This window comes from Macrotis lagotis, chromosome 5 (assembly GCF_037893015.1).
Source record: "Macrotis lagotis isolate mMagLag1 chromosome 5, bilby.v1.9.chrom.fasta, whole genome shotgun sequence".
Classification (NCBI taxonomy): domain Eukaryota; kingdom Metazoa; phylum Chordata; class Mammalia; order Peramelemorphia; family Peramelidae; genus Macrotis; species Macrotis lagotis.
This window is the reverse complement of record NC_133662.1, coordinates 77739391-77811479: the sequence shown is the minus strand read 5'-3', so window position 1 is coordinate 77811479 and position 72089 is coordinate 77739391. Positions and strand designations below refer to the sequence as shown.

The 72089-nt window shown below is 36.7% G+C and overlaps 2 pseudogenes; one reads left to right on the top strand and one right to left on the bottom strand.

Moving 5' to 3' along the window:
- The first annotated feature begins 30309 nt into the window (after nucleotides 1–30309).
- LOC141489321 (lon protease homolog, mitochondrial pseudogene) lies at nucleotides 30310–32164 on the top strand (annotated as a pseudogene).
- A 12062-nt stretch (nucleotides 32165–44226) lies between these two features.
- On the bottom strand, nucleotides 44227–47942 carry LOC141489774 (tetratricopeptide repeat protein 19, mitochondrial pseudogene; annotated as a pseudogene).
- Nucleotides 47943–72089: the final 24147 nt, after the last annotated feature.

Below are 72089 nucleotides of genomic sequence, written 5' to 3'. Positions count from 1 at the left end.
CACACCTCCCATAGACCTTAAGGGAGAATTTAAGGAGATTTGGGAAGAGGGCTCCAGCTCTCTTTACTTTTCTGGGTCTGCCAAGTTCAATTAGCAATCCACTTGGCCTTTTCTTTAATCTCTATTTAACTTTCCTATCACTTTCTTTTGTGTTGTAACTTCTTTTAATAAATCTCTATTTTCTTTCCACACCTTCATTCCCTGGTCTCAAGTGTGATTTTTCACAGGTGATAATCAGGAACTAAGACTAAACAATGCAAAACAGTTGCCCATCTGCACTGGGAGAAAAAATTTCTTGAAAATAAGTTCCCTACTCTGCTGATACCACAAATCTAGAACAAAGATGAAAACTACAATACCAAAGAGAAGTATAATATGGGAGAAGGTGGAATTTAGAACTTAATATAAGGAAAATTCAATTTCAATCGCTAATAAGTTTATGTTAGTTGAGACTATTTCCAAACATTGAATTACACGATTTTTTCAAAAATATACAATGAAAGAATAGAATAAAACCTATTTCTTCTGTATTAATGGTATGACAGATATCAAATTCTTTTTCTTCTGTCCATATCATCCAGGATGATAGAGAAGAAGCATCCTTTTGTACCTAAAGTAAAAGTAAACTCCGTCAATATAAGGACGAACAAAAGAAGCATTTCCAAATCAAATTGTCTCAACAAAATACTAAACATTTCTTTTTATTAAATTGCCAAGATAAGATATATAGGACTGACTAAAAGTCAGATAAATGAACTGTTGCCAGTTTAAAAAATTTAGAGATTGAAGACAGAAGATTTAAGGCCACTGAAAAGGCAAAGGAATTTGAATGCTTAATTGCCTCTTCACTGAATTGCAAAGTCCTTTAAATTGTCCTGTATCCAGGGCCATCTCCAGTCATCCTGATTCATATCTGGCCACTGGACCCAGATGGCTCTGGAGGAGAAAGTACCTTTTCTAAAAGGTAAAAATGCAAAATGCTCAGGATTTTATTATAGAACATAATAAAGTAAACAGGTAAAGATTTATTAATTTGCCCAAGTAAACAGGTTTATGAACAGAATGAATAATAAAGACCTAGTAGGCAGAGAGTAAGGCAGAGGCAGAGAAAGAGAGACAGAGGTAAAAGAACAATCAAGCAGAGTTGACTGGGTCAGTGAGAGAGGAACTGTGGCCTCCTGCTTAAGTCCAATTCAGGTTTTATAGCCTTGTCCCTTATCTGGGCACTGAGGACAAAAGGGGAATTCCCCCCCCCCCCCCCACACACACACTGCCTTACTTGACTGACTGGAATTAGGTATAGGGTTGAAGGCTGAGCAGATCAGGATATAAATTTTACATTAAACAATGAAACAATGGGAGTCAATTTTTATCTCAAGAGCAGGGAACCTCCACCCATTTAACCAGACATAATAACATTTAAGATTACAGTTTTTGTTTCCTGCTACATTCATAATTCTCTACATCATTTCTCTGCATCAAAACTACATGCAAATAGCAATTCACAACCCTAATACTGACAAGACATTGTCCTAACTTTGATCTTCACCTTTCCCCCAGATGCACCCTCTCGACTTTTTTACCAAGCTCCAGGAGTCCTCTTTCTTTCTCTCTCTCTGGATGACTCCCTCAATCCCTGCTGCTTCTTCCTCAAATTGATTTCCTCCTAGAATCTCCAGTTTAATAGAGGGAAAGAGAGAAAAAGGAAAGAAAGGAGGAAAAGAGGAGAGGAATGGAAAGGGAAGGGAAGAAAAGAGGGAGGGAATGAAGAAGGCAGAGGAGAAGGGAGGGAGGGCAGAAGGAAGGAAGGAAGGAATAGATGAATTAAGTACCTATTATTAACTGTGTTGTTTTTCATTCTAGAAGACTATGACATCAGAGATATGATGCCATGACATGCAAGTGAATTGGATTTCAGTGAGGGGATACTGTGCTAAATAACTCACCTCACTTTCTCCTCCAGAGCCATCTGGGTTTAGTTCCTAGATATGGATTAGGACTACTGGAGATGGCTCTGAATTCAGGGAGACCTTGGTCTTTTCAAGCTAGGGTCTTTAATAGTTCTCAATTTGACTGAGGCAGTACCTATTCAATCATTGACTAGGTCCTACACTCTATGCCAAGTCCTTACAAATAGTGTCTTTACAACAACTCTGAGAAATAAATATAATTAAGAATAACCATTTTGTAGAAGAAAAAACTGAGGCAGAGGTTAGGTGATTTGCCCAAGATCATACATCTTAGTGCCTAAGGCAGAATTTTAACTCTTATCTTCCTGACTCCAGGTACAGTACTCAATGCACTATTTCACTTAGTGACCTCAACAACTCCCATAGATTTAATTATCATCTCTGTTAACTATTCTTGAATCTACATCTCCAGTCCTAACTCAGCTCCTAATTTCCATTCCCTTTCCTGTGTCAATTGGACATCTCAAACTGGATATCCCATAGACATATTAAGCTAAACATGTACTCTTTTAAAAATCCATAGTTTTTATTAGTATATCTGACATACATAGAATTTCTTGGTTTGGAGTGACAGTGACAGGACTGCAATATCCAAGACAATGTTTCAGAGAAAGAGTCTATCTTTAATATATGGTACCTATTTGTTGAATACTGGCTGCTGGAGGCTATCAGACAGAAGTCCAATACTTTCCTCCTTAGCTCTATCACCAATACATTTACCTATAAGATCTAAAGAATGCAGAAAATTTAAGTATTTTTTTTTTTAAAGAATGACTACAACTAATATAGGATAAATCTAAAGAACCAAGCTTTTGGAACAAAAAATCATTATTTGAAAAAAACTGTTGAGAAAACTGGAAAACAAATGGTACAGGCCAAGATTACTTACTATAAATCAAGATAAGGTTAAAATAAGTACATGGTTTACACATAAAAGGTGATACCATAAGCAACTTAAGAAAACATGGAATAGTTTATCTGTCAGGTTTATGGATAAGGGAAGAATTTAGAACTAAAGAAAATAAAGCATTATAAAATATAAAATAAATACTTTTGATTACATAAGAGTAAAGGTTTTTGTACAAACAAAACCAATGCAAACCAATATTATAAGGAAAGCAGAAAAATCAAGGAGAAATTCTGCAAATATCTCTGACCAAGACCTCATTTCTCAAGTATATAGAGAACCGAGTCAAATTTTAAAAATACAAATCATTCTTCAATTGATAAATGATTGAAGAATATGAACAAGTAGTAGTAAGGCAAATAAATCAAATATCTATAGTCATATAAAAATGCCCTAAATCACCATTGATTAGAGAAATACAAATCAAAATAACTCTGATGTACTGTTGTACCCAAAGAGCGAAATGGAGACCAGAATTTGATAAGTTTGGAGATCTTTAATACTCCCGGGGACTGTCTGGGGATGACGAGTACCCAAATCAGACAGTACCTGAGTATTCAGGGGATAGGGTTTTTATAGTATTTTGAGGGGGGAGGTACTGAGAGCAAGCGAGATACAGAAGCAAAGACAGCAGTTAGATATATTGTCTTGTTATACTAATACAAACATATGTAAACGTATAGCTCAATATAGCTAGGGGGCTGGACAGAGTGGGAAAAGGTCAGGGTCTCTGTGCTATGTCTGAACATGTTTCCTGAAATGGAGGGAGTCAAAGATTCACAGGCTTCCCACAGGTTTGAGGGAGTGCACTTTACTATCTTATGGTTCCAGCTGCATCTGTGGATGGGGAGGAAGTCCTGGAAGGAAGCAGGAATCTTATAGATAAAGCAAGATATTAGGCTAACAAGGGTGCTTTGTAAATCTTTAGACAATTTTGTGGTATATCCATGACCCCTTGGGTCCTATTAGACTATTTTCAGACCCAAAAGTGCCTAGCCAAAGTTATATTTCTAAGGAATTTCTCAGGGCCCAGAAGGATGTCAGGAGCCCCTTTCCATACAGGAATTTCACAAACATTGGTATTGTACTTCAATACCATCTCATACCTATCAAATTGGCTAATGTGACAAAAAAAAAAAGGAAAACGTTGAATGGTAAAGGAGATATAGGAAAATTGAGACACTAATGCATCATTGTTGGAGTTGTGAACTGATCTATTTTAGAGAAAAATTTGGAACTATGGTTAATGGGCAATAAAACTGTGTATACCTTTGATCCAGCAATACCACTATTAGGTATATATAGCAAAGTCATCCAAAGGAAAAAAAAAAGAGAACATGATCTATTTGTAGAAAAGTATTTGTAGCAGCTCTTTTTGTTGTGGCTGAGTTGGAGAGTGAGAGGATGTCGGTCAATTGACGAAAGGCTAAACAATCTGTGATATATGATTGGGATGGAATATTATTGTGTCATAAATAACAGGCAGGATGGTTTCAGAATGGTAGGTATAACATCAACTGATGCATAGTGAACTGAAAAGAAGCAGAAGAACATTGTACATGGTGAGTGGGATATTCCTTCTTAAGAATTAACATTCCATGGGGCCGCTAGGTGGCATAGTGGATAAAGCACCGGCCTTGGAGTCAGGAGTACCTGGGTTCAAATCCGGTCTCAGACACTTAATAATTACCTAGCTGTGTCCTTAGGCAAGTCACTTAACCCCATTTGCCTTGCAAAAAAAAACACCTAAAGAATTAACATTCCTAGTGAAGTGAAGTCCTCTCAGGGTTAAAAATCATTAAAACAAAGACAGACTATTACTCTTAGACTATTCTTAGAAGAAAGAGGGAGAGAGACCTTGCATTCCAAGCTGGGCAATCTCCCAATTCTGTTGGGGTGGGGTGGGGATAGTGGACTATTTCCAGAGAGACCTTGCACTTTTAGTGCAAGTGATTACACTTATTTGATGATAAAACTATCTTAACTGGGAGAACAGTAGACGTCCCATGAGAAAAATCTTGCATTCCAAAGAAGCTCATAAGACTCCTCTTGTTTGATGATAAGTAGACTGTTACTTCAATAAGATAGTTATTTTTTAAAAAGATTTTATTTATTTTGAGTTTTACAATTTTCCCCCAATCTTGCTTCCCCCCCCCCCACCCCAGAAGTCAACCTGTTAGTCTTTACATTCTTTCCATGGTGTATATTGATCTAAGCTGAATGTTTTTTCCTTTATCTTTTTTTTTTAACCTTCTCATGTGTCTCTTGAGCCTCCTGTTTGATGTCCAAATTTTCTATTTAGCTCTGTTCTTTTTGTTAGGAAATGTTGGAAGTTTCCCAGTTCATTAAATGTTCATCTTTTTTCCTGGAAGAGAAAGCTCAGCTTTGCTGGATAGTGGATTCTTGGCTGCATTACAAGCTCGATTGCTCTTCAGAATATCTCATTCCAGGCCCTTCAATCCCTTAATGTTGATCTAGCCAGGTCTTGGGTAATCCTTACTGTGACTCTTTGGTATTTAAATTGTTTCTTTTTGGCTGCTTGCAGGATTTTCTCTTTTATCTGATAATTCTAGAATTTAGTCACAACATTTCTTTTTGGGATCTCTTTCTGAGGGGAGCAATGTATTCTTTCAATAACTATTTTGCCCTCTGGTTCCATGATATCAGGGCAGTTTTTCATCACTAAATCCTGTAATATTAAGTCCAGACTTTTTTTCTCTTCAGTGTTTTCAGGAAGTCCTATAATTCTTAGGTTGTCCTTTCTCAATTGGTTCTTGAGGTCAGTGGTTTTGCTGTTGAGATATTTTACATTTTCTTATTTTTTCGATCTTTTGGTTTTGTTTAACAGAATTTTGTTGTCTCATGCAGTCATTAGTTTCCACAGATTCCATTCTTTTTTTAGAGAAGAATTTTCTTCATTTACCTTTTGCAACTCAATTCTATTTTTGAGGGAGTTTTCCATTTGCCCAATTGATGATTTGAGAGAATTATTTTCTTTTTTGCACTTGTCCAATTGAGGATTTGAGACAATTATTTTCTTCTTGTATTTGTCCAGTTGTATTTTCCAATGTTTTGTTTTCTTGTTAATTTTTTCTCATGTTTCTTTTCCCAACTTTTCCAATTGATTTTTAATCTCCTTCCTGATTTCTTCAAGGAAGTTTCTGGGCTGGAGACCAATTCATATTCTCCTCAGAAGTACTAGATCTTTCTGGGTTAGAATTTGGTCTTTCTAAGTATTTCTCCATGGGTCCCGTTTTTCCCTAGTTTTTCTTCATTTTTCTAGGATCTTGTTTTGTGGGGGGGGGGGGGCTGGTTCTCATAGAAATTTGCTTTTGAAGATCCTAGAGGCTTTGTTCACTTGGCTTTGTAATTCCAAGGGACGGCCAGTAGGGGAGTGTTGTTTCTTTCGATGGAGTGATTGAACCTGGGAGGGAGGAGGGCCAGCAGGGTCTGAGTTGACTTTGAACAATGGGCTGGAAGCCAATCTCCCTTTTAGCTGAGTGGGCTCCTTAGTCCATACCTGTGCTTGAGGGGATGGGGGTAGGTGGGGGGGGGGGGCTACTGTTTGTTCCTGGAAGAAAGCTCCAAAAGTATGGAGTTCAGGTCCTGCACTGACCTGAATGATTTCCAGGCTGCAGACCATCTCTCCCCCTGGCCAAAAACTCCCTGGCTAAAGTTGGTTTTTGACCAGCCTCTCACCAAAGTCTCTGAGGTTAATGCTGAGACAGCCCTTGTTAGTAGGTGTTCTTCTCCTAGCTTCTTTTTCTGGGTTTTGTTGATCTAGTTTCTGTTAAGAGTTTTCTTTCATGTTATTTTTGAGGTGACACAGGGAGTGATTAAAGCAGTGCCTGTCTTCTCTCAGCCATCTTGACCCTCCAATAAAATAGTTATAATCCTGAAGATTATTCTCACTATCTGTATGTAAGGTAATATTTTATGAAAACCTTTCATTCTTTTCTTTGTTGCTGGGGTAGAGATTTTCACAAGTAGAATGTAGCTCTGAAGACTTATCAATAAGTTGACAGAGAGGGATGATAGGGAGGAGGAGGGGATCACGTTAGGCCATATAATCTTGCTTGACTGTCAATTTTTGGCAGGTCCTTGATTTTCACTACCTTGTGAGACTTGGAGTGTGCCCTTTTCTTAAGAAAAGCCAAAATAAAACTTTCTTTTTTGTTCAGAGGAGTCTTTATATTTTTTAAATGGGTTTTTATCCCACACAATTTGGTTCTCTGACTGGGAATTAACCCCCTCCTTAAGACTCTCTTGGACACACACACAAGCAGGTGCCAGGCTGGAAATTGTCAGTAGCTTGTGATTTAGTGCCCAGGCAGATCCCTTGAGGAAGAATCCCCAAGAGGGACTTAGCTTGAGCAAAACTGAAAGCCAGAGGACTTCCAGAGGCAGCACTACAAGGAGATGGGCCTCACCACAGAAGAAGACCCAGGGATGGTGCCAGGATCTGTAAGTTTGTGTACACAAGCCCAGGTGTAACCCTGGGTGACTGACCCTTGTTGCTCCCACATCAGATCAAATCTGCAGGTTGATCTGAAAAAGAGTAAAAAAAAAAAGGGCAGGGATGGAAATACTCCCAGGCAATTAATACAATTTGTAGGGAGAGATTCCAAAGAACTCCAAGTGGTTAAAGACTGTAGGGACAAGACAGAAGGGTTCACAAGTGCTGGTTGAGAGCTCTAGGGTCTAGACCTAATAATGGGGAAGAAATCCAGAGTAAAAAGGGAAAAGTGCAGAAAAATGATAAAATGCTGTTGATTTTTTCTCTTCCCTGCTTCTTCACTGTGATTCTGTCTAGCCAGAATGCTTTCTTCTCCTCTCCCTCCTCCCCCTCCCTGCTTCTTTTCTCTGGGCTGCTTGCCTGTTTTTTTTTTTTTTGTTTGTTTGTTACCTCTAGATCTTGGGAGGAAAATGGGAGGAAAATGGGAATTTATTTATTTATTGCAAGGCAAATGGTGTTAAATGGCTTGCCCAAGGCCACACAGCTAAGTAATTATTGTCTTAGACTAGATTTGAAATCAGGTACTCCTGACTCCAGGTCTGGTGCTCTATCCACTTTGCCATCTAGCTGCCCCTAAAAAGGGAATTTATTAAGAAAAAGGACTAATTAATAATAGAGAATTGATTCATGAAGACCTAGTAAAATAAGTGTTAAAAGGAACCTTATTTTGAAATTAAAGAGACAGGAAAGAGACAATGAAAATTACCAAATATGTTAGATAAAGAAATTACAGAAAGAAATGTTATTTAAATTTGAAAAAGTTTTGGGAAGTGAATTCCAAGAAATCAAAAGAGTCAGGTTAATTCTAAAGTATATAATTTGGTTACACAAAAATGACAGAAAGTGGAGGGTAATCTGAAAATTGCATTAAACCTCCACTTTTGCAATATCTGGCAGTGAATTGATTGGAAAAACCATAAACACAATGTGATGAAAAGTTTAATATGAAAACAATTGCTAGGTAAATGTTAATTTTTTATTATGTTATTATTGATTCTATAATGTGCTAATCTTTTGTACAAATTAATCTGAAGATATATGTAAACTGAATTAAGGGGTTTGTGTAAAAAAAGTGTTTTTTTTAATTTAGGAGAAAAAAGAATTAATGGAAATACTGTAATAGATAGGGGCAGAATGGCCTTGGTAGAGGCAGGGAATCTGCAAAAACTGTGAGTTATTGCTCTTAATCAAGCTTTAGAATTACTAAACAAAGGGAATTGGGGAAACACCAATTCAAAATGTTTGGAGTATAGTTCATGTGTCTGGGGAAAAAAATCTGTGGTAAGTGAGTAATGATTAACAGTAAAAGGCAAAGAATTAGTACATATTCCTTTAATATCTCAAATTGAGGGGAATCTCCAATTCCCAGGAGATTAAAATGTTCTAATATTAAGAAATGTTGGTCAGTAAGGATAGAAAACTGTTATAAGTTAGAGCATTGAGAAGTTAGAATTGCACTGATAAAGATGAAAAGAATTTGCAAACTTTTTTTTAGCTTTTGAAAAAGAAAATGATTTAAAGTTATTTTTAATATGACTTGGAATTTAAGAGACATGTAAAGAAAATCTTGTAATTATAAAAATGGGATTTTTAGCAACAACTGGTTTCTTAAGAATTTTTCTGTGTTGTGAAATTCTAGGGAGTAAAGGAAATATACATGAAACTGAAATATGTAGTGAAAAAATTAGTAAACTTTGTATAAGAACGGATTCAAACAACTTTTTTTTGAGAATTTAAAATTGTGTTTCAATAATGAACAATGAATGTATTGAGGTTTAACCTATCACATTTGTAAAGATTTATTATGAGAAAACTAGAGAATACCTTGCCAACAGATCATATCTCTTGAGGTCTTTTTGGCCCAGAGAATTTGTGAAAGGCTTTTTTTTTTTTGCCTCATGTTTATAAAAGGGAATATCTATATGTAAGATCAATGTAACTTATTTATTATCGGTTATTTAAGAAGAAGAAATTATATATGTAAATGTAACACTAGCATGGGTAAAAAGTATACATTGGGCTTTTGAAATTATCATATGTGTAAGACTAAATTCATGGGGAATCTTATTTGGTTTGAAAATTGAAGTGTATTTGGAAGAAGGGATAAATAAGCTTATAAAGCACAAATGTAGAAGAGGTTTGTGTGTAAAAGATGCTTAATTATAAGGTTAACTTTAAGAGAACCTGTTGTTTTGTTTTGCTTTAAGAGAATGAGATGTTAGCATGAAAACTTTATGTAGGTTAAGGTTTAAATTTTAAAGTAAAATTGCAGATTTCTGCCCCCATGTTAAATGCAGATTCAGAAGGCTAATGTAATTGCAAGATACCCATTCCAATAATGTTGTATAAATGTGAGGGACTTTGGAAAATGATTAGGAAATTAAAAATTATGTAACCCTAATTAGATGACTTATCAATAAATAAAATGTTGAAGAGTGTTATCAAACATGTGATCTACTTTTGGAAATATAAACTATTTTATTTAATGTGTCAAACCTGGAATTAATGATTGATTGCTTTGTAGGAATAATGAGGGATATTTTCAAAGGTCATGACCCTTTGAATTTCCTGAAATTTTTAAATGATGTGTTAGACCTTGCTCTAGAACTGTAGGTCCAGGTATAAATGTAATAATGGAAAGATTGTTTTGTGAAATCTAGTTCCTAATGTGTTATATTTATTACTGTTTTGTTAAATTTAGGGACCTTAAGATATTCTAATGGGTTGAATGAATTCTGAAAAGTAATAATTTGTATTTCAAACATATTTGTGAGGTTTTTTTTTTTTTGATATATCAAGGAATTCTCTAGATGCTGGGGGAACTTGACTACTTTTTGAATGTTTAGAAAGTCACTTTATTTAATGTAATCTGATGACAGGGACACTCAGTGTAGATATATGTGTAGGTGATATATAGGTGATATATGTGTAGGGAAGAGGCCTGATTGATTGTGACTCCCCCGCCATCTAGATTAGAATTAACATTTGGTCCTTGTGAAGTGGATTCACTTGGAGATCTAATTAGATAGAATTACTATTTTAGATCATGGGACTTTTTAATTGGCTTTTGTTTTGTGTCTGACATCAGGTATGATCAGCAAAGGAAGTATGTTGAGTCAATGCTCTCTTGAAGTCTGGAAGCCTAAAGGAGGTTTGGACACTACACAGGTGACAGATGTATTGGGAGAAAAAGCCAAAAGGGCGACTTTTCAGTGCAACCTGAGGTTGGACCCTTTTGACTTCTCTTCCCCAAATGTGACATTTGAATAATGTCTCACTGGATAAACCTAAAATTTGACTTAAGTCATTTGACTATCCACATGACCTCTTCTTGGAAACTGACACTCAAAATTATATCTATAAAGGGATTTTCCTTTGATATCCTGGATCTTTATGGTAAATTGCTAAAAGTCAATCTGATATAGAAATTTTAGGTCAAGTAGAGTTTAATAGCTAGAGGCCAGCATGTGATTTTAACCTTTGCTGTCAGCTATATGTTTTGAGAAGAATTAAGATTCTTTGATTTTATTTTATTTTTTGCTAGGAAAAGGATATTTAGGTAAGAAGAATAAAGCAGTTTATATAATCTCAAGATATACTTCTGTGCAGTTTCAAGTTCTACTTTTAGAAGGGAATGTAACTCAATTGAGTATATCCAGAGAGGAATCACCTATAGTTTAGTTAAGAAACATTTTGGGAAGAAAGAAGAATTTATTTTAGTTAAGGATACTTGAGTTATTAATTTAATGAAGAGCAAGAGATTAAAGCTATTGGTACAAAGATGGTCATCTAATGTAAATGTTATAAGCTCAAGTTAACCTGATAATTTTCAACATATTCACTCGTAAAGTGAACAATTATGGAAGTTGTACTTTTGTTAATATAAAGTTGTATATCAATGTGAAAGAAGGCAAAAATGTGAATTTTAATAGCTTTAGAATTCTATGGTCTAATGATGAAAATATGAATCTGTCTGATAAGAAGTTGTATAGAAGTTCCTTTACCAGAAGAGGAGATCTTAAGTCATCTGAATTGGAGATTGGAATGGACTCTGTAGATACAAAAAGATATTGAATGTCTCCAGGGGAAAAGAGAGAGAAACCAGACAAATTTGTGTGTGTATGGGTTGTTTAGTCAGGGTTCCAAGAAGATGGGTTCCAAGTGGACAGGAAGAGAGAGAGAGAATAGAACCTAGTGAAGTCCTCTCATGGTCAAAAATCATTAAAACAAAGACAGACTAGATTATTCTTAGAAGAAAGAGGGAGAGAGACCTTGCATTCCAAGCCAGGTAATCTCCCAATTCTATTGGGGGGGGGGGTTTAGTGGATTATTTCCAGAGAGACCTTGCATTTTTAGTTAGTCACCTATTTGATGATAAAACTATCTTAATTGGGAGAACAGTAGATTGTTTCCATGAGAAAAACCTTGCATTCAATGAAGCTCATAAGACTCCCCTTGTTTGATGATAAGTAGACTGTTGCTTCAATAAGATAGTTATAATCCTGAAGGTTATTCTCACCATCTGGATGGTGAGGTACTATTTTATGAAAACCTTTCATTCTTTTCTTTGTTGCTGAGGTAGATTTTTCACAAGTAGAATGTAACTCTGACAACTAATCAATGAGTTGACAGAGAGGGACAATAGGGAGTTGGAGGGGATCATATTAAGTCATATAATCTTGCTTGACTGTCAGTTTGGGGCAGCTCCTTGGTCTTCACTACCTTTGTGAAATTTGGAGTGTGTCCTTTTCTCAAGAAAAGTCCAAATAAATTTTCTTTTTCATTCAGAGGAGTCTCTATATTTTTAAGTGGATCCCATACAATGGTAACAGCAATATTATTTGAAGAATTGTGAACAACTCAGCAATACAATGATTCAAGACAACTCCAAAGGAATAATAATAATGCTATCCACTTCCAGAGAAAGATCAGACATTTTTTGAGTTCAGATTGAAGCATGCTATTTTTTTTACTTTTTTCTTTTGTTCTAGACTTTTCCAAAAAATTAATTTGGAAATGTTTTGCATAATTACAAATTAATAACATATATCTGATCACTTACCATCTTAATGAGGGGATAGGGAAGGGAAGAATAGAATTTGGAACTTGAAACTTTAAACAAAAATGTTAAAAATATTGAAAAAAAGTTGTTATAAAATATCTGTATCCTCATTTTGTTTTAAGACATTTTCTCTGATTCTGTCTCTGTCTATTTCTCTGTCTGTCTCCTTTTCTTTCTTAATAGAGTTAATATCATTTATTACCCTTTTAGCCTTTATACCAATATTTATCATTTAATAGTTTCATAAAATGGCATTGCTGCCAGCTTTGAAGGAGGTAACTATAACATAATGTAAAAAGTTCAAATTCAATTTATAAGGTCTATACAGAAGACAGGTTATTATTTTCTTATTTAACAATTCAAGAAACCTTGATTTACATTAACTATATTTAGCCAGATTCATCTGATTTAATTCTTCTCTGAATTCAACAACAATTCAATTCAACACACACTTAAATACCTAAAGTACCTCTTCACATCATGATTTTCCCCATCCCAGATTGGCATAAGAAATTAAATGTGAATTTTTCAAATTTATGGAAGCTGTAGTTGGTCCATGAAATGACACAGAACCTCTGACCAAATGCTTACCTCAAATTTTGCAATAAGATATTATAAACACCCCTTAAAAGAAAAAACAAAAAAAAAATCAGATTTCTTTTCAAGTGCAAAGAAAGGGTCAAATAATTTAACATGGGTTTTCTAGATCATCAGGGTAACTCACCCTAATTTCCACACTGTGGAAGGGATATTTGTAAACACCAGATACTAGGAATAGAAAGACAGAAAGCAAATAGTTCCCCTCCTTAAGAAGCTTGCCTTCTATTTGCAAGGGATTAGATTAGTTCTGCCTATCTATTTAAACAATTAACCAATTTAAGATAGACATTTATTAAGAGGTCCATTGTGTGGTCAGGTTCTCAGTTTGGTACTGGGGTGTGATTGTTTGGTTGTCTTCAGTTGTATTTGACTTTTTATGACTCCCTCCCCCCCTTTTTGCAAAAATACTCGAGTGGTTTGCTATTTCCTTCTCTAACTTATTTTACATTTGAGGAAACTGAGACAAACAGAGTAAAGGGACTTGCCCAGGGTCACACAGCTTCTAAATGTCTGAAGTCTTATTTGAACTCAGGTCTTCCTGACTCCAGGTCCAGCTGCCCAGTGCTGGGAATACAAAGACACATATGAAATAAAGAAGCTCTTATTCTATTGTAAGTAAGCAACACACACACATATAAGCATTAGAATATTTATACAAAATAAATACAATGTATTTTTGTGGATGGGTGAAACAGGAAAGGCTTTTGCAGAAAGTTGAACTTCAGCTAGCCATTAAAGTAGATAGAAATTCCAAGAGGTGGAGGTGAGGAGAAGGGGTGAACAAATCTGGGGGGCAGTTTGGATAAAGTCATAGAGAAGAAATAAGAAATCTATGTAGGTGAAGAAACAAGAAACGATTTAATTCAAACCAGCAATATGGTTATATACAAAATGTGAAGATATATGGTGATGACTAACTTAATTATTAAATGACGCTAGGAACATTTCTTTCTTTTGTTTGTGTCTGTAGAAACTTCAAGATTCAATAGTTACCTCATTCAATAATTTTTACAAGGGGGGGAAAATAAGACTTTTTCTTATAGTCCTTTAATTTGATGGGGAAGGAGACATCGTCTGTCATTTTTGCTTTACATGATCTTTGTTACATATCCCTTCCCTGCAAATTGTTAAGTTCTTGCTACCTTGGACAGGAACTGAGATTCAAGGGCCCCACCTCTTTTGCTTTGTGGATTTATCCTAATCATCTTAAAGTTACCTATAAAAGCTTTTCCTTACATGAAACAAGTCATTGCTGATCTGCAGAATGTTACTTACCTTGATGTACTTGTCATAAAACTCTTTTAATTCTCTGTCTTGAGTTTTATCTCATTAATCAGGGTGAAATCCGAAATGAAGAATTTTCTTTTCAACAGTGTTGTTCTTGTGTGTGTGATAAAAATACACTAAGCAAAATCTTCAGGGACTGGCTAAGCAAAAGAAAGTTTTTATTTGCTTTTCTCAGGAGAAGGGCACACTACAAGTCTCACAAAGGTAGTGGAGATCAAGGAGCTGCATCCAAGGTACAGAAAAAGCAAGATTATATGGCCTAACGTGATTTCCCCCGCTCCTTAGCCCCTTCTCACCCAACCCAATTAGTTGAATTTTCAAAGTTACAGTTTTTATGCAAAAAAAATCTACCCAGGGGCAGCTAGATCGAGCAGTGGATAGAGCACCTGTCTTGGAGTCAGGAGTCCCTGAGTTCAAATATGACCTCAGACACTTAATAATTACCTAGCCCTGTGGCCTTGGGCAAGCCACTTAACCCCATTGCCTTGAAAAATCTCAAAAAAAAAAAAATCTACCCAGTAACAAAGAGAAGAATAGAATGGTTTCATCTATCTAAATGAAAGAATGTCTGAGTATACAAGGTCTTCTAAGAAAAGTCTACTATCCTCCTATTCAGTACTTATCAAACAAGAGGGGGCTTATGAGCTTCTTTGGAATGTAAGGTTTTTCCATAGGAATATTTTGTTTACCACTTAGTAAAAATAGTTTTATCATAAGATAGGTGGCTAACTTAGAAATATAAGTCTTTTTTTTTAGGTTTTTGTAAGGCAAATGGGGCTAAGTGGCTTACCCAAGGCCACAGGGCTAGGCAATTATTAAGTGTCTGAGGTCAGATTTGAACTCAGGGACTCCTGACTCCAGGGCTAGCCACTGCGCCACCTAGCTGCTCCACTGAGAGAACTTCACTAGGAATATTAACCCTAAGAAAGTTTTATTGGAAATGTGTGGGAGAAAAATCCACTTAAAAAAATATAGAGACTCATCTGAGCAAAAAAAAAAAAAGTTTATTTTGGCTTTTCTCCAGAAAAGGGCACACTCCAAGTCTCACAAAGGTAGTGAAGATCAAGGAGCTGCCCTGAATTGACAGTCAAGCAAGATTATATGGCCTAATATAATCCCCTCCACCTACCTATTATCCCTCTCTGTTGACTCATTGGTTAGTCTTCAGAGGTACATTCTGTTTGTGAAAATCTACCCCAGCAATGGAGAAAAGAATGAAAGGTTTTCATAAAATAGTACCTTACCATACAGATGGTGAGAATAACCTTCAGAGTTATAACTATTTTATTGCAGTAATGTAACTTGTCTTGGAATGCAAGGTCTAGGAACAGTCTACTTATCATCAAACAAGAGCAGTCTTAGTTCTCATGGGAAAAAGTCTTCTATCCTTCTAGTAGTCAATAAAAGTAGTCTTATCAAAAGTTAGGAGAGTGAGTCACCTGTTTGGAATACAAGGGACTTTCTTCTAGAAGTAGTTTAAGAATAATAGTTTGTTCTTTCTTTAATATTTCTTAACCCTGAGAGGACTTCATGAGGAATATTAACACTGAAATGGTTTTATTTAGAATATTCCGATCAGGAACATTTCACTCATTCTCATTTACTTGATGAAATGGATATTAGTATCCTAAATTGACTTTAATTTACTTTATTTGATGACCTCAGTAAAGTTTACTAATTCAGATTTTTACAGAAAAAAATCCCACACATACCTAACTTAATTTCTAAAAATATTGTAGGGAGGCTAGGTGGCATAGTGGATAAAGCACCGGCCTTGGAGTCAGGAGTACCTGGGTTCAAATCTGGTCTCAGACACTTAATAATTACCTAGCCATGTAGCCTTGGGCAAGCCACTTAAACTCATTTGCCTTGCAAAAACCTAAAAAAATAAAAAAAAAAATAAAAATATTGTAACTGGAATGTAGTTCATCCTCTTTTCAAAGGTCTGTTTTGCATGCTTATGCTTGTCTTGGAGAAAATTAGGTTGAAGTGTTTTCACAGAACATGGCATCTGAAAGGACCAAACAGAAAGTTCTGGAAATTCTCAATTGCTTCTGCCCAAGACACCAAGTTACACAAGGAAAAGAATAATAATCATTCTCTCTATCTTAAAATTTATACAAAAGCAGTAGTGCTTTTTGTCTTCCCTCCCATTCTTAGCATTCTCTGTCTGCTCTAGTAAACAATTCCCTAGTCAAGCTGAGTAACACACACCAAGTAAGGAGAAAAGTCTGAAAAGTGTACAGTCTTGATTGAGAAAGATTTAGTTAAAAATTGGGAGGGATGGATATTTGAAGAGCAAAGAGACCTAAAAATATTTTTAAAAAGACCTACTTCCAGGAAATTTTCATTATGTGTTTTTTTAATTTGCTTTTAGATGAAGATCAAAATCTTTATTTTTAATTGCTTATCAATTTTTTAAAACATTCATTTTAAAATTTTCAGTTCTAAAAAAATACCCCCAAAATAAAAAATTTAAAAAATTAAGAAATAAATTTTCAGTCCCATTTTCTTTCCCTTCCTTCAGCCATTTCCCCCCTGCCACATTAGGAGCAATATAATATCCATTATACAGATGACCATGTAAAACATATGTCCATATTAGCTATGTTGCCAAAAAACCAAGGAAAAATAAATAGAAAGTAAAATATATAATTTTTTTTGTGCTAAGTGCTTCAGTCTACATTTCAAGTTTATTAGTTCTTTCTCCAGAGGTAGATAGGTATTTTTCATTTTGAGTTATTTGGAATTGACATGGATTGTTTGATTGCTGCATAAGAGTAGTTAAGTCATTCACAGATGAGCCTCATTACTTTATTGCTATTATGGTGTATAATGTTCTGGTTCTGCTCATTTTATTTTATATCATTCATATAAGTTTTCCCAGATTTTTTTTTTTTTTTTAGGTTTTTGCAAGGCAAATGGGGTTAAGTGGCTTGCCCAAGGCCACACGGCTAGGTAATTATTAAGTGTCTGAGACCGGATTTGAACCCAGGTACTCCTGACTCCAAGGCCTGTGCTTTTATCCACTACGGCACCTAGCCGCCCCCAGATTTTTTTCTATAATCATTCCCTTTTTGATTTCTTAAAGCACAATAGTATTCCAAGACAACCATAAACATTTCCCAACTGGGTGGGTATTCCCTCAATTTTCAATTCTTTGACACCACATAAAGAACTACTATAAATATTTTTGTACATGTTGGTAAATTTCCTTTTTCTTTGATGTCTTTGGGATATGGATTTCATAATGTTATTGTCTGATCAAAGGATATGCAGTTTTATAGCCCTTTAGGCAAAGTTTCAAATTGTTCTCCAGAATAGTAAGACCAGTTCACAAATCCACCAACAGTGTAGTACACCTATTTTTCCACTTTCCCTTCAGCATCTGTCATCCTCCATTTCTGTTATATTAGCCAATCTGATAGGTATGAAGCGGTACTCAGAGGAGTTTTAAGTTGAGTTTTTTTTAATTATTAGTGATTTAGAATTGTTTTTAATGATTACTGATAGTTTTGATTTCATCTTCTGTAAACTTCCTGTTCATATCCTTTGAATAATTACCAGCTGGGTAATGACTATTCTTTTTTTTGTAAATTTAGCTCAGTTCTTGATATATTTGAGAAATGAGACCTTTATCAGAGAAACTTGCTGTAAAATTCCCACTCCATCCCAACACTACTACTTGGTTTGTATTCCATAGAGATTGCACAAGAAATATTTGAAGTAATTAAAAACTGAGGGGATGCTGATCAGTTATGGTACTGTTATTTAATTGTGAAGGCTAATATTGTGCTATAAGAAAAAATAAGCAGAATGGTTTCAGAAAAACCTGAGAAGTATTATATGAATTGATGCAAAGTAAAATAAGTAAAACCAGAAGAACACTGTACATAATAATATCAATTTTGTAAGGATGATAAATTGTGAAAGATGTAGATACTCTGATCAAGACAATAATTCAAGAAAATTCTAAAGAACCCATGATGAAAAATGTTATCCACCTTCAGAGATAACTGATGTATTGAGTATAGAATGAAGTATGTTTGTATGTATGTATGTATGTATGTATCTATCTATCTATATATATATATATATATATTTACATATGTATATAGGAATGTAGGGTGTGTTCCAGAAAGACAAGTACTTCTGGTGTGAGGGCTGCATTCCACCTTTTGTGTTCCCCTGATCTAAGTAATTCTCATCTGTGACTCCAAGAAGCTGAAGCATGAGTATACAGTATCCATGTCATGGTAAATCATTTTGGCAGACAGACTAAACCAGGTTATGGTAATCAAAGGTTTTCAAAACCTTTGGTGAGTTAGGGGGCTGGTCATGCCAAGCCTATGAAGATTTCCCCTGGTGGAATGGGCAAATAAGAACCTCTGTGACACTTAGAGCTTGGTTAGATATCAAAGACAACAAGATCATCCACTGCATCTTGAGCCATCACCAATGTCTGGACTCTATATTGCTTCTGGACTGTGATGACTCTGTAAGAGAGAGAGAAAGGCTTATGAGTCAGAACATTTGCAAATATTCAAGACTGATTTGATGAAAATGGTGGAGAAATACAGATACTGTTAAATGAAAAATGAGAATTCCCTGGGGTTTACCAGCAGGAGAGCTCATCTACCTCTAAGAAGGCAGCATCTGATTGTTGCTGATTATTAAAGATTTAGACATTGAAGAGAGAATATTTAAGGCCACTGAAAAGGTGAAAGAATTCTCATGCTCTCTGGGATGTTAAAACTGCTCAGGATTTTATTATGACAAAATATTGTTAAAAAGTACATGGGCTGAAATTAGTAAGAAAAGCAGTAAGCACCCTGAGGACAGGCCAGGTGAAGTGTGTGTGTGTGTGTGTGTGTGTGTGTGTGTGTGTGTGTGTGTGTGTGTGAGAGGCAGGCTGTCCATGAGACTTGATTTAGCCTGGTCACTTGGTGTGAGGCCCATGGTACTCCATGTGGGTTAATGAGAACACCCCATCCTTCTGGATGGGAGCCTGGAAGAAGTAAGAGAGCCCGAAGGGGTGGGGCTTCCTATTAAATACCCTTCAATGGTAGGCTGGATAGAGAGTGGTGCTTGGGAGTGGTCTTACACCTTGGGTCAGATATCTTCCAATGTAAGCTATGCACTCGTCCTTCCTGTCCCAAGGTGCTCAACCCCCAGGTTGAACATGTCATTTCCTGTTGTGTCAGCATCTATGGCCAAGGTTAGGTGAAGGGGTAAATGGGGGGACAAGATGCAAACAACATCAAGGAGAGACAGGATACAGCCAACAGGAGGTCAGTTTACATCTTAGGAGCAAACAGCCCTCCACAATTAACAAGATTTTAGCATCATTAAAGCCTTCACAATTCCCTACATCATTTCCTGCATCATGATCACATGAAAAAGTAATATACAAGCAAAGCTTAGTGAGATGCAGAATTCTGTCTCAGTAAGAAGGCAGATGAAATTCAGCTCTATGCTGATAGTAACAATCCAAAGCATCATATTAGGCCAAAAACCTATGAAGCATCTCAACTACTCATTGCTGATAGAGTCACATGGATTAGTGATAAGGACATAATCCAAGTGAGATAGGCTAAACACTTTCATTTTTTTTTTATTATTTTTATCATCAGACTGTCATCAATTGATGGAGAAGTCATTGACTTAAGTTGAAGTCAATCTTTCCCTACTTGAAGAAAAGGTTTTGAATTTCTTCAATCTCCTTTCTTATGGCAAAGCCCCTGGTACTGATTTTATTGCTCATACAAAAGCTGACAGAAATTTTCTGGATTTTATGACAACAGAAGGTAATCTTTCAGGAGTTCAAGGATGTCTCCATTGTCCATTTCTATAGAGGCAAAGGGAAAAGATTGTCCTGTGACATTTTCTTACTCTTGATCTGAAAAGAAAGCTAGAGACTTAATTGCTTTAGAGATCTCACATTTTCTACTTGGATATCTTGATGGCCTCCATTTACTGAACCACTCATAAGTCTGCATTTTGGATGGGGCCCTATTCTGGGTTATACCCCTAGAAGATGTAAACTGGACTAGAACTGGCTTGTTATCCTATGGAAAAACCAAAGCCAAATAGAACAGGCTAGAAACAGGAGAATCAGGGATCAAATAAAAATTTAATTTTGTAGTGAGAAAAATGACATTTGTAAGTGGAAGTCCTCCTGAGGGGGAGGGCTTAGCATACTGGGGCAAGGCAGTGCTTTATATACATTTAAAAATGGACCATGACATAATTATTCTCAGGTCTTGAGTAGTTTTTCCCACAGCAGGTTCATATGTGAACAACATAGACATTCATGGATCCTATGGGAACAGTCTCCAAGATGATTGTCTCACAGTGGGGTATATAATTATCAAGAACAGAATAGTATCTAGTTCACTTGGCAGTATCAAGGAAGGGGAACTGTGAGTATGTCAAGAGATGTGATGGGAGATGGCTCTCAAGTTTCCGAGAAACAGGGAGACCTAAAAAAACATTAATCACTCATTGAATGCCTGAAGCTGGTCAAAGCAATACATTTTTCCAGGAGTGATCATCTAGAATACAAAGGATTGTTCTCTTTATTTTAAAAATTTTCCCCTCAGCTACATGCAAAAACAAGTTGCAACATCTACTTCCAAAACTTTGAGTTCTAAATCCTCTCTCTTCTTCCCACCCCACTCCTCCTCATTGAGAAAGCAAGTTACTCCATGTAGGTTAAAAATGTGTAGCCAGGAAAAACATTACTTCTATAGTTGTGTGGGACAAATGCCACTTAAATAAATTTCAGAGATCTCTCAAGGTATGAAGAGAAGGCTTTATTCGTTTCTTGAGAAACTGGCCACAATCACTTAGAGAGATTGAGGCGAAAGTGAAAGGTTCAAGAATCACATTTATCCTAACTGGATTCCCCCCCCCCCCCCCCCCCACTGACCCACCCTCGATAATGAGGAATGTGGTCTTAGGGAAAGGAGCATAGAATTCAAACAAAGCAAACTAATCTAGGGGAAAAGAACATAAAATTCAAACTGAAACCAGATTATCTCTTTAGTCCCAGGAATTGAATGATTCTCCAGACATCAACAGATAAGATGAAGTCAGTTGACTCTTCAACAATATCCCCAAAGTTTGAAGTTTGAAGTTTGCTTTGTCAAGGGAGGAGGGGCACATAGCTAACCAGATTCAATCTATAATTTTTTACTGAAGAAATCTCAAAACTTAATCCCACACATAGTCATGCTGTAAAAGTAAATATTAACACCTCCCCTCCCCCCAAAAAAAGAAAAACCTCAAGAAAAATAAAGTGAAAGAAAGAAGAAAAAAGTATGCTTCAATCTGTATTCGGATACCATCAGTTCTGTCTTTGGGATGGATAGCATTTTTTATCATAAGTCCCTCAGAGTTTTCTTGGGTCAGAGCATTGCTGAGAAAAGGTAGGTCATGAGCAACTAGGTAGTACGGTGGATAGAGCACCAGTCCTGGAGCCAGGAGGCCCTAAATTCAAATCCAGACTCAGACAATAATTGTCTAATTGTGTGACTTTGGGCAAGTCACTTAACCCCACTTCCTAGCAAAAACAAAAACAAAAAATTAAAAAAAAAGTTTCTGAAACTTGAGACCTAGGAAACCTTTAGAGGTGGCTAGGTGGCATAGTGGATAGAGCACTGGCCCTAGAATCAGGAGGACTTGAATTCAAATGTGACTTCAGACACTTAATAATTGCCTAGCTGTGTGACCTTGGGCAAGTCATTTGACCCCTTTGCCTTAAATAAATAAAATTTAAAAAGGCAAAAAAAAAAGAAAAGGTAGGTAGGTAATTCACAGTTTGTCATCCTGCAGTATTGCTGTAACTTTGAATAATGAACATTTCCCATTGTATGAGCTCATGTAGGTTTTTTTACTGAGAGCATCCTGTTCATCATTTCCCATAATAGAACAGCATTTCTTCTCAATCACAATTTTTTCACATGCAATTTGTTCAGCCATTCTCCAACTGCTGGGCATTCCCTCAATATCCAACGTCCCCCCACCCCCAGAAGAGAGCTGCTATAAATATCACTATACATATTGTTTCTTTTCTTCCCGTATTTCATCTCCTCTGGAATATAGACCTAGCAGTGGCCAAAGAGTTGGAATGGTTTTATAGCCTTTTGGGCAAAGTTCCAAATTACTCTATACAATTGTTGAATCATTTCATAATTCCTCTAACACTGCATCAATGTCTCAATTTCCCTAATCCCTTCCAACATTTGTCATTTTCTCATTTTATTCCATTAGCCAATTCAATAGGAGAAAAGTAGTACCTCAGAATTGTTACAACCCACATTTCTTCTATTAATAGTGAGTTAGAACATTTTTAAAAAAATATTTAAATAGATTGTCTCGGTAACTTTTTCTGAAAACTGTTCATATTTCTTGATCATTTATCAATTGGGGAATAGTTCTTATTCTTTTATAAATTTAATTCATTTCTCTGAGAAATGAGAACTTTATCAGAGAAACTTCTTTCAATATTTTTTCCCCACAGTTATTATTACTAGCTGTATTTCCTCCATCCTGTACTACCATTTAGTCTATTCTCTTGCTCCTTTTACCCTATCCCTCCTCAAAAATTTGTTGCATCTATCTTTTCCCATGATTTACCCTTCCTTCTATCATCTATACCTCTCTCCTCACTCTCCCCACTCCCAACCCTTTTCTCCCACTATTTTCCTCTAGGGTAAGAGATTTCTATACCCAATTAAACCAATTATGATGAGAGTAAGGCTCACTCATTCCTCCTCACCTTTCCCTTCTTCCACTCCACTGCAAAAGCTTTTTCTTGCCTCTGTTTTTGTGAAATATCTTATCCCATTCTACCTCTTTTCCCTTTCTCCAAGTACATTTTTTCTCCCTCATTAACTTTATCTTTTTAATATATTTTCAAATTCAGCTCCCCATATGTTCCTTCTAACTGCCCTAATAAAGGAGAAGGTTCATATGAATTATCAGTATCATCTTCCCTTGCAGGAATCCAAACAGTTCAACCTCATTAAATCCCTCATGATTTATCCTTCCCATCCACACTCTTTATGCTTTACCTGAGTCCTGTATTTGAAGATCAAACATTTTGTTCAGCTTTGGTTGTTTCATAAGGAAAGTTTTAAAGTACTCTATTTCATTGAATATCCATCTTTTCTTTCCCCTGTTAAAGAATGTTCAGTTTTTCTGGGTAGTTGATTCTGGTTGTAATCCAAGCTCTTTTGCCTTCTGGAATATCATATTCCAAGCCCCACAAATCCCTTAATGTAGAAGCTGCTAAATCCTGTGTTATCCTGACTATAGAGCTCCATGAAATTTGAATTGTTTCTTTCTGACTGATTGCAACATTTTCTCCTTGACTTGGGAGCTCTGAAATTTAGCTGTAATATTCCTGGCAGTTTTCATTTGGGTATCTCTTTCAGGAGGTGATCAGTGAACTCTTTCAATTTCTATTTTACCCTCTGCTTCTGGGTTATCAAGGCAATTTTCCTGGATGATTTCTTGAAAATAACATCTAGCATTATTGGTGGAGTTGTGAATGGATCCAACCTTTCTGAAGAGCAATATAGAACTATGCCCAAAGAGCAATAAAATTTCATATCCTTTGACCCAGAAACTCCAATTCAAGGACCATGTCCAGAAGAAATTGTAAAAAATGGAAAAAAGTCCTACATTCCAAAATATTCATACCAGCCCTTTTTGTAGTGGTAAAGAATTGGAAGTTGAGGGGATGCCCATCAATTGGAGAATGGCTAAACAAGTTATGGTACATGAATACAATGGAATATTATGGTTCTATAAGAAACAATAAATGTCAGACTCCAGAGGAGCATGGAATGACTTTTGGGATGTGATGCTGAGGACAGCATCAGGAGAATGCTGAAGACAACCATATTTGTTTCACTCAGTCTTTTTGTGGGTTCTGCCACTCTACAAATTGATTAGTGTTATTATTTAAAGGTATTTGGAAGAGAGAATTTGGGGGAAAGCTCATGAGAGTCCCTGCCTTTATTCCACCATGTTGACTTCACATTACCACCCCCTTGCTCCCCCAGCACAAATGATTATTGTTAGGCCAGCCTAAGGACACAGCCTTACTTGCTGGTCTTAGCTTTGGGAAATAGGGTGTCTCCAAAGTATTCTGACAAGGGTATCCAGCAGTTCTCCTGTTGGGTCTTTATGACTCTATAAGGCATACAATTCTGGAACATTCTGTTCATAAATAGTAGACTGAGAGGAGCCTTTATGTCTAGAGTTCCAAGTTCCCCACAGCTACCACTCACTATACTGCTTTTTAAAAGTGGTGGCTTTATTCTTACTGTGCCCTAGTTGCCACAGAAGAGATGAAACAATTATATAATTATTCTTTGTCCAGAGCTGCCTATCATGGATTGGATAATATAATATGGTGTGTCTAGCAAAATGGGTAGAATGCAGGGGGTTTCTATCACTAAATAGAAATAGTACATTAGAAATCATGCTTGCCTGGATCCCTCTGATAAGATTGCCCTTCACAGACTTGATGTGTCTATGTTAGAGACTGAGACCTCAACCTCAGACCCTGGAAATCTGCTTTCCCCCTGGATCAGGGGATTCCTACCTATAAAGACCTGGCTCCTGAGGTATACTATTTTGCCATGTTAACTGATGACTCTTTATACCTCAAAAGAGACCAATGCAACGAAACTTTAGAAACCCCTAATTTGACAACAGGAGATATCTTAAAAAGTAGGGGGACTATCAAATAATTTAAGGTAGTTGAGCTCTAGTTAGAATGGTTAACATGGGAGAGAGCGTTGAGGGATGGGACACAGATCTTCATCTATATCAGATCCTAGATAGTGTTCATGGGTCTAAGTGGTCTGGGTTTAGATTGAGAACATAGGACTAAGTAATCAAAGACTCTTCTCTTTGGGGTCAGGACTAACTGAAAAATTTTACTGATAGCTCCCAGTGATGCCACCTACTGGGAATATGGAACTGGGGCAGATATTGGAGACACGAAGGTTATCCACCACATGTCAAGCTATACATAGTCATCTTGACTTTTGACCTAACACTGGACTTCGATAACTATAAGAGAGTGAGGCTGATGACTTTGCACAACTCTGCTTCACTTAAATCCAATTCACATGTAAGTCAAGACATCACCCATTATCTACTATTGAACTATCTCTTATTTTAATATCTTGCTATTATACTCTTACATGCCTTGAAGTTTATTGTGTAAAGACTTACGCAGGGTGAATGACAAAGCAACACTTGTGGATGCACTGGGAACTATAACTACAATCCTGCACAGGTAGCCCAGGGCAGTGGATCATCTTCTCATTAGACTGAAATAGCCATGGGATTTAGTGTCTGAGCAGTTTTTTTAAAGGAACACACTGCTCACCTCCTGGTATGAAAAAAGTGCTAGAAAAGATGTTCACTCAAGACCGTGGCCTGTTAACCTTGGGTCTCCCACCCTCAGCTGAAGTACAAAAGCAGTAAAGAATTTTTGTAAAGACAATTCCACTTACCATTGGTACATGGAATGTGTGCATGTGCATGCTCATAGACAACACAAAATCTCTAAGACCTGAAAGACAAATAGCTCTTGTTGCAAGAGTAGTCATCAAGTACCACATCCAAATAGAAGCCCTGAGTGAAATAAGGCCAGCAAAAGAAGATCAACTTCCTGAAGTCAGAACTGGATCAACATTTTTCTGGAGTGGTCATTGTGATGAGGAGTGCCATGAAGCTGGTGTAGGTTTCACAGTTAGATCTAATCTAGTCAGTAAACTAGTATGCCTCCCAAAGGAGTGAACAACAGGCTCACTTACAATGTGACTGCCACTTGGAGGAAAGTGTCACAGCACTATCATCAGTTCATATGTGCCCACCAAGACAAACCCTGATGAGGTCAAAGAAAAATTGTATGAAGATCTGAAGGTCCTCATCATCCCCAAAAAGGGACAAACTTGGAATTCTGGATGACTTTAGTACCAGAAAAGGCACAGACTATCAGACATTAAAGAAGTCCTTGGGAGGAATGGGGTCATAGCATAAGGGGCAGTTAGATGGCATGATAAGGGCAGCTTAGTGATACAGTGGATAGAGCACTCGACCTGGAGTCAGTAGGACCTGAGTTCAAATTTGACTTCAGACATTTAACACTTACTAGCTGTGTGATCCTGGGTAAATCACTTAATCCTGATAACCTCACCTAAACAAAAAAGCAATTAAGTTGCTAAACATAAAAACAAGATTTCCATAGGGTTTTCCAATAGTCTAGTTGTACATTTCTACGAAGGCAGCATTTAATTTTTTCAGTACTTAAAGAGAGTTAGGATTCTTGGCTTGGTAAGAAGATCCAATTCAGTTTTACCCTGATAATAAGAATCCAAGGCATCTTACAGTGCCCTGAAGGCTATTTATGGGCCCAAGACTTACTATGCTTCTCAACTATTCAGTGCTGATTGAAGCCACCCGGAGTAGTGATAAGGACATGATTCTTTTTTTTTTTTTGAAGATTTTATTTATTTTGAGTTTTACAGTGTTTCCCTTAATGTTACTCCCCACCCCCCCAAGGCAATTTGCCAGTCTTTGCATTGTTTCCATGGTATACATTGATCTAGATTGAATGTGATGAGAGAGAAATCATATCCTTTAGGAAGAAACATAAAGTAAACAATATAGCAAGATCTGACAATAATATATCAGTTTTTTTTCTAAATTAAAAGTAATAGTCTTTTGCCTTTGTTTAAACTTCTCAGTTCTTTCTCTGGATACAGATGATATTCTCCATCACAGACAGCCCCAAATTGTCCCTGATTGTTGCACTGATGGAATGAGCAAGTCCTTCAAGGTTGATCATCAACCCCATGTTGCTGTTAGGATGTACATTTTTTTACTGTTTCTGTTCATCTTGCTCAACAAGGGACATGATTCTTGAGACATGAACTGAAAACTTCTCATAATATTCTTAATAGACTATCATCAACCAAAACTGGAGTCATTGACTGTATACATCTGGTGAGAGTCAATCCTTCTTAGCCAAACTTTTAACTGAAGAAGAAATTTTGAAAGTCATTAGGCTCCTTTAATGTAGAGCCTGGTACTGATTCTATTCCAGATGAGATTTATAAAGCCGAACATAAAAAAACTGACCGAAATCGTCTGAGTCATATGGCTAAAGGGGGAGTTCAAGAATGCCTCCATAGTCCATCTATATAAAGGTAAAGTCAATAGGTTGTTTGAGATAATAACTGGTAGGCTCTCTCTCTTAGTCAACCAGTCTTTAATAAGATGATACTTCCCTGGTAGATGATCATCTTCTTGAGAGCCAGTATGGCTTCAGAAAGGGTTGAAGAATGGTCAATTTTGTTGCTGCCCAAAAAATCCAGTAGAAATGACAGAAATATAACAGAGGTCTGTACACAACATTCATCTATCTGATCAAAGCATTTGATAATGGCAATCATGAGGCCTTAGGAAAATTGTGTCAAAATTTCTTTGCCTAGAGAAATCCATCAGTATTTCATAATGGCATGCTTGCCTGGGTTCTGGATAGTGGATGATGCTCTCAGTCATTTTCCAGTCACCAATGGAGTGAAACAGAGCTATGAGCTTTCTCCCATGCTTTTTAGCATAATGTTTTCAGTCATGTTGTCAAAGGTCTTCAATGAGGACAAATATGACATTAAGATCAGCTACTACACTGATGGTAACTTCTTCAACCTGAAGAGGGAAGTGCTCCATCAGCCAGTACCATGCCATCCATATGTGGGACCATTGCTTGCAGCAAATGTAAATCAGAAGTTTTACAGAAGTTTTGAATACTGCTGTTAAGTTCACTTACCTTGGCAGTATACTTTCCAGGGATGTATACATTGATAATGAAGTTAATGCATGCATTGTCAGGGATACCTCAGTGTTTGGATGTTTCAGAAGGAAAGTATGGGAAAGAAATATTGGACTACCAAACTGAAGATCTATAGAACTGTGGTGCGGACCTTGTTGTATTTCTGTGAAACCTGGACAGACTACTAGCACCATGCTAGGAAACTGAATTGTTTCCATTTGAATTTGTTTTAAGAAGATTCTGAAGATCACCTGGCAGAAGACACCAGACACTCAGGTTCTTTCTCAAATGAAATTACCAAGTATTCAAATTCTACTATAGAGACACAACTCTGATAGACTGGCCACATTGTTCAAATGCCAAATGTATTTGTCAAAAAGACTATTTTATGCCAAAAAATCTTACACAGGGCAAATGCTCACATGGTGGTCAGTAAAAGCAATATATGGCTATTCTTAAGTTTCTCTTAAGATCTTTGGAATCTAAAACTCAAATAATATCTTTAATAAAAATAAATTTAAAAAAAAAGATCTTTGGAATTGATTTCATGACATGGGAGACACAGGCTCAGGACTGCCTAGCATGACATGCCCTCATCAGAGAAAATGCTGTGCTCTATGAAAAAAGGAGAATTGAAGTAGCTTGAAAGAAGCATAAGGTGTGCAATTTTAGAGAATCCTCCCCAGATGTACACATGGATTATTTGTGCCTGACCTGAGCTTGTATTGTGATCTGCTCAACCCAGTTGGATACTCTGTAACTTGACACTAACATAGTGATGCCTCTGTGGTCCTCTTCAAGAAGGAAGGACAATAATCAATCATGTATACATTAGAAACATGGCTAATGCATAAATGTTTTGCATAACTTTGAATGTATATTATCATATTTCTTACCTTCTTAATGGGTGAGGGAAAAGGGGAGAGAGGGAGAGAATTTGGAATTCCAAAAATATTTTAAATAGGGGCGGCTAGGTGGCACAGTGGATAGAGCACCAGCCCTGGAGTCAGGAGTACCTGAGTTCAAATCCGGCCTCAGATACTTAATAATTACCTAGCTGTGTGGCCTTGGGCAAGCCACTTAACCCCCTTTGCCTTGCAAAAACTAAAAAAAAAAATTTAAATAAATGTTAGAAAATTAAAGAGAAAAATCTCTCTTCCCCTCCCTCAACACCCTACCCCTTTCCCAGTTTACTCCTTTCCTTCTAATTTTGATGCACTGGTCTTGTTTGTGAAAAAAAAAAAGAAAATTATCTACTATTAACTCCATGTTCCTCTCTTTTGTTTGATCATACATTCTTCTTCAAAGAAATTTTTAAACAAGAATCCCTAGCCAAAAAAGATAATTATTTATTTATGATTTTTGCAAGGCAAATGGGGTTAAGTGGCTTGCCCAAGGCCACACAGCTAGGTAATTATTAAGTGTCTGAGGCCGGATTTGAACTCAGGTACTCCTGACTCCAGGGCTGGTGCTCTATCCACTGCACCACCTAGCTGCCCCTAAAGATAAGTATTTAAAAGAATTGATACTTGAGGATGATTAGAGGAGAGGTTGGAGGGATGGGGTGGTAGTAGTGGTGATGCAGTGGTCTTCACCAGATCTGTGCCAGGCTACTCTTGGTTCACTTGTGGAGCTTCTGATGGTAGCCAGTTGGACACATACCATTATGGGCTTTTGTCAGAAGAGAAAATAATGTGTGGATGCAGGCTCCTTCAGAAGGAGACTGGCATGGCATCCAGTACAGGCTACTTGCACCTGTGGGGAGGAGCAAGGCTGCTAGTACTAACTTCCAGGCAGCTTCCCCAGCTTGGGTATGGAGTACTGGGCCATTTGCAGGGACTGTGTTGCCAGGCAGCTTTTGCTGCTACTATTGCCCAGTCAGTGGGCAAGTGGTTCAGTGCCAGGCTGGACTTTGTGCTGTTGGGACCCAGACCTGGGGCCCTTGGAGTGGGACATGGGCAAGTGACAGAAACTGTGGAATGTGTATGACAGCCAAGATAATAAGGATAACGATCAGAGGGCAGTGCTGAGGACTGGGCTGGGACCAGCAGGGTCTCCGGGAATGGGGAGCAGGAGGGCCAAGTCACCAATGCCCTAACACACATGATGATCCCAGAGATCTTCCCTTATGTGCCACTCATAGCAATCACCAGCAACCCTGTGTTCCCATGCTTCATTAAAATCATTGAAGTTAAAAAAAGAAATTAGTTGAGTTTCTAAGAAGGAAAGTTGGTCTTGCCCAGTCTTATGCCAGTGTCTATCTAAGGACAGATGACAAAACAATGAGTCTGATGTGGTAGATGATTGGAATAAAATTTGCCACATGGGTACTTTTGTCACCATTCATGAAATGCTGCACCTCAGGGACAAGTTGCATATGATAGTCATGTTACACAGAAGGATTCAAATAATCAAAAAACTAGAGACTGAGAAACTTGAGCTAGAAAATAAATAGAAAAGGTGGAAAAAAATCCAAAGGATCCAGAAAGGAGGCAGAGGAGGAACAAGCACCAAGGACCAAATGGTGAGTCTGGTGATAGAACCTGCCACCAGTTCTGGAGATGAAGTAGAAAATATAGTCATGAAAACTTCCAAATCAATGAAGAAGTGAAAACCCTTATTGCAGAAACTGTGAAGACATTTTGGGATGTCATTGCTTTGAATCCCCTCTATAAAGAGTGTCATTCAGATGATGCAGATTGTGTAGAGACTTCTGGACAATACCATTTTCTTTAGTGACATGGGAGCAGCACTGACAGGAGCCACATCTTAGAAACTATAGGATGCCCTGGAAGAAACAAATATTTGAAGCCCTCTCTCTTCTCAAAAAAGAACTTGCACTGAACAAACTGCAACAGTTTCTGGGCCAGGAAGGAAAAAAATCAACTTGCTGTTCCCAAGCACATCATGCAAGTGATCAACAAGGAGACGAGAAAATTGGGCTTCTTAGACAATCATTCCAAAGATTTCAGTGTCACCCAAAATTACTTGAACTGGTTGACATCCATACTCGGGGGAAATGTAGCAATGAGAATTTAGATCTGGACAGAGCTAAAGCAGTCCTGGGGGGAAGATCATTATGGCATGGAGGATGTCAAGAAGTGCATCTTAATTTCTTGCTGTGAGTCAATTCTGAGGATCAACAGAAGGGAAGAACCTTTGTCTCTATGACTTTCCAAGAGTGGGCAAGACAGGCATTGCTCTCTCCATTGCAAGAGTTTAGAATAGAGAATATTTCCAGTTCAATGTTGTAGGCATGACTGACATGGCAGAAATCAAGGGACACAGTAGAATATATGTTAGGGCCATGCTAAAAATGATCATCCAGTATCTCAAGAGGACCCATATGAAAATCCCCCTAATTCTAATAGATGGTGTGGATAACATCGGACAGAGCTACAAGGGATGCCCCTCTTCTTCACTGTTTGAGTTTCTGGATCCAGAGCAAAACCCCAGCTTCCTGGACCACTACCTAGAGATCTCAGTGAATCTGTCCATGGTTCTATTTATCCGTACAGCCAATGTTATAGAAACCATGCTTGATCCTGTGAGAAATAGGATGGCGATGATCAATGTCTCTTGTAATGTGACCCAGGAGAAAATTGCCATTGCAGAGCAGTAGCTGCCCCCTCATGCCCAAGTCCTGTGGATCTGGATGAAGTCAAGGTTAAGATTTCATCAATATTTCTGGGAAAGTACTGCAGAAGCAGGTGAAGAAATTGTTTAAAAAAAACTTGTCTATATGATAATCAGTGGGGAAATGGAGATTGTGGAAGTAATACCAGGGAACCTACAGGACTTTGTAGGGAAGTACAATCCCCAAGGATGGCCCCAGTGCAGGCAGCACCATTGTCACTGCACTGCTTTCCTTGGCCATGAACCAGATCATTCAGCAGAACTTGACCATGTTAGGGGAGGTGTCCCTCACTGGCAAGATCCTTCCTATGGGGGTCATTAAGGAGAAGACCACTGCAGCCAAAAGAGCAGGGGTCACCTGTGTCATCCTCCCTGTAGAGAACAAGATGGATTATTATGACCTTGCAGACTATATCACTGAAGGCCTGGAAGTGCACTTTTTGAAGAAGGGATCTTTAACATTGTCTTTCCCCGAGAGGAAACTGAGGAATGATGAATTTTTCAGAATTTAGCTAAACAAATTATAGAGGGCAGACAACTTGGATAGAAGGTTTAAGGATCAGTAATGCTGATAGGTAGTTGAGATAACCCACTGATGGTGGTTTAATACATAGCATGAAAGTCTAGCTTTTCTTTGTTTCCTTGTAGATTTTCTTTTGTTCTTTATTGTGTACCTTTTACTTATTTTTCCCTTATCCTTCCCCCTGCCCCCCCCCACTCTGCCCCAAAGAAGGCTAGATATGTAAGGGGATAATAGATAGAGTATGTGGCCATGAGGAGTTCATCCTGAGAGTCATTGAGACCTGGGACAACAGGAAGGTCCATACCAGAGTGCTCTGAACTCAGGAAGGAGCTCTGGCCCTTCTCTCTCTTTGTTCTCCTGCCTTTCATCCTTATCTTGTTGAATATTCTCAGGAAGGACCTTTTGTCCTTATCCCTCTGCCTTTCATCCTCATATAGTTCAACTGTCCCAGGAAGGAGTTCTGGTACTTATCTCTCTTTATCTTGTTAAAGATTCCACATTTTTCCAGGATACAGACCTTTTGTGGCATGCCCCTTATACTTCCACAGGCCTGGAGATAAGGGATGCTGATACAAGGGGACTAGGCTTATATATACCCTTATTTCAACTATGTAAGTCAGAGATGTAGCATATACCTGCAATAAACTCCTTGCTTATCTCTCACTGGCTGACTGACTTTCATTATTGAACATGCGGGACATGTCCGGTGGAGCTCCCCGAAGAGTTGTGTGAAATAAACTGAGACCCGGCTGCCCAGAGTGGACCGCAACAGAATTGGCGTCCAACGAGGGACTAAAGGTAAGGGCAGGAAAGAGAACCGGGACCTTGTCAGTAGGACAAGAAGATAGTGAAAGTACCTTCGCTACTTGAATAGGCGGGGAAGATGGGTAATAGGTTCCCATGGTTAAGCCAGAGGAAAGTGAAATTTGGGCCAGACAGTTATACAAAGTTATCAAGAAACAAGGGATTACTATACAACTAAAAGATTCATGGACATTCATTGAAAAAATACAGACTATATCACCATGGGCCCAGAATATAGAAATAACAAAAGATAAATGGCAGGTAATAGGAGAACAGATGACTAGCTATAAATAAGAATGCCCTGATTATCTTAAAGAACTAGATTTCTTGATAATTAGTATAGTGAAAAATGCTTTTGAGGGAATGGAGCGACATTTCTCTATAGAAAGCCAAACAGACAGTAAAACTATATTAAAAAAAGAAAAGAAAAGAAAAGAAAAGAAAGAAAAGAAAAGAAAAGAAAAGAAAAGAAAAGAAAATCAATAAAGTTGTACAGGAGGATGAAATTTGGCCTCCTCCTCCCCTACCAGCTCCTTCTTACTAGTTTAAGAAAGAATCTCCCCTCACGGCATTCCTGAGATGTCAGGGATTTGCCATTGGTCTGTGTTTGTGGATATGTGTTGAGATTGTCAGTTTGGAAAATTCTGTTGTGTTTGTGTAAACTGTGCTTGTGCCTTGTCTGTCTTTATGTGTTTAGATTGTCTGTTTACTTGTGTGTTCGGGTTCTTCTATTGATTTGCTAGATGGGGAGAAAAGTTCCCCTAAAATTGTCCTTGGGTTGCCTCATTTAAATTGCTGTTCTTTGTTATTCTGACATCTAATGCCCTCACTGGCTCTCCCCTTGAGCCTGCTTTCTGTGAGTAATCTGATCCCCCTCCTCTTCCAGGATTTTTTGTTTTTATTTTTAAAAAAAGGAATGGATTCTGATGTTAAATTGAGGCCAAACTACTCACCCTGTTATTTTACTATTATGAGGAGCCCCCCCCCAATTCCTTTTTATGTTCCCTTCTCTTTCTCATTCTCCTTGATTCTGTGCTGCCGGTGTGTTTCCCCCTCCCTCCCACTTTCAGGAGGGAGAGCTACTTCAGGAAGAATTAGTAAAGTAAGTGTTAAAAAGGACATTGAAGTTAAAGAAACAGCAAATATTACCAAATATTTTAAACAAAGAAATCATAGAAAGAAATGCTATTTTAATTTGAAAATAGGGAAAATAAATTTCAGAAAGACAAGAGAGTCAGGTTAATCCTAAAGTGTATAATGTGGTTACCAAGATGCCCATATAGGGAAAAATAAATAATCTTTTTCCAGAATGATATGGCATCATTAGAGCTTCAGGAGTTTATCAGTATAGATTCAGATATTGTTAGTTATTACAGAAAATTATGGGATATGTAGGGGCTGAAGTATAGAAGACCACCACCTCCAGAAAGAATCTAGGATGGTCTCTCTCTATAAAAGTTATTTAGTTTACTCTATTTGAAGAAGGGGGGCAGGGAATATTCTTATTAGGCTAAGGGATTTTTGAATGACTGCCTTCTCCAGGATTTTAGCAGTTGTAATCAAGAAATGTTAAATATTAAAACCTTGGAAGGAAAAATGCATTGTGAAAAGTGGAATCATATCTGTAGTTATATAGCTGTATAAGGTATGTGACTCTAGTTTGGAATAGTATGAATTAAAGTCAAGAAGAGCTAATGAAAAGGAATGGTGGGAAATATGAGTTGTATAGCTTGAGTAAGAGATTCTGAAAGTACTGGAAAGAAAATCCAGACTTAGAGACAATTGGGGTTTCTTTTGAACCATTTGTTAAGTATGGAAAGGTTTGAGCAGTGTTTACTTTGTATACAAAAAATGGATTTTGGGAACTTTGGAAAATGGTGTACAAATCATTATAAGAAAAGAAGAAAGTATAGAACTGTAAGTCTATAGGGACATATGTGTTTATATGAGGTTGGGCTGATTTAAAATTGCATTAAATTGGTAATTTTTGCAATGTTTGGCAATGAATTGATTAGAAAAATAATAAACCCTATAAAGTAAAAAGTTTGATATGAAAAGCAATTGTATGGTAAATGTTAATTATGTTATTATTGATCCTATAGTATGCTAATCTAAAGATACATGTAAATTGAATTAAGGGGTTTGTAAAGAATATGTTTGAGTTTGGATTCTGATGTTGTATGGCTCCTCCAGAGTTATGGGAGTCAGGACAGACTTGTGAGTTAGCTTTAGAATAACTAAGAGGAAGTTAATATTTTACACTGATTGGAATGTGGATCATGTATCTGGGAAGAATCTGGAATGAGTGAGTAATGATAAACAATAAAGGTAAGGAATTAGTACATATCACTTTGATATCTCAAATTGTGGGGAATCTCTCATTCCCAGAATATAGAATGTTTTAATATTAAGAATTTAATTTAATAAGAAGAATTTAATATTAAGAAATGTTGGTCAGTAAGGATAGAAAGTTTTTATAAATGAAAGCATTGAGAAGTTAGTATTGCACTGATAAAGATAAGAATTTGCAAAGTTTTTAGGCTTTTGAAAAGAAGATGATTTAAAACTAATTTGAATATGACTTTTGGAATTTAAGAGAAGTATGAAGAAAAATCTTATAGTCATAAGAAGGGATTTTTTTTTAGCAACAATTGGTCTTAAGAAATCTTTGTAATTTAAAAGTTTTAGGGAATAAAGCATGTCAGTGGAATTCCTTACAATCCTACATGTCAGGTCATAGTGGAACATGCTAACAGAAATATTAAGGTGATCCTCGCTAAACAAGAAAGGGGAAGAGGACGTCTATCACAAGGAATTCTAGACAAAGCAATATATATGTATAATTTTTTACAAATTTCTAAATTGGACAATTTGTCTCCAGCCATGAGACATTTTATACACATTAAGAAACAGTTGGAAAGAAAATACTTTAAAAATAATTCTGAAAATAAAATCTATGGTATTGGTAAAGGAGTTTGATGGCTCATGGTATGGACCTTACAGAGTATTAATATGGGGTCCAGGTTTTCTTTGTGTTTCCACAGATCATGGAGACAAATGGGTTTCTGCAAAAAGAATAAGAAATGTGGAAACTGAGGAAGAATCGACAAAAGAGAAGGCAAGGCAAAAGAGGAAGAAAGAATCATGCTCATAAAAGACAAAGATACTCATAAGAACATTTATGATGATGCACTTGTTAACTGTAGGAAAGGCTAATATGACTGATCATTGATGGGCTCTCATTCCATCTCCACCATGGTTGAAAACACTATCCTGGACAGATTCTATGCTAGAATTTATTTTACATGGAAATCTTTCTTGAATGTACGGTGAAGGGAGTGTTGAAGAAATAACAAGTAATGAATCCATACAGAACTCTAACAAAACAATGACTTTCATGGGATTGATTAAAGGATTTCCTGTGTACTTGCAGAAACAAATGGGAGGAATCTGGTTGAGTACTGAATGGAATTACACTAAAAGTACTGTACCTGCTGATAGATGGTGTACTCAGATTGTGGATGGAAGGATATATTTGTGGGATATTGCTGTAAAAACAAATAAGAATTCTATACAAATTGACACCAGGAAATATCACTTATATACATGGAGATTAAATGGTACTGAGATACCCTTGAATGAAACTAAGCAATATCAAGGAAACAGGTTAAGTTCTTGTAATTCTATTCACTTATGTATCATTATCCTGGTTTCATGCCCTTTGAATATTGCCATACTCATCAGTGCATCAAAGTACCTTTAGACTTTATGAATTATACAGAATATTTAATATCTTGTCATAATACCACAAGAGACATGCAAGATAGAGGAGCAGTAAATGATCCTTGACTGCAATACATACATATTTATATATATATATATATATATACATATATATATGGATCTGGAATAGAGGTTAAAGGAATAGAAACATTTGTTGCATTGTTTGGGGGACATACTGTGCAAGGAATGCCTGAATTGGTTAATATTGATATAAGGAATAATATAACTAGTAATATCGCTATTAGTGCCAGGGTATGCTTGGGTGAGGAATATGCATTTTTACTAGAAGGAAAATCTAATATTACATTAACTAAATATTCTGATGGGGTGTTCAATTTAACCTGTATGAATTGTTTAGTAAGAACCTGCATAGGCCCTAAATTTGCTGTAGGTAGAAAAGTTTTCAAAGTAACATGACCACATTATGCATTTACTATTGTAAAAACAAAAAATTGTTATAGGACACATAGTGATCATATTTTTGAGACAATTAATGAGAAAATATTATCCTTTCAACAGAGAAACAGAAGATATATTTTTTTGTGTTATTTTGGGCATTACATTACTGGTAGAAGCTATTGTGGCTTCTACAGCCTTTGCTATGTCAATATCTAATACTTAGAATCAAATAGTTGAAGCACAGGGATTACAAGAATTAATGCAGAATGTTTCAGTGGAAATTAAATGCCAGCTTCAGGTAGATGAGCAATTTTATAAAGCATTATATCAATTGTAGGAAGCCACTATGTTTTTGGGAGAAGAAGTACAATATTTGGAATTACAACAAAGGTTACAATGTGATTATAGATATAATCAATATTGTTTGACCAAAGCACAATATAATGAATCTCAAGTAGAATGGAATGTTATTAGAGCCCAGCTGTATGGATTGAGTATGGAAAATGTTACATTAGAATTGTCAAAATTAGCCCAAATAGCAGATTATATTGACCAGGCAGCAGATTCTGATCAGTTCTTTCATGCTCAATCTGGTGGTCTGTTGCATGTATTTTTACCGTATATATTGTTTGGTATTGGACTTTTATTATTTTGCTTGTGTGTGCCCCTTGTGATGTAAGTCCTCATCTCATGCATAAGAAAGGTTCTGACTGATGTTTTTGTTGATCCTCCAAGACAACCCTTTTCTGGGAATCTATAGGGCGCTTTGCACTTAAACAAGAAAGGGCAATTGTAAGGGGATAATAGATAGAGTATGTGGCCATGAGGAGTTCATCCTGAGAGTCATTGAGACCTGGGACAACCTGGAAGGTCCATACCAGAGTGCTCTGAACTCAGGAAGGAGCTCTGGCCCTTCTCTCTCTTTGTTCTCCTGCCTTTCATCCTTATCTTGTTGAATATTCTCAGGAAGGACCTTTTGTCCTTATCCCTCTGCCTTTCATCCTCATATAGTTCAACTGTCCCAGGAAGGAGTTCTGGTACTTATCTCTCTTTATCTTGTTAAAGATTCCACATTTTTCCAGGATACAGACCTTTTGTGGCATGCCCCTTATACTTCCACAGGCCTGGAGATGAGGGATGCTGATACAAGGGGACTAGGCTTATATATACCCTTATTTCAACTATGTAAGTCAGAGATGTAGCATATACCTGCAATAAACTCCTTGCTTATCTCTCACTGGCTGACTGACTTTCATTATTGAACATGCGGGACATGTCCGGCAGAGCTCCCTGAAGAGTTGTGTGAAATAAACTGAGACCCGGCTGCCCAGAGTGGACCGCAACATAGATATATATACATGCACATAGGTATCTTTAAATACACACATATATACAAATATCCAATCAGCACATTATTTCCTTCATCATAGCAAATATTCCAACCCAGTCACATCTTATCATCTTATCTGAGAGACTGTTTATGAAAAATTTCCCCCTATTTTCTATCTTCCATCTATTCCTGGCTGCATAGGTTTCATATAAGAAAATTTTAATTTAAGGTAATCAAAATCATCCATTTTGTACTTCAACAATGCTCTCATATTTATTTTAAGGCTAACAAAGGATTAAAATTCACAAAACTAAAGTCACAAGATGGTATACTATGTTACTGCCAAATCAAACATGACTTACTTATCTACTCCATCTCATCTGCAGACAAAGGTAATCATAATCTTTTTTCTTAAATCACCTGTATATGGACTACTTCCATTTTCATCATCATCTACTACTTTCAAACTATTGTTATTCCATTCTTTCTTTTGCCTCACCCAATCACATGCTATTGGACAAAGATAACAAAATTCACAAGACAATGTTAACTGTGTGCATTACAGAATTATGCTGCAATATCTGAACTGGACCCTACTGAAATAAAGCAATTCTTTTACATATTCCTACTCAAATCACTCTTCCACTCAACCAAAGCAGACATAACAAAAAATTTTTTAATCCCTCTTCCAAACTCAAGGAGCATTTTCTTGCACAGGAGCATTTTCTTGCACCACTCTCTTAAACTGAGAACTTTACCTCAAATTGCACTGAAAAAAATGAAGGCTATGTCACTAGAATTCAACCTTCTCTTCAGTTCTATCTGATATCACCTAGATATTCTCCCAGTATCTACAACTTCACACTTGTCACACATAAAGAAGTAGCATTGTACATAATACAACTAATCACATTTCGTTCCATCTTCTTGAGAAGATTAGCCTCTATCATCTTGACTTTCACTTATCTTCAAATTTTTCCTTTCTACTGCTGCTTCCCAACTGTCTACAAACATGAGCATATCTTCCTCATCCTCAAAAAAATACTGGCTTGATCTGTCTGTTCCCACTATCTATTATCCCACATCTCTCTTGTATTCTTTTGTGGCTAAACTGCTTAAGAAGGGCCACAACAACTGATAAATTTACTTCCTTTCCACTCACTGTTCTTAATTCTCTACAGTCCGGTTTCTGTCTATATCATTCAACAAGATTGCTGTCTCCAATTTTGCTAATGTTCTCTTAAATATAAAATCTAATAGTTTCTTCTAAATTCTCTTCAAAACTTTGACAATGCCAATCATTTTTTTTTATTTCTCCTCTTTCCTTTCTGATTATTCTCAATTTCCTTACTTAGATTTTCATACAGATCACTCCCACTGTTGATGGGTAACACCAAAAGTTGTGTGTTGGACCCTCTCCTTTTTTTCATCAGCTCCCATGGATTTAATTTATCTTATCTAGAATGATGAATCTGAAATTTACCTATATAGTCCTAATGTTTCTCCTAATCTCCAGATTCCCATCTCCAAATGTCAACCTCATGTCTCTAAAGTAGATTTCTCATAGACATCTTAAATCCTCATTGACATCTTAAATCCAACATATCTAAATCTGAATTCATTGTTTTCCCCAAAACTTGAGGTGATATGATTGATGATGTTTGTCCTTCATTCTCAAAGAAGACTATGATGATGCCATGACAAACACATGAATTGGATTTGCACAAGGGAGGTGCTTGCTAAGTCACTAGCCTCACTTTCTCCTCCAAAAACTCTGGAACAAGTGGCCAAGTATGAATCAGGATGATGGGAGATGGTCTAGGATGGGAGACAATAAAGGTTAAATGACTTGCCCAAGGTCACATAGTTAATGTCAAATGTCTGAGCCTGGATTTTCCCATCCTCTTGACTTCAAGGCCAGTGCTCTATCCACTGTACCACCTAGCTGCCCTATGCATTTGTGATGAGTTTTAAAAGAGGTACTTCCCCTCCCCCCACTTTAATACATTATTATGGCTCTCAGAGTAGCATATTAGTGCTCTCAGAATAGCATGATAGAACAGTGGATAGAGTATCCAGTCTGGAGTCAGAAAGATTCCTCTTCCATAGTTCAAATCTGGTTCTAGACACTTACTAGGTGTGTGATTCTGGTCAAGTCACTTTATCCATTTGCCTCAGTTTTCTCATCTGTAAAATGAGATGAAGAAGGAAATGACAAATCATCTTGCCAAGAAAACTCCAAATGAGATCATTAAGGGTCACACATAACTGAAAAATGGCTGGACAAAAAGTACCTAACTTAACTATTATTGTTGAGAATGTCATTCCTTTTAATCACCTATGCTCAGCTTCTCATAATCTATCGGTTGCCAAGATCTATTGATTTTGCCCTTCTAACATTTCTCATATATGCCATCTTCTTTCCTCTGACACATACTACTTCTGTTTTATTAAAAAATCTTTCTGGTTTGTATTTCCAACTCCATCCTCCACTCAGCTTCCTGAAATTTGGTTATGAATATATCATCTTCCTCTTCCCTACCTCTCCCCCCCCCAATCCCATGTCCCTAATTCAAGAAATGCCAATGACTGCCCATTGCTAGGATCAAATATTAAATCCTATTAGGCATTCTAAGCCAAATGGTTCCACATCTTTCCAGTTTTATAACTTACTCCTTTTTCCTCTGATCATATTCTTTGGGGTCTAGTGACCCTGACTTCCTTGCTTTTTCTTGCAAAAGATAACTTCATTTCCTGACTTGTGGTATTTTAACTGGCTGTCCCCCATGCCTGGAATTCTGTCCCTTCTCATCTCATGCTCAGAACTTGTTTCAAGTTCCAGCTAAAGTTTGACTTCTCACAAGAAGCCTTTATGCTTGCAGTTTCCCTCTGTTGACTCCAATTTATCCCTGTATGTATCTTGTTTGTACATTGATGTTCACATTCTGTCTTCCCCATTAGACTCTTAGCTCCTTGAGAGCTAAAAGTATCTGTTATCTTTGTTTCTCTGACGCTTAGTGTGATGCCTGCCACAGAGTAAGTACTTATAAATGCTTAAAGACTGACAAGTTTAAGTGGAACTTACTGATAACAGACAAAACTGAATTTCAACCAGAAAATGTTTTTAAAAAGGAAGCGAAAATAATATATTATGCTTAAGAACATGTATAATTAATTTGAGTATTTAGAATAGACTAACTTACTTGCTCAAAGTTACTTTTCAAACAGTATTGTTGTTTCTATATATAATGTTCTCTTCATTCAGTTCATTTCATTTTTCCATTATTTCAGCAAGTCTTTCCATGTTTTTTCTAAAATTATTGAACTCATTATTTCTTATAGTATAATAGTGTTCCACCAAAACTATATACCAGGGGTGGCTAGGTGGCACAATGGATAGAGCGCCAGCCCTGGAGTCAGGAGTACCTGGGTTCAAATCCAGCCTCTGATACGTAATAATTACCTAGCTGTGTGGCCTTGGGCAAGCCATTTAAACCCATTTGCCTTGCAAAAAAACCTAAAAAAAACCCCCCAACCAAACAAAAAAAACTATATACCACAACTTTATCGGGTAAAGTCTCATAGCTAAAATAATACTTTTTCAAATCTATAAGAAGTCATTCCCCAATCAATACATACCCTTACAATTTCCAGTTCTTTGCCACACAAAAAGAGCTGCTAGAAGTACTTAAGAACATATATGTTCCTTTTTCCCTAATCATCTTTGGAAATAGATCAAGTAGTGATGTTGCTAGATCAAAGATTATTGTTAATTCAACAATCTTTGTATATAATTCCAGTTTCCTCTCTAAAATAGTTGGATCAGTTCACAATTCCACCAACAATGAATTAGTGACTCATTTTCCCACATCCCCTCCTTCATTTGTAACTGTCCCTTTTTATCATTTTAACTAGTCTGGTAGGTGTAAAATGATATCACACGGGTATTTTAATTTTCATTTCTCTAATCAAAAAATATTTAGAGCATTTTCCATATAACTAAATTATTTTGATTTCTTCAATGAAAAACTGTCTTTATATCCTCTATCATCTATCCTTTGGAGAATGACATTCTCACAGATTTGGCAAAGTTTTTATTTTAGATATGAAACTTTTATCTGATAAACTGATTATGAAATCTGTGCCACCCTCCTCCTTCCTCTAATCTTATTCTTTCTTTCTGGTTTTGGCTATATTTATTTGATTGAACAAGCCCTTTTTAATTTAATGGATTTTAAATTATCCATTTTGTACCTTCTTTGCTCCCTATCTCTTGTTTATTCATAAATTGTTTACCTTTCTAGAAGACTGATAATATGTTTCATGTTCTTCTAATTTTCTTGTAAAATCCCTATATCTAGGTCATATACTCATTTTGATCTCATCTTGTTAAATAGTGTAAAATGTTGGTGTGTGCCCATTGCCTAACATACTGCTTTCCAGATTTCCAACATTTTGTTTTACCAAACACTGAATTTTTAATATCAAAATCCTAAGTCTTTACATTTGTCAAATTCAAGCTTATTATATTTATTTGCTGATGTAAATTCTATATCTACTCTGTTTCATTGCTTTCCCATTCTATTTCTTAGCAATACCACTCAGTTTTTGATAATTATTGCTTATAATGCAATTTAAGATCTGGTTCTGATAAATTTTCTGTCTTTCCATTTTGTTTTCATAATTTACTTTGATATTCTTGACTTTTTTCCCAAATGAATTTTCTTATTATTTTTTTAATTCAGTAAAATAATATTTTGGTAATTGGGATGGAGTTGAATATATAAATTAGTTTGGATAAAAATTGTCATTTTCCCTATATTGGCCCTGCCTACCTATGAACAATTATTATTTTTCTGATTATTTAATCTTATTTTATTTACATAATTTAAAAAATAATTTTATTTATTTATTGTTAGTGATCCTTGAAGACCACAGCTGTGAGATACCAAGGACAAAGGTTTCCAAGACCCTCTTGCCCCCTCTTGTTTTGCAATACTGTACTTTTGTGTTTGCCCAGGAAGCTGCTCATCCTAAGGTAACAGGATTATACCAAAACTATAAAGATAAGGAAGTATGACAAGAATTTAGGCAAACAACTTTATGATCTTTTTGTATGGATGGCTCCCACTGATTATCTCATGAGATATGTTTGTGCTGTCCAGGGGCATTGGTAAGATATATACAGGTTAAGGATACTACATAAAGTGATCTTTTGTTCCTATGAAAAGTGGCTCCTGTCTTTCATCCTTTTACTGTAGCTGAGAACAAGTTCTTTGCTGGTCAAAGAACTAAAGGTAGTTGGTACACCTTTTCATTTCAATTTATATTGTTCCTGTGTTTGTTTTGGCAATTATAGTTCCAGATATTTTATACTTTCTTGTATTATTTTAAAAAGTTTTTTTTGCTATCTCTTCTTGCAGAAAATTGTTTGTGATATGTATATGTGTATGTGTATATATACATATATATATATATATATATATATATGAATGCTGATGATTTATGTGGTTTTATTTTAAATACTGACAAGTTGTTAAAATTATTGTTGTTTCAATATTGAATACTATTTGTAGGCATGCTTGTTTCATACCTGATCTTATTGGGAAGGTTTCTAGTTTATCAAATTATAAATATTGTTTCCTGAGGGTTTTAGATAAATGTTTTTTATCAATTCAAGGAAAAATTCATTGATACCAACACTTTCAATAAATTTATTGGCATATAATTGGACAAAATAACCCCTTATAATTGCTTTAATTTCATCTTCATTAGTAGAATATTCACCCTTTTCATTTTTGGTTAAGTGATAATGATTTTTTCTCTTTTTTTAACCAATTGTCAATCTATTTTGATTGTTTCTTTTTTCATAAGAACAATTCTTAGTTTAATTTATTAATCCAATTTTTTTTACTTTCTATTTTATTTATCCCAACTTTAATTTTTAGGATTTCCAGCTTAGTATCTATTTGGGGATTTTTAATTGATACTTTTTTTTCTAGTTTTAAAAACTGCTTTCTGAATTCATTGGTTTGTTCTTTCTCGATTTTATTTATATAAACAATAAGAATGATAAAATTTCTTCTAATTACTGCTTTATTCTCTGGGCTCCTATGGGTTTTGATATGTTGTCTCATCATTTCATCCTCTTTAAATTTTTGATTGTTTCTACAATTCTTTTAATGCAATCATTCTTAAAGATTAAGTTGTTTAATCTCCAATTAGTTTTTAATTTATGTTTCCTTTGTCTCTTATCAAATATAATCTTCATTGCATTAAGATATGAAAAGGGCAGTTATAATATCTCTATTTTTATGCTTGGTTAGGTTTATCTAGTTCTAAGAAAGGAAGATTGTTTTTCTTACTATTATAGTACTACTATCTATCTTCACCTATAATTCATTTAGTTTTTCTTTTCTTTTCTCTTTTTTTTAATCTTTGCAAGGCAATAGGGTTAAGTGACTTGCCCAATGTCACATAGTTAAGTAAATTTTAAGTTTTTGAGGTCATATTTGAACTCAGGTCCTCTTGACTCCAGCCATCTAGCTGCCCCCATTTAACTTTTCTTTTAAAAATTTAGATGTTATAATATTTGGCATTTATAGATTCTATGTTGATATTGCCTCATTGTTATAGTACCTTTTATTAAATTGCAGTTGCCATGTGTTTCTTTTAATTAAGTCATCATTTTATCAGATCATAATTGCTACCCCTGACTTTTTTTTGCACCTGCTGATACATAAAAAATTGTACTATAATACTCTATTTTAACCCTATATATATCTTTCATTCTTTTTTTTTTTTTTGCAAGGCAGATGGGGCTAAGTGGCTTGCCCAAGGCCACACAGCTAGGTAATTATTAAGTGTCTAAGGCTGGATTTGAACTCAGGTTCTCCTGACTCCAGGGCTGGTACTCTATCCATTGTGCCACCTAGCTGCCCCAACATTTTTCACTTTTTTTTTATTTTGGTGTCTAGTTCATTATTTAGAATCATCCAATCCAGAGACGTACCAAAAAATTTTACTAGTACACCCATTCCATGGACAGCATACAAACAGTTAAAATTTACATTCGTCACTAGTTATGTAGATAAACTCATCACTTTTCCCTGGGCAAGTGGTCATCTGTAAAACTAAATTTTGTGAGAGGTGTGTATGTTTGTGTGCACATGCACAGAGATTTCGATTGCTTACATGTTTAATTTCAGGTGTAGCAGGTTTAAATTAGTATATGGAACGTTAAATCTCACCCTTAGCAGGTGAGACTGAAGTGATGGGTTTCTTCTCCCAGGACAGAAAATTATAGCAAATAAGCTCTGGAGGTTCAAAAGACACAATTTCACATCAATAAATAAGATTCCTGCAGAAACTATAAGCTCACTCCAGTTAACAACTCAGGAATTCCTAGCATCTTGGAGTATTAGAATCTTAGTAGCCTCATTCCTCCATCCACTTAGAATAATGTTAAGCAGCAGTAGCTGTTTTGTTCCCAGCTGCCCTGCTTACCAGTTACATATGTGAAAACCTAATTCTGGATGAGTAGAATAAATTCACTGATTATGTAAAATTGTGGCAAATAAGTGCCAGTGAAGTCTATTTTTAATAACAGTTTAGTGAAGGTCCTGGTGGCCCCCTGACTAAGCCCTTTTCTTAATGTCATTTTTCCCCCCCTTTGGAACCTTATTGGCAAGAAACTGCATGTGGCAATTATTACCTACAAGTTACTGGTTAAAGTTGAAGTGATGTGTATCTCCTGCTAAGACAAAATTTCCCTTCGCAAAGGAGCTAACTTAGGACTTCAATCTGATTTGTGAGCTCCCAAATTCTCTTTCTACACAAATAGAGAAGAGCAAAGAGGTGAGCATGTCATGTTGGTGAAAACCCAAGTGAAGGCTGGGCCTTTTTGTCACCCTACGAACAGGCTAGGCAAAGATACTCGGCCCCAAGAAAAAGGGTAGAACTCTCAATTGGTGATGATCTGCTCATGCACACAGCTTGGTCAGTCTTCAAAACCAGGCAGGCCTTGACAAAGAGTCCCAGTCTCTGTAGCTTAGTAACTGAAAGGATCCTTTCCCTTCTGGCCCCAGAAAGTGAGGCTCCTGGGGAGTCCTGTGACCCAAGCTCCAGTCTGAGTGGCTTGTTTCTAGAAAAAGGCAGGATGTAGGAGTGTTCTGTTGCTTTCTGAAGGGGTGGTAGAGCTAAGCATCAAAGACAAAGGCTTCAATTAGCCATTCCAGACCGGACTCGCATTTGCCATCCCCTGCCCTGACCTCGGGTGAAACAGTCAAAGGCCTTGGCCACTGGCCAGTTCAGTCAGCTCTTCCTTGATGTGCTCGATGGAAGCCACATCTCCCTTTAGCTCAGCCTCTTTCAGGGCCTCCTCATAGACAAATTTGGCTTCAACAAAGCTTGCTTTGTGCATCAATATTCTTGCCATGTTGCTGAGCACCCGGTGAAGCTCAGGATGCTCCATCTGCCTCGCCAGGTCTGTTGCCTTTTTCACATATATATAGGCCTCGTCAAAGTGGACTTCTGCATCCAGAGTCGTGGCCAGGTCATTCATGAGCACCACAGTCTGTGGGTGTCTTTCTCCACGTATCTCTTTGGAAATCTGTAACGCCTTTTCATACATTTTTTGTGCATCAGATAGTCGGTTGACATCGAGGAGGTAACGAGCATAGGAGTCATAGCACATGCCCAGCAGGAGTTGGGTATTTTCTTTCTCTTTAACTGGCAGAACTTCCTCTGTTAGTGCCTTCTCTTTTGTGATTTTTCTCTCCAGGGTAGCATAGATGCTGGCCAACTTTAGGGTTTTCCTCCTTCTTCGTGCCCCCAACCAGGAGATAGCTCATTGTTGCTTTACAAAGCTTTTCTGCTTTTTCAAGCTGGTTCCTCACGAATGCTAAGTTAGCCATCATATCATAGGTGTAGATGATGGCCTTCTTGACATCTGCCTCATTCTCTCTGCCTCCTCCAGCTCCTTTTTCATAATACTCACCTTGGCCCGCTTCAGCATTTCCATGATCTTGAGCTCCACCTCGGAGGCCGGGCTCTCCGCCCCCTCCTCCTCCTCCTCCTCCTCCGCCGGGGCGCTTCGGAAGAACCCGGACTGAGCCGTCCGCGCCACCACGCACAGCCCGGGCCACCTCGGCGCCCCGGGGGCCGCCCCCCGGCAGCAGCAGCCGCGCGTAGCCCCGGCGCCGCCGGCCCGCGGCCGCCAGCAGGCCCCGGGCTGAGGCTGCGGCTCAGCGGGCCCCACATCCCGGGGCCGGTCCGAGCCCGGGAGGAGCCGGGCGCGCCGGGGCCCCCCGCGAGCTGTGCCCTGGCCCGGCCGCGGCTCCGGCTCCGGCTCCGGCTCTGGCGCTCGCGGCGGCCGCCCTCCGCGCAGCGGCCCGGCCCAGGCATTTTTCATTCTTAACTGTGTTTCTTGTAAGACACGTCTTTTTGGATTCTAATTTTTAATCGATTCTGGGTGAATTCATTTCCTTCACCTACAAAGTTACAATGACTATTTGTGACTTTTCCTCCATCTTATTTCATCATACGCACGCCTCTAAATTATGCCAATATCCTTTTTAGTCATTGAGAAACCTCAGTCAGTTAACTCCTCCTCTTATTCCCTCACTTTGCCATATCCAATGAGGAACTGAATCCTTTTGTGACCGCAGTTCCAATGATCACTACTTAGACTATTATAATTGCCTCTAAATTGGTCTCTCACTCTCATTGGCTTTACCAGCTTTTGTCTAAGCAATCCTCCTAATGCATAGTTCTGATCATAATCACATGATTTTTCCTGAGAAAACCTTCAGTAGTTCCCCATAACTTGCTATGTAAAGTCTAGACCAGGGCTGTCCAACCTTACTTTTAAAAGTTATTAGTGAAATAATAGACAATATATTTTGCTTTACCATTTTAGTGAGAGCTCTGCGGTAGCTCAGCTTCCTTTACTAGAACTTGTAGTAAATCCACAGGCAGCTGCCTAAAATTGCCCTGCAGGCTGCATGGAGTGGGGTCACATTTTGGACAAGCCTGATCTAGACTATTTAGCTTAATGTTCAATGATCTTCCCAGTCTGATTTTGACTAATCTTTCCTATGTCTCCAAGTACTCCTCTTAATGTAGTGAATACTTGTAATTTGTTCTCTGAACTCAGTATTCCCTTTTCTTTTTTTTCTTCATGACACATCCTGGAAACCTGGAATGTTCTCTCTTCTCCCCCAAACTTTGCTAGTCAAAAGCATAATTGTCTTTCAGGACCCATCAATCTGAAAATGAAGTTTTTCTATAAATTCAAAGTTATGTCATCTCCCTCTTTCCTTGGAACTTTTATGGCATTGTTTTCCTCATTTCTGTGCTCTTATATTCTAATTTTTACTCAATAATTATGTAAATGTTATATAACTTACAAGAATGTAAACTTCATACAAGCCGAGATGATGCCTTATTTAGCTTGTTATTTCCCTTAGTGACTAGCAAAGTGCTCTGAATATACACATTTGAGGAGTCCCACTCTACTTCATCAGTTTTCTCTGATGGTAGAATTTTTCATCATGGATCCTTTGAAGTTATCTTGGCTCATTGTCTTGATGAAAATGTTGAAGTCTTTCATGGTTGATTATTGTTACAGTATTGCTGTTACTGTGTATGATAGTCTCCTAGTTGTTCTTGCTTCATTTCCCATCAGTTTATGCAAGTCTTTATGTTTTTTTCTGAAACCATCCCTTTTGCCATTTCTTACAATACAAAAATAATACATCACAATCATATACCATACCTTTTAATTTTTCCCTAATTGTGGACATTCCCTTAATTTCCAATTTGCAACTACAAAATGAGCTGCTATAAATTTTTTTTTTGTACAGGTCCTTTCCCTCCCCTGTTTTGTGGATAGAGCTCTAGCAAAGGGTAATTTTGTTGGGGTAAAGGTAACATTTTTATAGTCTTCTGAAAACAGTTCCAATAATAAAATATTGGAATAATTAGACTGGTTTACAAGCCCCCCAACAGTGCATTAGTGTACCTATTTTTCCACATTCCCTCCAACACTTGTCATTTTTCTTTTCTGTTATGTTGGCTAACCTGACTGGTATGAGGCGGTACCTCAGAATTGTTTTAATTTGAGTCTCTCTAAATATTAGTGATTTTAGAGGTTTTCCTATGACTAATGATAGTTTTAGTTTCTTTTTCTGGAAACTGCCTGTTTATATCCTTTAACCATTTATCAAAGGGGATTTATAAATTTGATTCAGTTACCCATATATTTGAGAAATAAAATTTTGATAAAAATGTGAAACAATGTTCTTTTCACTTCCAACTTTTACATATATTTTTAAAAATCTAAAAATCTAATCTTTTAAAAAATCTAATGAATTCCCTATATAAATTGGTCTCTTTAAGACAGCTTCCTTTTAGTCTCCTCAGTGAAATTGTATCTTGCTCTGAACTCAGAATTTGATCTTGAGAGCTTCCATCTTTCCCTTTCTGAATTCCTCTGGAGAATTCTAGGCTATGGACTTCAAGTTATCCTTTCTCAAAATTCTCAAAATCCACACTCCTAATCTTAGCATGGACAAATGACTATACTTAGGTTTTCTCTTTTAACTTGTCACAAGTTCTAATATAAAAGTCTGCTTCCTCTTTAGCTTTCTATGTATTTCAACATTTTCTCCTTATCTGTCAAAAGTAGAATCCAAATAATAGCAGCTCCCTTGTTACTTTATCCACCTTTTGAGGAATGAAATCATTACTGGGATAATGTAGTAGAGCACAAACTGAAGCACAGGAGAGAGAAGGACCTTTATTTCCTGTCATTTGTTGCATGCTCGTCTCATTCTTTGAGGAGGATGCTGATTCCACTCCATTTAGTGACAGAAGAAAGAATATGCGATAGTAGTCACAAGAAAAGAGACCAAAAGACTTAATATGAAGAACCAGAAGTACTTCCCAAGGTATATATTTGTTCCATTAACTATGAAGATGTCTGAAGCAGGCACTGCTAAACACTTAGAGCTTGGTTAAAGACTGAAGACATCAAGGTCATCTAATGCAAGCAAGCCATTATCAGTTTTCATGACTTTAGTTTCTTTTACTGGACTTTGATGCCTAGAAGAGAAAGGAAAACTGATGACTTCATGCATAATTTCACTTCTTCCTCTATTGAATTCAGTTCATGGGTGAGTCAAAAAAAACTGCACCCATATTATACATCTTGTTTGCATATTATGTCAGAGTTGTTTTGAGCTGTCCTTGAAAACTGTTTTCAGGGAGTTGGGGTGGGGGTAAGGCAAGGAATTGTGGAATGGTAGAAGAATGAAAGAACTTGTCTTCTAGTTCTCTGACTCTCCCTTTGGAATCCATACAACTAGGTGGTTCAATTGATAGAATGTCTTGTCTGGAGTTAGTAAGACCAAAATTGAAATCCAGTCTTAGACACTTCCTAGCTGTGTGGCCCTGGGCAAGTTACTTAACTTCTCCAGTTTCCTCTTCTGTAAAGAGCAGACAATAGTGGTATTTACCTGCCAGGATTGCTTGACATATTTTAGGTGTTTCACTTATTTAACATGTCTGAGCCAAAATAATCTTTTAACTTGGTAGGATAAAATAGACTTTTGAAAACTCTTCTCCAAAAAAAGCTATATGTGGTAGTTTTGGCAAATGTAATTTGGGCTGCTTCCCCCCCCCCCCCCCCCCCCCCCCGCTGCTCCTTCTTGATCTTAGGCAAATGAGTACCTATTCTGAGATATAAGTGTTCGAAAGCTTGAAGGTGACCTTAATTAAAGAGATCTGGAAGTTCCATAGGATCTGCCATTTTACCAGCAGAATTTGGGAATTCTCTGGATAAATTAAAGCCAATGTGAATTAACAAAATGCCTAATTAATAGTTTTGTAAACATCCCTACAGTCTTATTAAGTTTAAAAATCTCTCTCTTTTTTTTTTAGTAGTAATAAATTAACTGTTCCATGTTGTACATTGAATCCCTTTCTACTCAATTTGTTTTTGGGGAAAACCTAGATGTAAGCCATAACTTAAAATCTTTCCAAGGCAAAACAGGGCTTAAATGAGAGTACAGAAAAAGGGAAGACTTAACTCCTTTCAAGTGCAACATTGAACCTGGAATAACTAAATGGCTAGAATCAGGACATCAAAGACCTCTGAGTAGAGAAATGACAGCTACAGTATTGTAACAATTTTAATCCCAGCAGCAAGTTACTCAGTGTGTTTTAAATTCAAGTTTGAAATGATGGGAATGTATTTTCTTCCCCCCCTTACCCTTAACCAGTTCTCATCCCCACATTACGTAACCCCCAGCACTCAGGAATTAATCAGATCCTTAAATTTGTCTGATTAAGGGTACTTTTCTTTTGTGCACAGAAGAAAGTGAATTACTCCTCAAGTGCATGGACCTTACCTAAGCAAGGATGGCTGCTAGTAATCACTTCAGAGATCACTAGGGGACCTGTGTAATAAATAAATCAGTGTCCTGTTCTACTATTCCCCTTCTTCCCTCTTCTCCTTCCCCTAAGATAGCAAAATACTTCTTAAAATAGATGCTTAATAAGAACTCGATTGTCTAATCAATAAACCAACAAATATTTTTTTTAGCACCAACTAAGTAGTAGAAAACAATGTAATAAATGAACTGAGATTTGAAGGAAAGTTAATGATTCTTAGGGGCAACTAAGTGGCACATTGGATAGAGTGCCAGGCCTGAAGGTCAGCAAAACTCTTCTTTGTGACTTTGAATATGGCCTAATAAACTTACTAGATGTGTGAATCTGGACAGTCACTTAACTCTGTTTGCCTCAGTTTCCTCATCTGTAAAAATGAGCTGGAGAATGCAATAGCAAACCAATCCAATATCTTTACCAAAAAAAACCCACAAATGGGGTCACAAAGAATCAAACACAACTAATAAATGACTGAACATGCACACACACAGGGGGTTCTTAATAACAATAGTGTGGAGTGAGAAGATTCTTGGCATAGAGGACAGTCTGGACAAATGTATATGGCAGGGATAGAATATTGTGCGTGAGGAACAGCAAGTCAGTTTGAAACAAAGCGTTTGTGAAAGGAAGTTATGTATCATAAGACTGGAAAGACAAACTGGAACCAGGACGTATAGGACTTTAAATGCCAAAGGAGTTTGGATTTGTTCCTAAAGGTATATGAGGTTGGAAGGAACAATGGAATTTATTGAGCATGGCTAGATATCTACTTTTGCAATATTATTTTAGCACTCATGGACTAGAGCAGGAAGAAATCAGGCCAAGAGATAACTGAGGATGCTATTGTAAATACTTCAGTGAGAAGTGAAGGAAGCCTGGATTAAATGGTGGTTAGCTAATGTAAATGTAAAATTAAATGACAGAAAATATAGGTTAGACAGGAAGTGTTATCTGCGGGGGTCCAGCCTCCGCGGGGTCCTTGGAACTTGACAGGAGGGATAGAGTCGGTGAAATCAGTTGAGTCAAGTGAGTAAAGGCAGGAGCAGGTTGACTGACTGTCAGCTGCTTAGATTTATTTTTATAATCTTAGAATCATATGAAACAAGCAAACTAAAATCATTTCCTTGGTTACAAAAGTATACAATTTTCATCATTAATCACATAGTTCATATGGTTACAAGTTTGATCATGTAGCAGTTACAAGTGTGATTATCAATCATGTAATTAATTTTCTTGTCCCTGCTCAGACCGTGATGACCTCAACCTGCCTGTTGCCTAGTTTGTTGCTGCATAGTAAAGTTTTTGATTAAACAGAACTTTCCTTAGAATAATCTTTGATATAATTTGTTTAATGGAATGCTTCTATGTTTTTGTACCGCATATGTAATGTTTTCAATATGCTCCCTTGACAACCTGTAGTGAGGGTAGCTATGTTTGTCCACCTGTCTGTTAACTCCTTCAATAACTAATTTTCCTTTCAGCCCTTGTTGGTAGATGCTACGGTTTCTATGGCTTTTTATTCTTTGCCAATAAACTAAGGCTGTTAGAGTTCACATATTGGTTACCTATACTATTCTCTCACCATCTTTATCATATATTCCTGTGTATGATAAGGGGGGCAAAACTGTTAATTTCCCTGGAATTCTATCTGACCCATCTTGTATCTGGTTTCCCTATATATATATTCTGACATCTCCCTGGAACTCCCAGTGCTGTGTCTTCCAAAGATTTCATAATGCTGAAGCCTTTTGTATGTCTCAAGGAGAGGCAGTCCTGTTAAATTTGGACAGAGTTCACAATCTGTTTTATTCAAGGAATTTCTTTGAAATCCTTCCTTTATAGTCATTCCACTATTAGGATGAGTAAGTTTTGCAATCAATAATAGACCTATAAATATGGGTATACATGGAATCCCTATATATATTGAAGAAGGAAATGTTGTTCCATCAGGCAGTGTGACTGCCCTGAATCTTCTTGCCGCGACTGTGTCAAATAGCTTAGAGACCCTGGCTCCCAACAGTTATCCTCTAAAATTTATCGTAAAAATGAAGATGGAGGGGTGGCTAGGTGGCGTAGTGGATAAAGCACCGGCCCTGGAGTCAGGAGTACCTGGGTTCAAATCCGGTCTCAGACACTTAATAATTACCTAGCTGTGTGGCCTTGGGCAAGCCACTTAACCCCATTTGCCTTGCAAAAAAAAAATGAAGATGGAGACCATCTTTCCAAGATGACTCCTCAGTTGGAGAAAGGAGTATTTATCAAAACAAAAGATGGAGGAAAGGGGCCAGAAATCATTAACCTCCTTGGAGGCCTGACTGTGAATATTGCACAATATAAGGTTGCCCAATTACTCCTCAAATTCTATCATCCTTATAAAATACTGTTTGATGAATTTTTTTCTCTTCCTGAACATAAAGCATCATGAGGGCAGGACAAGTTTTCCAGCTTCCTGATCATTTGTCTTCCTGAGTTTGTACTTAACATAGGGGGAGATTACCCTCAGGTCTGGACTTCTTACCTAGTGGCAAAGGTGGCTGGGAATTCTGTGAAGGCTGAGTACTGTTTAAAGAAATCAGTCTTTTTTTAAAAAAAAACAGGATTAAAGTTTGAGAAGCTTACTATACTTTGACTTAAAATATAAAGAAAAGAACAAATATAATTTTTGAGTTATTGTGGGGGAAGAGTTGTCAGTTCAGTAACTAAATCTATGTGGTGTATGTAAGAGTGAATAACAGTTAGTTGATTGATTTCTAAATTTCTTATATTCTAGTCATGTTTTTTTTTGGCCATCAAGAAACAGGTATGAAACTCAATGAGTGGGAGACAACATGTTTAAATTTCTGATTCTACTCACAGAAATTTTGCCATTTTCTTTTCATACCACTAAAGAACCTTTTTCTTTTTCTCAGTCAAGTTATTTATTCAAAAAGAATTAATAACCCCTCCTGGACCTGAATCAGTCATGAATTCTATTTAAACTCCTTCTATTAAGAGAACTTAGGCTTTACAGAGCTTCCTATTTGACATGTAAATTTTTCCATAGCTCTAACTCCTCCACCCAATCTTCTCTAGTACTCAAATATTGAGCCAAAGAAAATCTACAATTAGTAAGGCTATCTGACTGTTCAGGGATCTTTCCAAGGCCCTCTTTCAAAAACTTTTTTCTTGAAGGAGGTTATAAAACTTGGCCAAGGAAAAGATTTGTCATATAAGGTGGTATTTTTTGTTTATAAAAGTTGTGAGAATTGTTTTTTGTAATCTGTATGGTTTTCTAATAAATGGTATATATATATTTTTCAATTTAGCAGCAAAAAAAAAAGTTTTAAAGTAAAGGAACCTTCCACCTTTAGCATTCCTATGTAACACCAGGAAAGGTGGGTCTTCCCAAAAGTATAGTCCTCTTCTGTATACTGTACTCAAAGGGAGATGTGGCTTCGGAATTACTGAGAGACTTCTGAACTTGAACCTGGGTCTGTGCATAAGGGAGATTACTGGGGAGTGCATTGCAGAGCAGGATTTCCAGACAGGTAGTCATGAGAGGCATGTATTAACTTTGAAATGACTAACCAGTGGGGCTAGGGGTGCAGTGGATAGAGCACCAGCCCTGGAGTCAGGAGTACCTGAGTTCAAATCCAGCCTTGGACATTTAATAATTACCTAGCTGTGTGGCCTTGGGCAAGCAAGTTAACACCATTGCCTTGCAAAAACTTAAAAAAAAAAAGAATAAAAAAATGAAATGAGTAACCAGATTCACTTAGAGCTGCAGACATTTTGGGAAAATGATCCTGAAGTAGAGAATATGTTAAGAGAAATATGTTCTATAATTATTCTGTTTCCTCTGCTTCGACCATGCATCTTACACTAACACTAACACCTTCAGTGCTGGGGGGGGGGGGCGGCAACTGCCCCCCCCATCCCATTGTCCAGGCTATGAAATGAGGTCAATGAACTTTGAACTTTTAGTGAAGTATATTTTTTTGTAAAACTTTTTTAGCATGATGATTTCATACATGTTATAAATGTCTTCACTGAGGATGAACATGGCCTCAAGGTTAGCTACCACACTGAGGGCAAATTCTTCAACTTCAAAAAGTTACAAGTCAAGACCAAAGTGGAGGGAATGTTGGTTCTGTTTGCAGGTGATTGTGCCCTCAGTGCAGCCTCTGAAACTGAGATGAAACATGTATGTATTGATTCTCTGCTGCTTGTGCTAATTTTGGTCCAACAATTAACACCAAGAAAATACAGGTGCTCCAGCAGTCAGCACACACCATTCATATTTGAAACCATTGATTATAGCAAATGAAGAAGTTTTGAATACAGCGGACAAGTTACCTAGGCAGTGTTCTTTTCAGGGAGGTACACATTGACAACTAGATTGACACTTGCATTGCCAGAGCCAGCTCAGCTTTTGGGAGGCTCTGAAAGAAAGTATGGGAGAGAAGAGATATTGGACTCACTAGCAAACTGAAGGTCTACAGAGCCATTGTGATGACCTCATTGCTATATGCTTGTGAAACCTGGACAATCTACCAGCACCATGTCAGGAAACTGAATCATTTCCATTTAAATTGTCTTAGGAAGATTCTGAAAATCACTCTCACAGGGAAAGTGCTCATGAGGGGGTCAGAAGAAACAATGCTGAGATACCCTGAGGGTCTCATTGAAGAACTTTAGAATTGATTATATAGCACAGGAGACACTGGCATAGGACGTCCCAGCATGGTGTGCCCTTATCAGTGAGGGGGCTGCACTCTATGAAGAAGGCAGAATGGAGGCAGCTCAAAGGAAATGTGACCCCAGTTATTCACAAGGACTATTTGTGTCCAGCCTGAGGTAGAGCATTCCAAGCTCATATTGGATTGATCAGCCACAGTCAGACAGGTTGTAAATTGTCTCAAACATAATGATGTCATTTTGGTCTTCAATAATGAAGGACAAGAACCAGTAAAGTACATTGCCCCTCCCTGGTAAGGATGCCAAGCAAGTTCCTGTCCCCCCAGGCACAAAACAAATCCTTATCAGCAAAACCATGAATCCCAGCCTGAAAGGAATGTCTTTAACTTACCACTCCTTATCTACATGTTCTAATTCCTCATATTGCCCTCCCATCAACATATACCTAATATACCTTATCTTCCTGCCCCTTTAAAAGCACATTCACTCCTCAGTTGAATTGCTTGTCTTCCTTTGGGAAGCTAGGTCCCTCTTGGGAAGGATGATTCCATTGGAAATACCTTTCCTTATTTTTTCTTTTCTTATGACAATGTGTCACTGATGTTGCAAATGCTGTTGCAGTTGTAGCTGCTGCTCCTAATCCCCTTGGGAGATAAGTGACTTTCTTTATTTTTATCCTTATTTTATCTTTTCCTTAGCTTCTACTAATCCAATAAAGTATTCTGGGTCAGAATTGGTCTTTTATATGAATTCTTTCATGTTCTACCTGAATCTTTAACCCAGTTACCTCCCCCCATCACGAATCCACTCTCTTGTCTTAAATCTCTCTGGGTAAGTTATAGTTGCCTGTAATTGTTGCCAATTTTGTTTGATTTTCCACTGTGAAGAATCACTCTCAGCCCTGAGAATACAGGATTAAAAAGAAAAATGGAGATTTATTAAAAGAAGTAACAACACAAAAGAAAGTAATAGGAAAGTTAAGAAGAGATTAAAGAAAAGCCACAATTAATCTTGGCAAGTGAGCTCTGCCAGGCTCAGGAAAGGAAAAGAGAGAGAGAGAGAGAGAGAGAGAGAGAGAGAGAGAGAGAGAGAGAGAGAGAGAGAAAAGGGCAGGCAGCCATGAAAGTTGGCTTAACCAGGCTACCTGGTGAGGCCCATGGTGCTCCGTGAAGAAGAGCCAGAAAAAGCTCCACTCTTCTGAATAGGAGGCTGGAAGAAGCAAGAGAGTGAAAGGGGTGGAACTTTCTATTAAATGTCCTTCTGGGGTAGGTTGAACAGAGGGTGGTACTTGGGGAGTAGTCTTACACCTTGGAGTCAGGTATCCCCCAGTGACAAACCATGTACTGGTCCTTCCTGTCTCAAGGGTCTTGATTTCCAATTTCAACATGTCACTTCCTTCCCACCAGCATCCAGGCTAAAGTTAAGTAAAAGGGAAAATAGGTACAAGATACAAACAACAGTGTCTAAGGGAGGCAGAATCTCAAAAGTGGGAACCTCTACCCACTTAACAGAATTTGTTTCTGCTACATTCATAATTCTCTACATCAGAATCAGAACCATGTGCAACAGAGTTGGTTCTCCTTAAACTGAATAATCAGAAGACCAGGATGGGAGAACAAAAAGGAATTTATTTGCTCTTCTTGAGAAGAGGGCACAACCTCTATAAACATAAGTGACAGCTTAAGGAGGAGTGCAAGGTACTGAGGCATGCAAAGTGCCACTATGTATTGGCTACATAGCTAAGTTCACAATCTTTCCATGAGTATTTAGCCAATTTGTGCAAAACATTTTCAAGTCCTATTTACTTAATTATTCAGATTCAGTTTTACCCAATCAAAGAGAGATAATTCATTTTGCCATATCAGAGAGACAATCCTGTATCCTTCCATATATAGGGGTCAATTAACACAATTCTGTATGATCTTTCTTACCATCTGACCTTTGCAACTCCCGCTGATGTGGCTTTGGGAAAAAGGAAGACTCATTGAAATCATGTGGGAGCCTTCACTCAGTTATAGTTCCACACATAGGGCTTTATCTTATTCTCAGTCTAAGAACTCCTTTACTCTTCTGATGTGCATAAATTTTCAGACTTTTATTTATTATTTTGGCTCTGATAGATGGGCTTATTATTGCCTATTTCTGTTGTTTTTTTCATGTGTGTGTGTAACAAATATTTGGTGTGAAGGAACCAAGCTGGAAATATTAAAAATTACCCTTCTTTTGAGAGTTACAAAGAAAAGTGGTATGTTTCCTGGGGAAAGGGAGATGGTTGAAATGTGAAAAGATATAATTCTAATCTGAAGTCTTTATTGGAGATAGGTGATGGAAGGAGCAAACACCCAGAAATAACACCTCTTGCTTTCCTCAAAGACAAAAAAAAAAAAACCAGTCTTACTTCAAGAGGGATGGGCAAGATCCCAGATATCTATCCATATGACATGCATACACTTGAGGAATTCAAATAAACATAGGAAGATTTGTATGGACAAATGTAGAAGAAAATAAACAGAACCAAGAAAACACTGTAAACTTTAAAAAATGAAGGGCTAAAATGAAATGACAGAAAATATAGATTAGACATTAAAGGTTTTTCTCTAGGATTTGCCATAAACCTGTTGGTGGAGACCATCATAATAATGACCATCCTGAGTAAAGGAAGACCAGAATATATTTGTACATGAGCAAAGGGAGAGAGGGACTAGGATACATATATATATGTATATACATATATATATTTATTTATTTTTGTACAAATGATTTTTTTATACATTACTAAAATATTCTTGTTTAAGAACATTATACTCCCCTCCCCCCAGAAAATATAGACCCTCATGAGCAATTAAGTAAAGTGAAAAAAAATAATAAAAAAATGTACTTCAGTCTGTGTTCCAACACCACCAGCTCTTTCTTGGGTGGATCACATTCTTTATGATAAGTCCATCACAAAAGCTACTTCCATATTTTTCCACCTTTGTCATTGCTGATCACACCTCCCTCCATTCGTACTTCCCCACTACCATATACTACATTTTCTCTCTCCTTTCATGCTGAAATGTGCTGTAGGGTAGCTGAGTGGTACAGCAGACTGATCACCGGCCCTGGGGCTAAGAGACCCCAGTCCACCTACCACCCCTAAGGCCCAGCAACCACCTGGGCCTGTGGTCCCAGACAGGCCATCCAATCCCAGCCCCTTGCAAGAAGTAAAAAAGAAAATGTGTTATATCTGACCACTCTCCCCCACAGTCCAATCTCTCCTCCATCACTCACATCCCCCCCTTTCCCCCTTGTCCCCCCTTCTCTCCTTCTGACTCTAGGTGCCTATACCCCATGCTGCTTCCTCTCTGAGCCACCTCTGATGAGAGTGAATGTTCCCTTATTCCCGCTCACCTTCCCCCCTTCCATATTATTGCAATAGCTCATTGCAGTAAAAAAATCTTATTATATGAAATACCTTAGCCTATTCCACCTCTCTTTTCTCTTACTCCCATTACATTTCCCTTTTAGCCATTGACTCCATTTTTACAAGATATTATAATCTTCAAATTCAGTTCTCTCCTGTGCTTCATCTATAAAAGCTCTTTCTACCTGCTCCATTAAATGGGAAGTTTCATATGAGTATTATCAGTATCATTTTTCTTTGCAGGAATATATGCAGTTCATCATCAAGTCCCTCATATTTTACCCTCCTCTTCCACTCTCTATGCTTCACCTGAGTCCTGTATTTGAAGGTCACACTTTCTGTTCAGCTCTGGTCATTTTAACAGGAACATTTGAAATTCCCCTGGTTCATTGAAAGTTCATCTTTTCAGGGCAGCTAGGTGGCATAGTGGATAAAGCACCGGCCCTGGAGTCAGGAGTATCTAGGTTCAAATCTGGTCTCAGACACTTAATAATTACCTAGCAGTGTGGCCTTGGGCAAGCCACTTAACCCTGCTTGCCTTGCAAAAACCTAAAAAAAAAAAGTCCATCTTTTCCCCTGGAAGAGGATGTTCAGTTTTGCTGGGTAGTTGATTCTTGATTGCATTCCAAGCTCTTTTGCCTTCTGGAATATTATATTCCAAGCCCTACAAACCCTTTAATGTAGTTGCTACTAAGTCCTGTGTGATCCTGACTGCAGCACCATGATATTTGAATTGTGTCCTTCTGGCTGCTTGTAATATTTTCTCTTTGACTTAGGAGTTCTGGAACTTGGCTATAATATTCCTGGGGTTGTTTTTTTTTTTTTTTGATCTCTTTCTGGGGGAGATAGGTGGATTCTCTCAATTTCTATTTGGCCCATGGCTTCTAGAATATTTGGACTCCTATAGGGATTCTTTAAAAATGATGTCAAGGTTCTTTTCATGATCATGACTTTCAGATATCCCAATAATTTTAAAAATTATCTTTCCTGAATCTGTTTTCCAGATCAGTTGTTTTTTCAATGAGATGTTTCACATTTTCTTCTAACTTTTCATAGATGGGCTTGCTAGCCCAGCAAGCAAGCCCGACTTTTCTTCTTTTCATTTTGAAGTATTGTATCTTGACTTCTCATAAAGTTACCAGCTTCCTTTACCTCCATTCTACATCTGAAGGATTTGTTTTCCTCAGGGAACTTCGTTATCTTTTTTTCCCATCTGGCCAATTCTGCTTTTTTTTTTTTGCAAGGCAAATGGAGTTAAGTGACTTGCCCAAGGCCACACAGCTAGGTAATTATTAAGTGTCTGAGACCGGATTTGAACCCAGGTACTCCTGACTCCAGGGCCGGTGCTTTATCCACTACGCCACCTAGCTGCCCCCAATTCTGCTTTTTAAAGCATTCTTATCCTCAATAAGTTTTTGAACTGTTTTATCCATTTTACCTATGCTGGTTTTTAACATGTCATTTTCTTCAGCATTTTTTGGATCTCCTTGACTAAACTGCTGACTTCTTTTTCATGTTTTCCCTGCATCTCTCTCATTTCTTTTCCCAATTTTTCTTTTATCTCCCTTACTTGATTTTCAAAATTTTTTGGGGCTCTGTTATAGCCTAAGCCCAATTTCCATTTTTCTTGTAGTCTCTAGATGCAGAAGCTTGAACTTCCTCATTTTCAGATTGAGTATTTTTATCCTTCTTGGGATTATAGACAATATATTTCTCAATGGTGTTCCTCTTTTTTCTCTATTTACTCCTCTCCCCAGCCTGTGCCTGCTTTGGGGGTGCTTCTTGAGCTTTTGAGTATTATTGGGACCCCACACACACACACACACACCAGGATCTCAGTGTGTGAAGCTCTGTCTTCCCTCCTGGTCTGTGAATGAATACAAGTGTACCCCTCTGCTATGGGGTTGAGGTGAGAGAGGCCTTGCTGTTCTATGGGGGACCTAGAGCTGCTCACTGAGTACCCTGAGGGCTGGGCTTCATGTGCTTGATCTGGCAGAGGTTCCCTGCTGATCTTCCCAGTTGTCCCCAGTGCTCCCCCTGCTGCCATGAGCCCTGGCCCCCAGGTGCCCTGGGATTGCCTCCAGGAGGCTGAAGTTCCTTCACTCTGGTGGGCTGCACCTCTAACCCCATGGAGTGGAGCCTTTCCATTATTTTCCAGGTTACCTTGGACTGGAGAACTGTCTCACTGGATCTTTCTGTGGGTTCTGTCTCTTGAAAATTTAGTTAGAGTCATAATTTTATGATTTTTGAAATATTATATATATAGAGAGATCACCTAAGAGAGGCTCTTCTCCTGTCACCATCTTGACTCCACCCTGATAGTTTTCCATAAATGTGTAATGGCAGTCATTCTATTAGGAGGACAGGACAAATAATCCTTTTTAATTCCTTTCTAGAAGACACATTCTATTCCTCAAAATAGCTAAGAAAATCATTATACTTTGCCTCTTCCCCATTTTGATCAAAATGATCAAAAATTATTTGTCAATTACAGAGCAACTAAGGAAAGAGGATAAATGAGGGGCATCTTGAAGGGGGAAATAGCATATCTTGGAGATAAATAATTGCTAGGATATGGGTTAGGTAGCAAAAGATCTATGAGGACACAAAGATGGACAACACATTTACAAGGGGCAAGTTCCAGAACTCAAAAGGGGTCAGTTTGCTTTGATTAAATAACTGATTAAGAAGTGCAAAGGGAAGAAATTAAACAATAAGAATTCTGATTCATTTCTTTTCTTTGGGGAGACATCTGATTTGCTTCTGTATCTCAGATTCCAGGCTCTTCCATGTAAAATCCAGCTTTCTTGTAGATATCTTCCTTTCTGGTAAAAGAATTATCACAACATGAATTTTATCAGGTCAAATCTTATTTTTCCATTAAAGGAACATAAAAATTAGAGCGTGGAAATTGCAATTTGTCAAATGTTACATAGAGAACTTGGTCACAAACAGAAAAAGGATTCTTTTATAAAAGTGATTTCAGGGACAACTAGATGGTACAGGAAATAGAGCATTGGCCCTAGAGTCAGGAGGACTGAGTTCAAATGTTGCCGAAGACACTTAAGACTTAGTTGTATGACCCTGGACAAGTCACTTAACCTTATTGTCTTACAAACAACCCTCCCCCCATGATTTCATTAAACATTGCCAATGTAACATTCATTTGATAATAATTTTAGAATAGTGTTCAGTAACTCATAAATAAAACAATTTTATCCTTTTACCAAATGTTTAAAAAATAAAAAACAACACTAGTTGAAAAATGGTTTTCTCAGGGGTGGCTAGGTGGTGTAGTGGATAAAGCACCGCCCTGGAGTCAGGAGTATCTGGGTTCAAATCTGGTCTCAGACACTTTAATTACCTGTGTGGCCTTGGGCAAGCCACTTAACCTTGTTTGCCTTGCAAAAAAAAAATGGATTTCTCTAAAGAAATTTTTTTAAGAAAATAGATCATAGGTCATCCTTTTTCTGATATACTTAAATAGCATTTCTTTCCTTAAAATAGAACTTGAGACAGTAACAACAGAGAATCATATCCTGATGTCACAAAATCTTTAGGCTATATACTACCCCAACTGACTTTAGTTAGCAAAGCAAAGAAAAAGATGGCATAATGTTCACTTGGCATGATTACAAAAATTGTGCTATAAAGATTAGGGGGAAAATTCCATCATTTATTTAGATGTAAGTTTCTAGGCAGAGATTATATAGGTGACCAGGTGCCTTGAGTCAGGCTTTAAATCTGCCATTTCAAATGACATGCTTTAGAAATGTGGAGTTAGGAAAGTCCAACCTCAGAACTTGTTGAGCATCTGCTTTCCCAACCTTTTCCAATGAGACTGTCACCTGTAATATTCATTTCTGAACCCCATAAGGTTGCTGGTCTCATAACCATTGGTCCAACCTAAATTTCAATAACCAAACTCAGACTCAGATAGAAGACCAATTTTCAATCTCATGAGGTCTTTAATAGCAATTTCCTGCTATCAGATTGAAGTTTAACTCTCAACTTTAAAGTCTAAGGGATCAAAATGTGACACATGGTGCCAATAATCTTACAGTGGCAACAATAATACATTATCACAAAAAACTCACAACTTTTATTCTCAATTGTGGCACATAAGGATTATGCCTAAAAATGAAATAAACAAAGCTTGGGATATAAAAAATAAAAGAATCCCAAATTGCATCTAAATCCAGTTCTATAAAAACAAGAATTTTTATAGTAGAATATATTAAGTTATTAACCATGTTTAAAATAGACAAATACAGAGCACCAGCCCTGGAATCAGGAGTACCTGAGTTCAAATCTGGCCTCAGACCCTTAAAATTACCTAGCTGTGTGGCTTTGGGCAAGCCACTTAACCCCACTGCCTTGCAAAAACCTAAAAAAAAATACACATAAATACAAACCATTGCTTTTTGAATCCTTTTTAAATAATTAAAACATCTTAGGTGGCTTTGAAAAAATGTCAACTGGTGCTAATAATTTCTAATGTAACAAAATAATCATAAGAACAATTAAATTTCCAAATAGGGGAACACATAAATTTCATTAAATATAATGTTTTCATACTCAAATCTTATTTTATAAAAGAGCAAAAACAACAGAAGTGTCCTTAATTTTAACCTTCATAAACACAATCAATTTTACATTTGATAAGTTCAACATATTAACAGATTCTTTTCTCTACCATGGAAATGGCAACAAATTCAGACCTAAAACAACATAAACCTTTCTACTGACAGAAATTTAGATGCTTTTATCTAAAGACAAAGTGTTTCAATTTTGCAAATGGAAAATTTCCACATTTATGAAACTTTTCTACGAGAGCTGTAAGTACAGATATAGCTGAGCAAGTGAACAAAATCTAGAAAAATGAAAGTCCACAGAAACATTCAAAGTCTCACTTCTTTACAGTAGTTTGTATCAAAAGGGAATTCCAAGTTGTTGAGTCAGCAGAAGGATCATTATCAACAGTTACCTTCAATTGAGACCCTCTTCCCTACTGACCTAAGTTGTTTATCAGTGATATATTTTTTATCTTTACCTATCTCTAGAAATAATGCTACATAGATAGTTCAATTGAAAACATAGACTAATTTGCTCCTACCTTAACTTCTATAAATATGTCCTTAGCTGAAATAAGCTTAACAATTATAATTATGCAATTACAACCTCATTTTGTGGATTTCTACCAGAATTCTTAAAGACTGATACTCCTGCAAGAGTTACATTTTCTATAACAGTATCTATGTAAAACACAGAAATAAATTAACCCCAATAATTTAGGTTAGACCTGGGAGATAGCTCCCCAATTTTTTTTAAATATCACAGAACTTGGCTAAAAACTACTCAACTAAATTTCCTACTACAGTGTGATAAAAATAAAAATAATAATAATAATAATAATAATAATAATAATAATAGAATATTTCACTTAAAATGAGACCAATTAATAAACCAATTAATAGCTGGATCTATTTCCCAGATACTGCAGAAATTGAATTTATAATTCCAATTTTTTGGAATTATTTTTGCACAAGGGCTATTTGAATGATTGTATAGCAAAATGAAACATTTTGCTGAACATGTAGTGACCTCTATTTTGATTTTTTTATAACTCACAGAGCCTGTCTCCACATGGAGAAGATCCCCATTTTGGACTCCTTAAAACACTAAGAGCCTCTGACTCTACATGGGGACTTATCAAATGATAAGTTAATTCCATTACTCTAACTTTCTTATTTTAAATTTTTTTAAAGCTACAAAATACTTAGAAATGCATATAAAGTTTCCTTAAAATTTTAAAATTTCATAATAATGGAAAAATTCCGCACTCTATTTTTAAATGCCTTGTTTTACTAAATCCCTATTTTTTTCCAAATCCAGGGTGATTTTCCTTTTAAAGAGTTCCAGTTCTCTCATTCCCCCATTTTTTAGTAACTATAAAAACTTTTAGGAGATATGCAGTGGTCTCTGCTACTGTAGAAACACACAAGTGGCCTTTTTGGTCACCCTTAGAAATTAGATATCTATGGTTTAAATTCCTTTGAATTTAAGCCAATCAAGACCTGTCAGAGAGACCCAATGAGGCTCATAGTTTTAGTTACAATGGAGTTTCAGTAAGCAATAATACATAAGTATTCCATAAGGGATTGATTCTGTTTATAGTCAACAACAAAATTTTGTATTCCCAAATGTTTAATGTTCCTTACTAAGAATCCTATCTGTTACATTTGCCAATTATTTCTTAATATTAAAACATTTAGTACACTCAAAGTATCATGACCACAATTATGCATTTTAGAAACTTAAAAGCTTCTTAGTTTAAGTTAAAATATATTTTAGATTATCTTACACATAAGATTAACTCATATATATTATATAGACATATAGTTATTTAATAAAATAGAGCTTAAAATATTTATTAATGTCAATTACCAACTATTAGAGTTACTTTTTCCCTTTCAGGGCTAAATCTTGACATTGAAAAACTCCTACAGATCTTTATCTCAGAACTTTTTTCCTAAATTAAACATGATTTACTCACTGATTTCTAAAGTGAAAGATTATCTTTGTGGAACTTCTCACAGAAGTAAAATTGCCACACCTTTCTTTAAAATGCTCTAGTAGGAGCTAGACCCTGAAATCCTTTTTTCCCCTAAATTAAATTTTTTTTAAAAATTTATTTGAGGTAAAAGGGTTAAGTGACTTGCCCAAGGTCACACAGCTATGCAATTGTTAATTGACTGAAGTTGAATTGGAACTCAGGTCCTTCTGCCTCCAGGGCCAGTGCCACCCAATTGTCCCCAGGTCCTGAAGTCTGGAAAATAACATCCTAATTTAGATGATAATATGCTATTGCTTATTAATTTTAAATCAGTCTTTTTAAATAAATTCAAAAGTGAAAAATAAAAAGGAGACATTCAAATTTTAAAATTTTTGTTTCATTTAGATTCTGGCTAGATATGAACTCACTTGCCCATGGATCTTATTTTCCTCAAAAGTTATCAAATAATTTAACATTTTAAGATTTACATATGTATGTATTTATATATGTACATATATTCTCTTTTTCTCTTTTTTGCTATATAAATGTACATATAAGTAACATATGTACATATATAAAATAAACAAACATATACATGCATATAAACAGTTAATATTAGAATAGGTTTTATAATTTTTCATCTTCTATTCTGAAACCAAAAACTTGACTGCTTCTTGAGAGCTTCTTAAATTAGTGCTGTGCTGTTAGGCTTTATATGATGTTAGAATCTTAATTTAACCCTAATAAGAGAACATCACAAATTATTTAATATCTGACTTTCATACTCCCAGTATCTTTTGATATACATATACATATACATACATATATGCAGTGATATACATACATATACATACACATTTTAAAAACTTTCATAAACTTTTTCAAACTTTTTGGGGGTCAATTTTTTTATTTGGTTTTTTTTTTGGCAAGGCATTGGGATTAAGGGACTTGCCCAAGGGTCACACAGCTAAGTAATTATTATTAAGTGTCTGAGGCCGAATTTGAACTCAAGTCCTCCTGACTCCAGGACTGGTGCTCCAGTCACTGTGCCACCTAGCTGCCCCCATAGACAAATTTTAATAAATTACTCACAAAAGTAGCAGCACGATATTTCCATTTAACTTCCTGTGCTGAATGATAAGGAAGAAAACCTTTCTTAAAATTCAAAATACAGAAATAGGAACCATAATTTTAATTATTCCAGTTTTTCACAGTATATCTTTCAAATTAAATAGTGCATGTTACATTAAACAATCTTCAATTTGTAATTTGTATAATCTTTAAAATATCTAGTTAAAATTTAAATATCCCTACTACTTAGAGTCCCATTTTCTTAAAACAAACTTTGCTTTATAGAAGCTTGTGCTATAAGAGGAGGAAGAGGAAGAGGACAGCCTCCAAAAGAACGAGATAAGAGAAACTGCAGTATATTTGCCAGAGGCAAAATTTAAAAATGAATGACTGTTCTATATAATGGCCAGAACTATATAAACACTAGTTATTGTTGTTGTTATCATTATTGTTATTTTACCATATGGATTCCAATCAAGGGCAAAAACAAAACTAGAGGATCTGGGAAGATACAAACTGTATATAGGAAATTCTGTTCCATCTCTTGAGATAATTATATATGTGAAGATATAACTGTCTTATGTACACATAGCTATTTAAAAAATAATAAATAACATTGCTTTCAAAGATAGCTTATTTATATATATTTCTTTCTGAATTTCTTTCTATAATCATTTTTTTAAAATGTTATAATGATTCTCTTCTTTTTCTGGAAACCTATTCCTAATTCCTCTCTCCCCTAATTATTCCCTCTCTGCCAATTAAAAAAATGCAATCCATGTAACAAGCATAATCAATCAAAATAAATCTATACATTTTAGATGTTCAATAATATATGCCTTATTTTATATCTTGGATCCATTATCTTTCTGTCAAGAGTTGTTTTTATCAGTGTTCTGGAGTCATGTCCGATCTTTACATTCATCAGAGTTCTGAAGTTGTAAGTCTTTCAAAGTAATGTCACTATGGAAATTAAGGAAGACAGGCACAAAAGTTCTGAGCATGATCAAATTTATTGGTAAGGTTGGCAATGACTGACAAATGAAGTCTCTCTGCTTCTCAGTAAACAAAAAAAACCCTGGAACTAAGGTAAGATAACTTTTTTATATTATTTTTTTTTCCCCTGGGAAGCACAGAACAGAGAACAGGATGTGTCACAGATGGAAAACAACATGATTAGTTATAAAGTCAGTAACATCATAGACAGCAAAATCAGTCTGATTGATTGGACATTTGGGGCTAGCCACAACTCTTTCTTCCATTCTACTGTCAAGAAAAGTTGATTGATAAGAGTTCATTTTATTGTTAGTGGAAGAGAAATAATATATTTGGATTACATTAATTGGAAAGCTTAGCATCTGACCTAAGAGATAACCTGTTTCCACTAATTGTCCAAGCACTGACAGTGATGTATAGATAACGGGTTTCCTTCAGTTAAAAGTGTCTTATAGGGAAACTGAATGCTAAATTTAAAATGATAAAACTTCTTTTTACTAAGGTATTTGAATGAGAAATTTGAACTTTTAAGCCTGAGAATTTCTGAGTTGAATTAATTACAAAGTTGAATGTAATTATAAATATAACTTAGGCTATTACAGAAAAGAATCAATATAAAATATAAAAGCAGTATTTTATTTTATTCAATTTTTTTCTTTTAAATGTCATTAATGTATATATTGTTCTCCTGGCTTTGCTCACTGCACTCTGCATCAGTTCTTATAGAATCTCTCCCTTTCTTCATTTCTAATTGGGCAATAACATTTATTATCATATTTTATTCAGCCATTCCTCCATTGAAGGGCTTCTCCTTAGTTTTCAATTCTTTTTGCTCTAGAGCAGTGGTGTCAGCCTCAGAAATGGGGTCATTAATCTATAGCTGCTGGCTACTTGAGATTGGATCTGCCCATGAGGAATCATTATTCAGACTCTCAGAAGCAAGGGTGGAAATAAAACAAAAAATTTATTAAAAGAAGTTACAACACATAAGAAAATGGTAGGTAAAGAAAGAGATAAAAGAATAGTCATTGTGAACTTGACTGGACCAGCAGGTCAGAGAAGACTGGAGGGTCTTAAGTGGGAGTCCCACCAGGTTTTTATGTCTTGCCTCTCATCCAGAGGGCAAAAAGTGAACTCCCTTTCTCTTATTGGGCCCAGGAATTTGGTAGAAGGTAAAGCCTAAGGAGATCAGGATACAAATTTTACATTAAACAATGAATCAATAGTAGTTGATTTACATCAAGAATGTGAATCTCCACCCAATTTGACAAGATTAGCAGCCTTTAAGATTACAAATTTTGTTTTTGTTACAATCCTAATTCTCTACATCTTTTCCATGGTAGTCAATTTATATCTCCACCCAATTTCTTCATCTTTCCCAAGTATCATTTCCCCTTCAAAAATTATTCAGGATCCATAATCTTCTGGGTCTTTCAGAGTCCTTTTGGAGGTGAATGTTTTACAGGGAGTACTTCTTCCAGGCAGAGTCCAGAGAATGATCAGCTGGCAAAGCTGGCTGGCATCTTACAGAAGTTGGTCTCAGAGATATACAGCTAGAGAAACAAAACTCAAGGAAAAAACTGAGCAAGCAAAATCCAGAGATATTGTAACAGAGAAGGCTATTTAACAGAGGTCCAATAATTAGGAAAAAACTAGAAGGTCTATAAGGGGCAAGAATTATACTTTATGATCTTAAGCTAGTATCAAAATACTTTTTATAAGAATATGGGTTCCAATATAATACAGATCTGTTGATAGATGCCACATAAGTTGTAAACAAAAGTTCAAAAATAGTATAAACAAATGTACTGAAAAAGCATTTTAAAAACTGCATGTATCCACAAAGTAATTTGCAACAAAATTTTTTATTTTGCTTTGGACATGTTTAGAATGAACAGAATTCTAGTTGAAGAATGGATCTCTTCTTTGAAGCAGTTAAAAAAAATATACCAATAAAAGGCCAAGACAAAAATACTTGCCAATTATTTAAAATTCAGAACTCAGATTTCCAATGACTCCCTCTCATATTTAATTATAAGGCACCTAGAATGATCATGGCCATTTGCTACTACAGAACAGAGAGGGACACAAGGACATGTTCCCTTATGAAGTCATAGGATTCTTTTCAATGGGCCAGGTGAGGGATTCCTTTAAGAGAATCCTATCCCAGTTGAGGCTAGGGCTGTTCTTTCAAAGGTCACTTAACATCAGATCCATAGGGCTAAATGGCTTCATTGGCATACTGTCTTTCTATTTTATCATACCTGTTGCCAGGCAGATCAATTATCAATATGTTGTAATATAGCAATTACCCATAACCAAGAGCTTCAGGTGGCTTGAGCACTAAGGAGAACCAAGAGTGTGCCAGGCTCTAATTTGGTAGAAGAGAACCAGGAAAAAAAAATCATAATTCACTTGTTGCTCATGTACCTAAGGACAGTGCTATAAATTAAATGTAATAAACAGATTTTGAGATACAAAAAAATGAAATAACCCTATTTCATATTTTTTTATGAAATCAACTTTTTGCAATGAACCCATTTAGTTATTCACTGTTTTTTTTTTTTTTTTTTTTAGTTTTTGCAAGGCAATGGGGTTAAGTGGCTTGCCCAAGGCCACACAGCTAGGTAATTATTAAGTGTCTGAGGCTGGATTTGAACTCAGGTACTCCTGACTCCAGGGCCGGTGCTCTATCTACTGCGCCACCTAGCCGCCTCTATACATAAACTTTTAACTACTAGTCATCTTCAAAAATACCAAATATTATTTTCAGAATTCTTTAAAATCATTAGAACAGGGGTGGCTAGGTGGCGCAGTGGATAGAGCACAGGCCCTGGAGTCAGGAGTATCTGAGTTCAAATCCAGCCTCAGACACTTAATAATTACCTAGCTGTGTGGCCTTAGGCAAGCCACTTAACCCCTTTTGCCTTGAAAAAATAAAACCCTAAAAAAAAACCGCATTAGAACATCTTAGAAAACTTTAAATTTCTAACATGTGTTATTGATTCTAATGCAATTAAACAATTGTAAAAACAACCAGGCAGTCAAGTCAATTTACAACATGAATTATTAAATTTTACAAAATAATATTTCCATCATAATATTATGCATGAATTATAGATGTATCCCAGAAGGGGGTCATAATTTGTGATATTTCTCTTACCACCCCCTTCAAAGCAATCACATGTTAATTCCAGGCTTTAACATTGCAGTATTCAAATAGCTTACATGTTCACAAAAGATAGCCAAACAC